At 36.5% G+C, this 72,089-nt stretch overlaps 2 protein-coding genes and 2 long non-coding RNA genes across 4 annotated transcripts; 1 reads left to right on the top strand and 3 right to left on the bottom strand.

Moving 5' to 3' along the window:
- Positions 1 to 19,128: 19,128 nt before the first annotated feature.
- LOC145014143 (uncharacterized) lies at positions 19,129 to 19,550 on the bottom strand. Its single transcript, XR_013665422.1, has 2 exons — positions 19,475 to 19,550; positions 19,129 to 19,378 (listed from the first exon to the last, which is right to left on the bottom strand). It is a non-coding gene; the product is annotated as an uncharacterized LOC145014143 (long non-coding RNA).
- A 121-nt stretch (positions 19,551 to 19,671) lies between these two features.
- On the bottom strand, positions 19,672 to 20,471 carry LOC145018669 (uncharacterized). The gene is made up of 3 exons (XR_013667113.1): positions 20,366 to 20,471; positions 19,841 to 20,026; positions 19,672 to 19,684 (listed from the first exon to the last, which is right to left on the bottom strand). It is a non-coding gene; the product is annotated as an uncharacterized LOC145018669 (long non-coding RNA).
- Positions 20,472 to 33,192: 12,721 nt separating this feature from the next.
- LOC145016869 (uncharacterized) lies at positions 33,193 to 34,163 on the top strand. Its single transcript, XM_078975044.1, has 2 exons — positions 33,193 to 33,424; positions 33,547 to 34,163. Exons 1-2 carry the CDS (start codon positions 33,193 to 33,195, stop codon positions 34,161 to 34,163), a joined length of 849 nt encoding a protein of 282 aa, XP_078831170.1.
- A 7,220-nt stretch (positions 34,164 to 41,383) lies between these two features.
- Positions 41,384 to 42,499, bottom strand: LOC145017110 (uncharacterized). Its single transcript, XM_078975190.1, has 2 exons — positions 42,255 to 42,499; positions 41,384 to 42,168 (listed from the first exon to the last, which is right to left on the bottom strand). Exons 1-2 carry the CDS (start codon positions 42,426 to 42,428, stop codon positions 41,587 to 41,589), a joined length of 756 nt encoding a protein of 251 aa, XP_078831316.1. The 5' UTR covers positions 42,429 to 42,499; the 3' UTR covers positions 41,384 to 41,586.
- Positions 42,500 to 72,089: the final 29,590 nt, after the last annotated feature.

Consider the following 72,089-nt stretch of genomic DNA (forward strand, 5'->3'; position numbering starts at 1 on the left):
CCTCATGATCAAGTTTATCTTCCCATGCTCCACATCCCTATTTCTTCTTAGGCCCTGCAGATCAGAACAAACGTGAAAACCACACCCTGTATCAATAACCCAAGAAATAGCATGTGATGAATCATTAGATTTAATAGTGTAAATACCTGCAAAGGACAGCTTGATCTTTCCATCGTTGATATCTTGTAGATACTTTGGGCAGCTTCATTTCCAATGCCCTATTTCTTGGTAGTAATGGCACTCTACCTCCTTGGGGTTGGAGTTGGGTTTAGCAAAACGAACTTTGGTTCCACTAGAAGAGGTACCATCTTGGGACTTTCCCTTACAATTGCTCTTTGAGGGAGCCTTCCTCTTCTTACCCTTTCCTTGCCTAATTTCCAAGACTGGGGAAGCAGCAGGAGTAGGAGTTGATGCAACAGATTTATCTTTGAGGTTGCTCTCAGCAGTCCTCAGCAAGCCTTGAAGCTTTCTCAAAGTGACCTCCTCCGTGTTCTTGTGGTAGGTCATGCGGAAATGGTTGTAGCAGGGAGGCAAGGAGTGAAGGATGATGTCGATTGATAACTCTTCATCAAAGTTAACATTTAACTTTAGTAGGTGATCAACATATCTCTGTATCTTTTGCAGATGAGCAATAAGGGACTCTGTATTACCTATTTTGGCAGTGATCATCAAAGTGATGATCTCGCACCTTTCTTGCCTAGCACTCTGGTGGTACCGGTCCAACAGATCTTAATGGATCTCATAGGGATACATGTCCTCATAGGACTTCTGGAGTTCTACAGTCATATTTGCCAATATGATGCAATGGAGTTTTGTAGCATCATGCTCATGGGCCTCAAAGGCAACAATCTCTTCAGCAAAGGCGGTGTTGATGTTGATTTCCTTCAGCTTTTCATCGAGGACATACTCTTTTTCTTCATAACAAGTGACTATTTGGATGTTCCAGATCCAATCATTGAAATTGGATCCGTCAAAGATCACTATCCCGCACAAATTCATGAGTGAGAACGAGCCGGGGGAATTTGATCCGGAAGCATTGTTGTTCACTTTTGACATCTAAAATAGAAAAGAGACAAGTTTGATTAGAAATGAATCCCCAATTAAACACCCAAATGAGAAATTAGGGCTAGGACCCAACAACATTATTTACAAATTAGAAGAGGGATGCCGTAATATAACATGCAAATAATTTGAAGGTAAGTAAATGTCGATTCAATAATTATTCCACCATGAAAAACGAAAATCAGATTAAGTTTTAAATGTATTGAAAACTCCTAGATCTTTTTGAGACTCATTGAACTTTTCAATATTATGTTTAAATCTCAATATGCCCCTCAAGTTTGTGACTTGGATGCCGAGGATCACAAAGCGGGTGTGAATAACCATGCAAATGTACATGATGCACACAATGTTACGGTCACCTAATCGATGTGCTGGTTAGCCACACACGCTCCATCGATCTATGACAAACATCGAGTCACCCTTGCAACCTTTTCTTAGAACCCAATTAGTGTGTTGTTTAACCACACACACTCCACTAACGTCTTAGCAATGGTAGAAAGTGTAATTTCATGGAATTGCATCAAATTCACTTTTTCCTAAAGTAACTAAGATTAGGAATTTTTTAAACACATTTAGTTACTTTATAACTCATTATACTTTTAATGAGGGAAAGGTTTACCCTATCCTACCTTTTTGACTAACTACCCTCCACCAATCAAGGAAGCGGTGGGTGAGAGTGGATACCCATTAAATGACCATTTTATAGGCCATAACCTTATACCCCCTTATAGATCAACTTATTTTTATAATATTATAATAGTATATGGTGAATTTTAAATTTGTAAAACTCTAGGGTTTGAAATTTTTAATAATTCAAATTAAACTTTTAATCAAAAATTTAAATTTCTAAACTTGAGGGAAAGTTTTCAACTTTTCAAAACACATAGGATCAAATAGCAAATAATTTAAATCATACAATTAATTTAATGATTATCTAAATTTGACTTATTTCATTTTATTCACAATACTCATCAAATAAATCAAATAATCAAAATTTATCATATAAGGAATTTATTATACAATTAATTGGTAATTATCTTTTGATTTGGTAAGGATAATCACATAATAATAATAATAATCAGATTTTATTAGTCAAAAACAGTTTTGGTAATTATCCTTCAACCAAACATCAAGAAATCCCGAGATATCCTGTGTCTAACAGTCTGACTCGCCGAGTTGCCATGAGAAATCATTGAGTTCATCCAATTCGTTGAGTTCCTCATTGGGACTCAATGAGTTCGTCAGTCAGAGGGCCAAAAAATGAATTTTAAAGCATGAATGAACATACAAGGTATCAATACAATACAAAACAATCAAGGCTCTGATACCACTGATGGGTTTTATACAAAAGAACATATTATGTGCTGCATGAAAACCCTAAAGCTTGGATCTAGGTTTCTCTATTGTACATGCAATTCATCCAAGACTTAATAACCCTAGATCTAGCATACATGTTTCGAAAATATTATATAAAAACAGATCTAGATGATTACCTCTTCAACAATGGCTTGAATCTTCTTGTCTTGGAGCTAAGAGTCACAAATGTCGCTCATCTAATGGCTTACAAACACCACAAGAAAGAGGATGGCATTGGATAGAGGGAAAGATGCTAGATTTCAGCTATAGTAACCGTAGGGTTTCTTGGTGTAGCTGAAACTGAAGCCATGGGGTCATATTTATAGCTGAGCTGCTGGGGTTTCAGTCAAAACCCTAATTAGATGATTTAGGCCCTAAGAAACTTAAGAACATTCTGGAACAAGGCCCCTTGGACGGAATTAGAGTGGGATTTCACTCCTAATTTCACCCCCTATATCCAAGAAAGTTCACAGCCCCAAAACCAACTATCACACAATTGACAGCTCCAGTCCCCTTTATTTAATTAATCTCTTTTAGCTACAGAATTAATTCTTAATTAATTCTTATCTAATATTAATTAAACTATATGATTTCTCTTTTAATATATTATTCATAGAATATATTAATAAACCATAATAACCTCTCTCTTCAAAATCACCCTGTCAAGTTGCTTTGGTGAAGACAATCCAAAAGGACCATGCACAACCGGGTCAAGTACTTACCAAATATAGTTACGAGCTTAGACATAAATCCAACAACAATAACATTCAACACAAAAGAGACATCTCATATTCATAGGAGATTACATATCATTGCTACATAGTTCTGAATGTCTAGATATTAGTCAAGTTCAAATTTAAATCCAATCACTAGCTAATCATAGACCGATTCCTTTTGCATGACTCTCAAACTTCCTTTGAGGTAGAGCCTTTATGAACGGATCTGCTAGATTATCATCTGTATGAATCTTTTCAATGCGTACATTTCCCAATTCTAATTCTTGATGAATGAAATTGAATTTACGTTGAATGTGTCTAGTCTTGCTGGTAACCATCGGGTCTCTTGCGATAGTGATGACATCAATGTTGTCACAAAGTATCTCAATGGAATTTTTGATGCTTGGAACAACATCTAGATAACTGATGAATTTCTTAATCCAAACAACTTCTTGAGCCGCTTCACACGTAACTATGTACACTGATTCTGTTGTATAAAGTGCAACTACTTCTTTCTTTGAACTCTTCCAAGCAATGGCTCCTCCATTAAGTGTGAAGACATATCCCAACTGTGATCGTGAGTGATCTCAATTAGTGTTGAAACCAGCATCAGTGTAAAGTCTTACAGTAAGCTCTTCTTCAACTCCTCCATAGACCATAAACATATCTTTAGTTCTTATTAAGTACTTAATTATGTTCTTAACAGCCACCCAATGTTTTCCGACAGGATTAGTTTGATACCTACTAGTTATACTAATAACATAAGCTACATTTGTCCTTGTACATGTCATAGCATACATAATTGAACCTACTGCTAAAGCATACGATATGTGTTTCATTCTTTTGATCTCATGTTTAGTACTAGGGCTGTCAGCCTAGGAAAGAATGGTACCAGTTAGTATGGGAACAATTTGTCGTTTTGAGTTATCCATTGAAAAACTATTTTAAGACTTTGTTAATGTATGTACTCGGACTCAAACCAATGATTCTTTGGGATCTATCTCTATAGATCCTAATACGGAGTATGTATGCAACATTCCCAAGATCTTTCATTTGAAAGGACTTACTAAGGTAGGCCTTAGTCTCCTTCAATTTCGGGATATCTTTCCCAATCAGTATGGCTCCCACTTGATTTAATGTATACACATGGTTTGTAGGGACTTTCTGAGAAACCAAACTTTTTGATGTTTTCATCAAAACGATGGTACCAGGCCCTAGATGCATCTTTCACTCCATAAATGGACGTCTTCAGTTTACACACCTTCTTTAGGTTATCTGGTTTCAAAAAACCTTCAGGTTATTCCCTATAAACACCTACCTCAAGATATCCATTTAGGAAAGTAGTTTTGGCATCCATTTTCCATATCTCATAGTCATAATATGCAGCTATGGCCATGATAATCCTAATAGATTTAATCTTAGCATCTGGCGAGAAAGTATCTTCATAGTCAACACCTTGAATTTGAGTATATCCTTTTGCGACAATTCGTGCTTTGAAAGTTTGTACATTTCCGTCCATGTCGATCTTCTTTTTGAAGATCCACTTGCTTCCAGTAACCCTATTGTTAGGAGGTAAGTCAACCAAGTCCCATACTTGATTGTTATTCATGGATTGAATTTCAGTTCTCATAGTTTCAACCCATTTGTCAAACTCTGGGTCTTTAGTAGCAGCCTTGTAATTGATGGGCTCACATTGATCTATCAAGAAGACTTCCTATTTTGGAATGACAAATCCAAATCTATCAGGTGCTTGACGAATTCTATTGGAGTGTCGTACAGTTGGTGTGGTTTCCGACATCTGAATGATAATTTTAGGTTCAACAATGCTTTTTTGATTATCATTCTCAACTAAAGGTCTTGTCTCTCAAATTTCTTTGAGGTCAATGGGGCGGCCGCTTACTTTATGTGAGATAAAGTCAATTTCAAGAAACATTGCTTTATGGGCTATGAACACCCAGTTCTCTTCTTTCTAGAAGAAGTAATAACCCATGGTTTCTTTTGTGAATCCCACAAAAAATACACTTTTGAGATCTAGGGTCAAGCTTGTCAGAAGTTTCTCTTTTAACATATGCTTCACAACTCCATATCTTTAAGTAAGACATCGATGGAACCTTTCCATGCCATAACTCATAGGGAGTCTAACTAACCTTTTTAGTTGGGACCATGTTTACAATTCGAGTTGCGGTTTCAAGGGCATAACCCCAAAATGAATGAGGAAGGGAAGTATGACTCATCATCAATCTCACCATATCAAGTAGAGTATGATCTCTCCTTTCCGAGACACCATTATGTTGACCAGGTCCTGGTGGAGTAAGTTGTGACACTATATCGTAATTCTTCAGATGTTCATCAAACTCATAGCTCAGAGATATGATCGTATGGATTTAATATTTTTACCAAGTTGATTTTGTACTCCATTTTGGAAAACCTACTGTAATCATCAGTAAGTGTAATGAAGTATCTTTCACCGCTTCTGGTCATTGTTCTAAAAGGTCCACATACATCAGTATGTATGAGTCCTAATAGATCCGAAGCTTTTTCACCAACACCGGTAAAGGGAGCTTTGGTTATCTTGCCACATAGACATGATTCACATACATCAAAAGACTCTGAGCCTGTTAACTTTAAGATCCCATCCTTTTTGAGCATAGCAATGTGAGTTTTACTTATGTGCCCAAGTCGACTATGCCATAAATAAGTTTTATTTGAGTCTAACTTCGTTTTCTTATTTAAGTTGAACATTGAATTATCCTTTTTGTATGAACCGTTTAAATCGATTTCATATATTCCATTTTGGGCACTAGTCTCAAAATAGAACACATTATCTTTAAACACAGAAATCTTTTCAGAACCAAAATCAAACTTTATAACGGAAACCGTGTTCATACAAGCAAGAAGTAAAGATAATAATCCTAGTTATACTAGGTACATAACAACAACTGTTCAAAATAAGATTGAGTCCATTTGGAAGCAAGATATGATATTTCCATATGGATTTGACAACTACTCGAGCACCATTGCTAACATGAAGTTCAAAATAAGATTGAGTCTAATTAGAAGCAAAAGATGATTATGTGATTATATACACGATAACAAATATTGAACCAAGAACACAAAAACAGATCGTTATACCAATTAATCATATTTGATTAAATACATCTAATAACATGTGATTATATGAATCTAATCACATATGATTTATGTGGACACAATTCATTATTGCTTTGTTGATTCAATAGTTTATTTCATGTATTTTATCACATGTGATTATATGTATAATCGTATGTGATTAAGTACATGAGCACATCCATGAAATCAAGAAGGAAAAAAATGAATCTTGTCCACTTCAAATCATATGTGATTATATACATAATCACATGTGATTAAATACACAGAAGCAATTATTCATCGAAACCAAAAAAAATAAATATTGTCTACATAAATCATATATGATTAAATACATATAATCACATGTGATTATATGTATCCAACTATAATGATATGCGATTAAATATATGTAATCACATGTAGTTATATGTATCTAAACATATATTGTTGGATTAGTGTCTAAGTCCATAACTATTTTGGTATGTACTTGACCCGATGGTGCATGGTCCTTTTGGGTTGCCTTCACCAAAGCAACTTGATTGGAGAAATAAATAAAGAGAGAGAGGTTATTATGATTTATTAATATGTTATAAGAATAATATATTAAAGGAGAAATCATATTTGGTTAATTAATATTGATCAATAATTAATTAGGAATTAATTTTGTGATCAAGTGTAATTAATTCAACTAGAGGGGCTGAATTGTAATTATGTGATAGTTACAAAATATGGTAATGGTTATCCTAAATATGGGTTGAACGAATTCAAGGAGATAAGGATCCTTGAAATCGTCCAAAAGATAAAGGATAAGGGTTTTCAAGGCTTATCTTATGGTTGCTTTGTGGATAAGCAACTAGATAAGGATAATGACTGAAACCCTATCTCTACACCTATATAAAGACCCTAAGGCCTTAGAATTTGTGTACTTGTTCCCAAGGAGTCCTAAGGACGAATTCTAACCTCTCTCCTCTCTCTTTATACCTTCTCCATTTGCTCTTGGTGTTTGTAAGCCATTAGAGGATTGACACTTGTGACTCTAAGCCTTCCAAAGTCAATTCAAGGAGGAATTAGGATTGTTATTGCTATATAACAATCAAGGTATGTTCTTAAACCTTATTATATGTTAATATCGTTTTCCATATGCTAGAATTAGGGTTTGAAGTCTTGGATTCAAAGCATGTACAATAGAGAAACCTAGATCCAAGCATTAGGGTTTGTATGAGCACATAGGATGTCTTATGACCAAAACCCATTAGTGGTATCAGAGCCATTGGTTTGGATTCAATTGTATGAACTTGATATATTAGGGTTTATTGCCAATAAACCCTAGGAGGCTAGGGTTTTTTGAGATTAGGGTTTGCGAACCCTAATTTGCAAGAGTTTGAATAAGATCTTCAAATCCTTTCCTTAACCCTTAAATTTCGAAATCTAGGGTTTGTTATAATCCCTTGATTTTCGAAATTTGCCTCCTCCCCAAGATAAGATCCTAATTTTTAGGGATTTGGATTATCCCATATCTTGTAATTATCCTTTAATTATTATATATGGTAATTCAAGATCTTGCATTATCCATCCATATTTTCGAAATCTATATAGATATTTAAGGGATTAGGATAACTTAAATGTATAAATGGTATTTATCCTCATTATTTAGATAATCCCTTATGATTTAATAATTAAATTAATAGTCTAATTTAAGATAATTATTAAATCAAGAGTTTTAATATTTAAAATTTTAAATTTAAATGTCATAAATTCGAAATTTTAAGATAGATTAAAACTAAATTGTTTTGAAATGTTTCAAAACTTGCCCTCAAGTTTTGGAATTTAAAAGTTGATTAAAAGTTGATTAGGAATGTTCAATTCTAAAACCCTAGTTTTGAAAAGTTCAAATACACCCTTATGGTTTTATTAATTAATTAAGGAGTATAATTAAAAGAGATTTAATAAATCCATAAAAGTTTAGGTTAACCATTTAATTGAATTAAAAGTGTAATTGTTAAAGTTAACCACATAGTATTTTAAAAGTATAAAATACACCCTATACTATATATATAACATTAAAAGTCTAACATTATATATATGTATGAGTAAAAGTCACTCTTACCGTTAGTAGGCCTCATTCACGAAGCTGGTCTATAAGGGGTGTTTAAGGAAATTGCCTATAAAATGGCGATTGAATGGGTATCCACTCTTACCCACCGCACTCTTGACTAGTGGAGGGTCGTTAGCCGAACATGTAGGATAGGACGAAACCTTCCATTATAAGTATAATGAATTTCTAAAGTAACTAAATGTTTTTCTAATTCCCAATCTTAGTTACTTAGGCAAAAGTGAATTGATGCAATTCCATGAAATTACACTTTGTGCCCTTGCGAAGACGTTAGTGGAGCGTGTGTGGTTTACCGACACACTAAATGGTTCTAAGCAAAGGTAGCAAAGGGTGACTCAATGTTTGTCATAGTTCGGTGGAGCGTGTGTGGTTTACCGGCACATCGAATAGGTGATTGTAACATGTGAGGGCACCATGTAAGTTTGCATGGTTATTCACACCCGCTTTGTGATCCTCGGCATCCCAGTCACAAACGAGAGGGACATATCGAGATTTAAACATGCCATTGAAATGTTCAATGAATCTCAAAGGATCTAGGAGTTTTCATAGATTTAAAACTTAAATTTCTTTTTCGTTTTTCATGGTGGAAATTAGTGAATCGTCATTCACTTACCTTCAAATATTCTGCAACTAGATTACGGCATCCCTTTTCTAGGTTGTAGCGTATTGTGTTAGGTTCTAGCCTTAGTATCTCATTTGGGTGATTTACTAAGGACTCAATCGATCAACTAACTTGAATTTGTTTTCTCCCGTTTTGTAGATGTCAAAGTTCGACAACTATGGTCTTCCCAAATCCCGTGGAACAAGCATTCCACATGAAGATGATATTCCACGATTCGATCGAGGAACAAGAAATCATGCTTCACTTCTTCCTCCTCCTCCTCCAATTATTCTCCCTAACCCACAAGATTGTAAAATTGAAAGGTTCAATATCACTCAAGCCCTTTTGGCAAGTAAACATAAAGAAGGAAAGTCGGTGTGTGCACACGTCTTAGGGATGAAGTCACACATTGATAGGTTAAGAATGATGGGATCCGTTGTTGGTGAAGCGATGGCTGTTGATTGGGTTCTTCAATCACTTCCTAACTCGTATAGTGAGTTCGTAAGAGAGTATTATATGATGAACCACGACGTGACCCTTATTGATCTCACCTATATGCTTATTGCTGCTGAATCAACAATGGTTTGGCGCAATAGAAAAGCAAAGTTGATTGGTGAATCTGCCTTCAAGACCTCTATGGATATAGACAATGGCAATGAAAGACATGCAATGATCGAAAAGTTTGATCATAAGAGAAAGGCGATGTCTGAAGAAGTTCCATGTGTTGTTCCAAAAGAGTGAATTTGCTTTTATTGCCAAGAGAAGGGGCATTGGAGATGAAGTTTCCCTAATTACCTAAGAGATCTAAGAGATGGGAGAGTCAAAAGTATGACTACGCTTAAGGTAAAATCCACTATCTAACTCCGTTAAGTTCCTATTCATTGATTCTTAATACATGATGTGATAAGATTGCATTTGAATGTTTTGAAGGATCGGTGAAAAGAAAGGAAGCTTGATAAGAGAGCAAGATGAATCTAATCACAAGAGATTGATCTTGATCGCATGGACTTGAAGATTGGATTTTGAGCTTAGATAGTTATGATAGAGTTGTTAGAAATTTTCCTTTTACATAGTTTTCAATAGATTTTGCATTGTAAGGACAAATGTTTTTCCGCTGCTTTTATAAATAAAATAAATTTTGTTTGACTTATTTATTTATTTGTTTACTTCCTTGCAATGAAATCGTTATAAAAATTGATGCTTGCATATTTCTACAACGAATGGATATGATTCTTAGTTATGTTATTTATGGAAATGTCGAGAATTTACCAAATATGGGGAGTTTCTCATCGCCCAAAGTTTCAATTAGACAGAAATTTGGAATCACGCAACTTGGTTGCATGATGAATGAGAAATTTCATATTTGGAAATTACACTAATTCATTGACAAAGTGTCAAGTGAAGGACTAAGAGATTGAGTACACAAATTTGTGTGTTGATCAAGTTCACCATAAGAGTAACGAAATATTCGTCATGATTTGCTAAAGGTTTAGTAAATATGATTATACTTATAAGATTGAGTGTAATTATGAATTGATTGAAAAGGTTTAAATCAATAGTAGAACAAATAATAAGAATCAAGTAGGAAGAAAGATAAAAGTTTCTCCATTCTAAGAAGAAGGGAGAGTACCTTTTATGCTTTATGATAGGTCTTAATGATTAAGAACCATATCTCAATTGATCCTCTAAGTGAGTCTTAGTAGAATTGTATGTTTAAGAAGAGGAATCAAGGATTGAAGAAATGGTTAAATCAAGAAGTATATCATACTTCGTTCCAATAACAAGTCTTAAAGTTAAGATTGTGACAATGAGTGAAAAGTATTAAAGGTTTATAACATTCATCAAATATGGAAAGTTGTGGTGTCTTGGATAAGACAAAGACCAACTAGACCAAATTATGAAGTGTTTTGATAAAAGCTACACTAACTCTTGAATATTTGTTGTCAATAAATGGTTATTGACAAAAGAATCTTATATGTCAAGGAGTCAGTGGGAGTCTTAATGCTCTTGAAAAGTTTCAAGAACAAATCAAATAAACCTTATCGATCATCACTAGCACACGAGTTAAGGTTTACAACCTATCGTGATGACATTATATTGATTCTGTGCCAATCCAATCGAGTTAATTATGCATGAGAGTTCTATGAGTTCTCATTTTGAACGCATAAAAGGCAAGGCACCTTGATCAATGAAAAGTACATTGATAGGAAAAGGTGAGCTGCTTAACTACTTGGAAGATGTGGTGGGCAGCTGTGCTACCATAAGGCAAGAAATCAAGATTAAGAAAGAGTTCGGTCCATATGTGTTTGAATTTGTCGTAAACTTTGGTTTTAACAAATTCACATGGATAGGAACAAATTCACCATTTAAATCTAAGTGTCATAAGATTTCCTCCTTCATGAAAATGATTGTGAGGAAATGCTTTCACTAAGAAAGATTTTAAGAAGATAGTGATTGTAAAATTGCATTCTCGAATTCGATCATGGTTACGGTATCCCTTTCCATAATTTGAATTGTGAGGTTTGGCAATTAGTCTTAAGTGTTTAGACACACATATAAACTATCGAAGACAAAGGTGTACAAGTTCAAGAAGCATTGATAAAAGATTATCAAAGCACTAAGTATTAGAAACATGGACTTAAGAAATTCAATAAGTATTGTTTTTCTGAAAGTTAAGATGTTTATGAATACATGTCGTGGCTAGTGGGAGCATAAATGTTATCATTGTATGATTATTAAGGCACGTATTGCAAGTTGGCAATATTAATTATAGAAAACAAGAGTTATACCTTGCAAAGTCGTAAGGGTTGTAAAGTTGTTTTGCTATAATTAAGGGAGAGAATATTATGCTTCATTTCAAATCTAAAGGCTTAGGTTGAGAAATGTTAATAAATTTAGTCAAAGGTACATAGTGTGTTCTTAAAATTTCGATTATGATTACGGAATTCCCTTTCACAATTCGAATTTTGAGAACATAGCAAATAAAACATTGTGCATCGTGTCCCATACGCTTCGGGTATAGGATCGATTGCAAATGCTTTAATGTTTGACCATTCTAAAATTTTCCAAATGTCTAGCGCATTTAGAGGAAAAGGGACTAGAATCGGTTTTGACTAAAATAATTAAACAACTATCAAAGGACAATCCAAATTTCGACGAGGATTGGCTGCTTGTGAGTAGTCGGAAGCATGGTATTAATGGACCATATTGACATTATGATGAATAGAAAAGATTCTATTAAGAAATGAGTTGTCATATGGAACATATGGAAGCGTGTCCATACTGGGAGTAAACATTGAAAAATTATGACTAGATTAGAAACTTTTATGCAAAAGGATGTTCAAAGGAATGTACTTTGAGTGAGAGACATCATATCTAAGGAATTGTCTTGTAACAATTTCCGTTAGAGGACTTTGTAATATCATTGGCAATAGCCTTTGTGACTTTGGTGCAGTGACATTACGAAAGAATCATTGCATAAAATGTTAGAATCTAGCATATTCTATAAGTGGAAAGAATTTGATATTCTTAAACTTATGAAAAACGGATTTGGAGTTGTGAAATGAGAATGATTGGAAATGTGTCCAATGTGATCTATTTCACAACAGTAAGAAGCATAGGTAAACATTGTGTGCATGCTAGGTGCATGGGACAAGTGTAATAATTCAAGTAAGAAGTTGATTACCCGAAACGACAAATAATGAGTAATCAATATGGTGATAAATAAAAGGCGTTTTATTTATACTCAAAGGTTTGAGGCCATATGGGATTAGTTTTATTCTTGTGTTTCACATTTGCATGTTTTGACTTCCAGAATAATTGAGTTTATTAAGAATAATCGAATTATTCGAACGGGCCACAATCATTCATATGTTGGAAGTAGATATGAATGAAGACTATCGTGAATTGGTGTGTGGATTGTCTAGAAGAGTATTAGACATAAGCAAATGTTTGCTGCAATGTTCATGATTGCTTATGAATATGATTTGAGCATTGGATTAAACCCACGCTCACTTGGATTACTCCATGAATTGTATCACGAGTGATTAGTGAGACGATAACATCTTATATTCTTGAAACTGAGATGTGTGAGTTGTATCTTGCGAATTGGTTGCACATTGATAATATGTAAACGCACTAGTAACTTGGTGTTATAAAACATATTGTTGTGTGTAATTCGGTGAATGAGTGCAAGCAAGCATTGTATCAAAGTTTATCCGTTCCTTTTATCCAAAGAAGGATAAAAGTGATATCTTTGGGCCCCTCGATGGTTTAGTGATGACAAACGTAAATGCTCGGCCGGGCTAGGACTAATTTGATTTGTTCAATTAGTCAGTTGTCATAAACCGGAAATTGAGAAATAGTACAAAGAGAATGATTAGAAATCATATCTCATACGATATCTAGAATGGAGGAATATATGATCCCTTATCTAAGGACACGCGTATCTGATATGATCAGAGTTGACAGCGGCTTTGGAAAGCTACGATTGCAGCTCAGGATCTGAAGTCATACGTAGAATAGTTATTAGACTTATCCAAGTGGGAGACTGTTGGATTAGTGTCTAAGTCCATAACTATTTTGGTATGTACTTGACCCGATGGTGCATGGTCCTTTTGGGTTGCCTTCACCAAAGCAACTTGATTGGAGAAATAAATAAAGAGAAAGAGATTATTATGATTTATTAATATGTTATAAGAATAATATATTAAAGGAGAAATCATATTTTCTTAATTAATATTGGTCAATAATTAATTAGGAATTAATTTTGTGATCAAGTGTAATTAATTAAACTAGAGGGGCTGAATTGTAATTATGTGATAGTTACAAAATATGGTAATGGTTATCCTAAATATGGGTTGAACAAATTCAAGGAGATAAAGATCCTTGAAATCGTCCAAAGGATAAAGGATAAGGGTTTTCAAGGCTTATCTTATGGTTGCTTTGTGGATAAGCAACTAGATAAGGATAATGACTGAAACCCTATATCTACACCTATATAAAGACCCTAAGGCCTTAGAATTCGTGTACTTGTTCCCAAGGAGTCCTAAGGACGAATTCTAACCTCTCTCCTCTCTCTTTATACCTTCTCCATTTGCTCTTGGTGTTTGTAAGCCATTAGAGGATTGACACTTGTGACTCTAAGCCTTCCAAAGTCAATTCAAGGAGGAATTAGGATTGTTGTTGATATATAACAATCAAGGTATGTTCTTAAACCTTATTATATATTAATATCGTTTTCCATATGCTAGAATTAGGGTTTGAAGTCTTGGATTCAAAGCATGTACAATAGAGAAACCTAGATCCAAGCATTAGGGTTTGTATGAGCACATAGGATGTCTTATGACCAAAACCCATCATATATGACTTATATGGACAAAAAATAATGATGCCTATATAAATCATATGTGATTAAATACATATAATCTCAAATGATTATATATACGAGAACAACTATTGAATCGAGAACATAGAGATAAATATTGTCCATAATTATCATATGTGATTAAATGCATATAATCACACGTGATTATATGTATCTAATCACATAGAATTTATGCGGAAAATATTTATTTTCGTGTTCTCGATTCACTAGTTGTTCTAGTGTATTTAACTACATGAGATTATATGTATCTAATCAGATATGATTTATATGGATAATATTCGTTTTCACATTCTTGTTCAACAATTGTTCTTGTACATTTAGTCACATATGATTTCAATACACAAGATTCATTTTCGTGTTTTCGATTCTATAGTTTTTATTTTTCCACATTAATCATATGTGATTAAATACATACAATCACATATGATTAAATACATAAGAAAAAATATTGAATCAAAAATGCAAAAATGAATATTATCAATATAAATCATATGTGATTTGATACATATAATCACACGTGATTAAGTACATGAGTACAACTATTGACTTGAGAAAGAAATAATGAATATTGTCCACATAAATCATATGTTATTAGGTACATAAAATCACATGTGACAATAGGTATTTAATCACATATGATTTTTGTGGACAATATTCATTTTTTGCGTTTTTAATTCAATAGTTGGTCTTGTGTATTTAATCACATACGAGTTATGTGAAAAAGATTTGTTTTCACGTTCTTGTTTCTACAAATTATATATGATGAAAAATATATGATCACATGTAATTATATACACGAGAATAACTATTCAATCAAGAACATTAAAAAAAAAATTATGTCCATATTAATCATAGGTGATTAAATACTTATAATTACATGTGATTAAATATATGAGAAAAATATTGAAACAAAAACTCAAAAATGAATATTGTTCATATAAATCATATGTGATTGGATACATATAATCACATGTGATTATATCTATCTAATCACATATGATTAAATTTGACAAAAAGTAATTATTGAATCGAGAACACGATAATGACATATATGATTAAATATATCTGATCACATTTGATTAAATATACATGATTTATATGGACAAAAAAGATTATTATCCATATAAATCATATATGATTAAATACATATAATCACATGTAATTATATACACATAATCACAGGTGGTGATGATGCGTGGTGGTGGTGTGTAATGATATTTGGTGGTGGTAGGTGGTGATAGTGGTGAAGGGTGATGAGGTGATATGTGGGGTGTTGATTATAGTGGATGGCAGGTGGCGATGGCGGACGGTGGTGATGGGTGGTGGAGAAGGGTGATGGTGATAGGTGGTGGTAGTGGGTGGGTGGGTGGATGGTGGTTAGTGGTTTTAGTAGGAGACAGATGAGGTGGTGGTGGCGGGTGGTTGTGATGGGTGGTAGTTGATGGTTGTCGGTGATTGGTGGTTTTGGTTGGTGGTGGGTGGTAGTGATGCTGGCGGGTGTTGGTGATGAGTGGAGGTGATAGGTGGTGGGTGGCGGTTGGTGGTAATGACAGGTAGTGGTCATAATGGTGGGTATCAGGTGAGTGATAGTAGTGGGTGGTGAAGATAGGTCGGTGGTGGTTGTGGTGGGTGGTGTTGATGTTCGTGGTTTTCATGGGTGGCAGGTGGAGGTGATAGTGACGGGTGGTGGTGGTAGGTAGTGGCGGCGAGTGGTGGTGATGGTTGGTGATGATGGATGGTAGGTGGCGGTGATGGGTGATGATGGTGAGTGATGGTGATGGGTGGTGGTTGGTGGTAATGACGGGTAGTGGTCATAATGGTGGGTAGTAGCTATGTAGTAGTGATGGGTGATAGAGGTGGGTGTGTATTGGTTGTGGTGTTGATGATGGTGGGTGGTGGGTAAGGGTGATGCTGGAGGGTGGTGGTGGTCGATGGTAATAGGTGGTGGTAACAGGTGGTGGTGATGGGTAGTGGGTGGTGGTAATGATAGGTGGTGGTCACAATAGTAGGTGGGTGGTAATGATGGGTGGTGGAGGTGGATAGTGGTGGTTGTGTTGGGTGGTAGTGACGGTTAGTCGTGATAGTGGTAGGTGTTGGTGGTGATGGGTGGTGGTGGTGGTGGTGGATGATGGTCGTGATTGGCGGTGGCAGATGGTGGTGTTGATGTTGGGTGGTGGTTTTTGTGGGTGGTGGGTGGGGTGGTGGAGGTGGATGACGGTGACGGGTGGTGGTGGTGGATGGTATTGTTTGGGTTGTGAGTGGTGTTGTTTAGTGGGTTGTTTTTTTTTTTTTAATATTTTTTACTTATTTCTTGGTTTATATTAATATTATATGATGAATTTAATATAAAAAAATTATGAGGTCAAAATTAGTTTTTAAATGTTTTCGCAATAAAAAATGTTCTCGATTGAACGCTCTTTTATATATATATATATATATATATATATATATATATATATATATATATATATATATATATATATATATATATATATATATATATATATATAGTGGGCATAATATATAAAGGATGAAATCAAGTAATTTTTGTTAGATTTTATATACAAATGAAAATTTATAAACGGATTGATGAGTTATTAAAACATAGTTGAAGAATCAGTTTTTTAAATGAAATATTATTTTCCATCCAATAACTATCAGTAAGTGAGTTTGATAAATAAATTAAAAAAAAAAAGTTACTAGTTTTAAGGGATAAATAAAGACACAAAATGGAAACAAATTATTTTGGTAAGTGGAAAAGAGATCAAAAAGTTTTTAGCCCATCAGTATTCAATGTTGTTCTTTCTTGAAGTCAACGATTTAAAAGTGGATTTATGAGTATAATGTATTTGTTGTTAAAAGGGAGAGGGGAAAAAGGCTTCAATATGTTATGAATAAGAGGCATACATATAAACCCTTATTTATATATATGGAAAAATAAACCCCTATTTATATCTCTTTGTATATTCGTAAATTTCAATTAGGAGCAAAAATGTAAAAACAATTTTATTCTCAATAGAAGCATCAAATTGATAAGGGAAATATAACTGCTATGAAAATATGGTGTACATAAGTTAGGAATCAGTGGTGGAGCTAGATAGGGCGTCAGAGGTACTACAACATCCCAAAAAAGAATTTTATGTATATAAAAAAATTTGTTTGTAAACATGTTCTATGTTATTGTACTCAAACTTAAGATATTGTACCATGTTTTTTAATGACCGAAATAATAAATACATCCATTCTTAATAAAATAATCCTACACCAGCCACATATCATATTTTAAACATTGTCTTTTGTTACATGTCATCTCACTATCATTCTACTCTATAACTTTCCCGCCCATGATTCCTATCATCCGTCTATATTCAATTCCAAAATATCAGCATTTCGGTTGTAACAATTGACTATCCTAATTTACATGCACTCAATCCATTCAAATCCCTACACAAAAGGACGTTACCTTTTGTAGATTTTCTGCTTTCGTTTTTTCCCACTATTTTTTCTACCAATTTTTCGAGTATACCTTTCATTTGAAACATATTAGACCACAATCATACAGGTTGGGACAAGATAATCTTTCTAACTACAAAGCCTAGAAATTAGGAGGTGATTAGCATAATCTCACGAAATCATGGAGCTGATCATTTCCAGGTTTGTTTTCCAATATCTATTTATACTATGCGATTCCACAACCATCCTTCTTAACCCACTTTTTCTTTCTTTATTCCACTGTTCATCGATCTAGAGGTTCTCCTTGTGCAATTGAAAATTTTAAACCATAATGTGTATCTACAAGTGGTGAGTACTCTTCTTTATTTTAAGCTTTCGGGTTGTCATGTTTAAGATAAATGTACTCTGAATTAAATAGTTTATAAGTTTTTAGTAGTAATAAAATAATTCTTTCATGATGGTCATGTTTAGTTTTATATTGTCGATGTTTGATGTGGCAGTTATGGTGTTTTTATTTCTTCCTTCATAATGAACTCTAGGTGTTTTATAAAATGTAAATTAGAACATTTTGTTATCAAACACCGTTTTATGGTCACAAACATTTATATACACATTTTTTTAAAGTTTTATTCTTTGCTTCCATTATTAAATATTTATTAAACCTATATGTGTATGTGTTGATGTCTGTATGTGTTGTGTTGTGTTGTTATGTGTGTATGCATCTCTTACACTACTAGAAACATGAGTTTTAGAGACGGAAGTATCCGTCGCTATTCCGTCGCTAAATGCTGTTTGCGATGGATCAGCGACAAACTCACTTCATAGGTAATTAATAAGTGGCTAGTTTCTCAGCGAGGGTTTTAGCGATGGAGAGGTTTTTCCTTGCGACAAATGTAGCGACAGAATATCTGTCGCTAAATGTCACTCAACACATTTACTCAGGGCATTAGCGACAAAATTTGATAAAGTCATTCCATCGCTTTTCTGTCGCAAAATTTCAGTGATCAGTTTTTTTCCGTAGCAAATCCCTTGCAAAATTCATATATTGATTTCTTTTTTTTTCTTTTCGTCACTAATCTGTCGCAAATTTTAGACATGGTTTTTTTCCATAGCTAATCCCTTGCAAAATTTATACATTAATTTTTTTTTGTTCCGTCGCAAACTTTAGACATGATATTTTTTTCGTAGCTAATCCCTCGCAAAATTGATGCATTAAAATACTTTTTTTATTCTCACCAATCCAACGCGAACTTGTAATATTATTTGTTCTATTATGATTCTAAAAGAAAAAAAATACTACAATCATCAAATTTTTATACTAAAAAACATCAAATAACAATGCAACCAAACATTACAATACCAAAACTATCAAAGTTTACCAAAGTATCATTCAAAAAACATCCAAAACCAAAACTATCCATATAACATCAAACTCCCAAAGGTTTAACTTCAAAATAACATTTTAGCACCAAGAAATCCAAAGTATGCATCGGGAAATGAGTTTTCACAAAACATAATTTCAAAATAACATTTTAGATGCTCTCTTCATTTCATGTCCATCCAATCATCTTCGGTTCACATTCCTATAAAACATTATTCAAAACAATCAAAAGTATCAAATACAAATGGTTAACAAGTCATTCAAAAACATCAAATACTAATGGTTAACATCGTATTACCTCTAATTTTCAATTTCTCATCATATTTTGCAAGGCTGCATATATCTTCTCCATTGCTTCATATTTTGCATCAATTTGTTATTGTTTGACATCTATTGCTGCAACTTTCGCATCCATTTCCTCACGCATTTGTTGATGTTTAGCTTCCATTTCTGCAGCTTTAGCATCCATTTCCCTATGCATCTCGTTTCGTACATGTTCATAGACAACCTAATGTGCAATGCCATGATAGGAAACTTTGTAAGTACAATGCCATGATAGGAAACTTTTTAAGTACAATACCATGATAGGAAACTTTGTAAGTACAATGCCATGATAGAAAACTTTGTAAGTACAATGATATGATAGGAAATTTTTATAAAGTACCTCTTGGGATGTTATTGTACTAGATGTTCCTTCCAAAAAGCTCGCTGGATCAGACACAGATCCGAATCCATATATTCTTCCTTTCTTGACTCCTCCGGAAACATCACACCATGTTTCATTATCCAAGAGGGGGTGACAACTAGTATCATCACCAAACTTAGCCACCATAGCACTTTCATAAGCCTCCTATTATAGCAAAAAAATATGAAACAACAGAAACATGAAATAAGGAATAGAATGGTTCATTCCATTCCATTACATTCATAATTAAGGAATGGAATGAACCACTTCATAAGCCTCCTATTAATTAATACTCAAACCTTTTATAAAGTTGATTACTACTTACAAAATACTTAATTACAACTAGGCAGAGGATAAAACATTTAGAGATAATAATTTGTTTCTTTTCTTTTGTAAGTTGATTATTACTCACGAAAGATTTGTTTTCTGTCAATTTGTTGCTTTAACGAAGTCATTAACCCGAGTAGTAGGAAGTTTTGTTTCCTAAAAAAGAATTGAAAATACCTTAACTTTAGCTGCCTTTGGTGTAATGTACTCTTGAGTAGACCGTTTAGTGTGCAACCTTGCATAAAGTTCAACTCCTGTAGGAGGGCGTTTAAGTGTTGCTTGCTACAAAATCCATTAGTAATACATTAAAAAACAAAACAAACACTCAATAGTCTAAGTGGAAACTAAGGTGAGATGCAAACATCTTACCATTCTTTTCTTATGTTGATGAATATATATAGAACCCCCTGTATGTTTGGAAATAGAGCCATCTTCTAATTTATTTATGTTATTTTCCCCTGATTGTGATAAACGTTTCCATTTGGATGTGGTCCACACTTCATTGATCATTTTTCCCAATACTCCTTTTTTATCCAATTTGGGTGATAGTCCTTTAGCAAATTTAAATCACCTTCTAGTGAGGCATTCACATTTGCAGCTTTGGCAAGTTTTAAAGATTCTTCACGTGTTCTTCGCATTATGTCAGGAAATCGTTTCTTCATATAGTCTTCCCATACCATGCGAGCAAGAACATTAGTCGCTTCGGGCCAGACATACAAACCCTACATGTAGATCACGCATACAGTTATCTTTTCCATTTACACCAAGTTTTACTTTGATAAATCATAAAAATAATAAGTACAAACCTTAAAGTGTTCCCACATTGCATCACGATGTTCTTTGTCAACCTTCTTCCATGAGGTCCATGGGTTGTCAAACATCGTCTTCAGTATACATGCGATGGCTCTGATCACTGAAATCTGATCCGCAAATCTTGCAAAAAATAAATAATTAAAAAATTAGCATTAGTATTATCATTAACAAGTAAATTCATTTTCATAAACAATTGTAAAATTAACATTAGTACTCCTTTTCAGAATCGACTTCAATGAACTTCCTTTTTGATGGGTTACTTGGAAGTTGTTCCAAGATGTTTGATCCTCTAACTGAAGAATAAGAAGGTTGACTTTCTGCATTATTGTGTGATTGAGATGCATTTCTATCTCCAGCATCACGACCACCAATGTGACTACCACTACGACCACCACCACGGGCTCCTCGTGGCACCATTAGTCAAAAAATAACCCTTAAAATCAAGAATTAATAAACTATTGGTTAATATCATACAACAATCAGCCTCAAATGGTATGAAGGTGTAAACAACTTGCCTGTAGATTATGAAAACACAAGTTTCTAATAGAAACTTGAGTTTAAGCTGATGGGTTTTGAGCATACTAACACTTCCTAAGTGTACATGCAACCCTAATAACCTTGGATCTATGTTTGTCTAATTTGTCATGCAAAGTTGAATTCCAAGGTTATATCCTATCTAGCATACATGGGGAACAATTTTAACATAAAGTATAGATAGAATAACTTACCTTGTTGTTGCTTGTGTTCCTTGAATCCTTGTGAGCCTAGCACCTCAAGTGGTGATGCCTCAAATGCTTCACACAACACCAAATACTCTTGGAAGAACTTATGAGAGAATACTCACTTCTCCAAATCGGCCAAGCCCTCTATTTCTTTGTTGCAACCGATTTTGGTGGAGATTATGCTTCTTATATAGTGTTGACACATCTAGGGTTAAACCCTAATGTGTCATGACTCTTCATTTCCATGACCCATGGGTTTGTAACTCCCATGGAGCATCCATGGAGCATCCTATGGGTGGAACCCAACTTGATGATCCATGGAGCCTTTTAGCCCACTATACAAGATATGGATGATTTACTTAATCAACCCATATATTTAATTAGTTATCTTTTGATCACTTAATTAATTCTAAATTAATTCTTGATCAAACTAATCAAATAATATTATTAATATATTAGAACTTATAATATATTAATAATCTCCAAGCGTTATTTCTCTCATTTAGTTTATCCAATTGCATGGTGCCATGCAACCCAAATGGACCATGCCGGGTCGGGTCAAGTACATACCAGAAATAGTTATGGACTTAGACACCTTATCCAACAGTCTTCCACTTGGATAAGTCTAGTAACTATTACTGCAAGTATGACTTCAGGAACCGACCGGCAATCGTAGCTCTTTACAAGGTTTCTCGAAACTTGAGAAGACGATGGTACGCCATTTAAGATAAGTGATCATATAATCCTCTGTTCTAGATATCAGTCGGACAAATACATGGAACAATGTCTTACTTATTGTCCAACATTTGTTTCCCGATTTCCGATTTGTTTGACAAAGAACTTTATTGAACACATCAATCTAGTTCTGACCGGGCCCGGTACATAGGTCAAAACAAAATCATCGAGGGGCCCAGATATCAGCTTCTAATCCAAGAAGGAACAGATAAACTTCGACTCATATGTTTGTTCTACTACTCATTGAATTACACATAAGAGCACGATTTTATAACATCGAGTTACCAATGCGTTTTTCGTACAATTAATGCATAACCAACTCGTAAGTAACAAATCATATCTCTAGGTTTAAAGACTTATATGATATTACCGTCTCACGATCACTCGAGATAGAATTCCATGAAGTGATTCCAGTGAGCGTGGGTTGTGTCCAATGCTCAGAACTTATGAGCACTCATGATTGTTGTAGCCTTGTCCCAGACCTCTACAACCAAACATGACAGTCTTGATTCATACCTACTTCCGACATATGACCGACTGTGGAGGTTTGAATAATATGTTAAACCAAACAAAATTATTCTGGAAGTCAAAACATGCAAAAGAAATATAGTAAACGATCGACAAGAGATAGCAACACTTTACTCATAAATAAAACACTTTTATTCATCATCAAATGTCAATTACACTTTACAAATTTCAAGATTATCTAACTACTAAATCTAATATCATCCTTCAGCCCTATGCTCCGAGCATGCTGGAGATGCTTAACCCGAGTCAGTCCCTTCGTGAAGGGATCTGCCGGATTCTCATCTGATGATACCCTCTTTGCCACGAGGAGTCCTTCTTCGATCCGATGTCTGATGAAATGGTATTTTCTGTCGATGTGTCTGGATCTCCCGTGATCCCTTGGTTCCTTGGCTAAGGCAACAGCACTTTCACTATCACAGAAAATTTCCATCGGCTCTTTAATAGCTGGTACAACTCCAAGGTCTCCAATGAAGTTCCTCAGCCATAACGCCTCCTTTGCTGCTTCGCTAGCTGCAATATACTCTGATTCACAAGTAGAATCTGCCACTGTCTCTTGCTTGGAACTCTTCCAAGAAATTGCTCCTCCATTTAGGGTAAAGACCCAGCCCGACTGAGAGCGGAAGTTATCCCTATCAGTCTGGAAGCTAGCATCACTATACCCTACAACTCTCAAGTCATCACTCCCACCGAGGGTAAGGACCCAGTCCTTAGTCCTTCGTAGGTACTTGAGAATATTCTTTACCGCAATCCAGTGTGCCTTGCCAGGGTTCCCCTGAAACCTGCTAACCATGCTCAAGGCAAAGGCTACATCAGGTCGAGTACACGTCATAGCGTACATGATCGAACCTACAGCCGAAGCATAAGGTAATCGACTCATTTCTGCTATCTCAGCCTCAGTGCTAGGGCTTTGTGTCTTACTCAGCTTGGCGCTACTCTGGATGGGCAACTCTCCTTTCTTGGAGTTTTGCATTCTGAATCTCTTCAGAATCTTCTCCAAGTAGGTACTTTGACTAAGTCCAATTAGTCTTTTACTCCGATCTCTCAAGATTCTTATCCCCAAAATATAGGCAGCTTCACCAAGGTCCTTCATAGCGAAACACTTTCCAAGCCAGGACTTTACTTCCTGCAAGGTTGGAATGTCGTTTCCTATGAGTAGTATGTCATCCACATACAATACCAAAAAGCTAACTATACTCCCACTAGCCTTGACATATACACAAGATTCATCTTCACTCCTAGAAAAGCCAAATTCCTTGACCTTTTCATCAAAGCAAAGATTCCATCTGCGAGGTGCTTGCTTTAATCCATAAATGGATTTCTCAAGCTTACACACTCTATTAGGGTACTCGTTACTGACAAAACCCTCTGGCTGACTCATGTAAACATCTTCAGCCAACTTTCCATTAAGGAAAGCGGTTTTGACATCCATTTGCCAAATTTCATAGTCATGAAATGCGGCTATGGCTAACAGAACCCGAATAGACTTAATCTTGGCTACCGGAGAAAAGGTCTCATCATAGTCCACTCCAGGAATTTGAGAGAAGCCCTTTGCAACCAGTCTAGCCTTATAAGTGTGTACTTTACCATCCATGTCGGTCTTCTTTTTGAAGACCCATTTGCACCCTACAGTCTTTCGACCTGGTACATTCTCAACCAAGTTCCAAACTTGATTGTCATACATGGATTGTATCTCGCTATCCATAGCCTCTTTCCATTTGGCAGACTCGGGGCCTGCCATGGCTTCCTCGTAGCTGTTAGGGTCATCTTGACTTACTAGTGTCTCATCACTAATAAGTGTCTCACCTTCTGCAGTAATATGGAATCCATAGTAATGCTCAGGTGCACTCCTAACTCTCGTGGAACGCCTCAGAGGTACAGATTCGTCAATTGGCTCAACAGGAGTTTCCTCCTCAAGTTGAGGGCTAGAGTTTGAAGTTCCTTCACCACTTGATTCTTGAATTTCTTCAAGATCAACTTGCCTCCCACTGTCTCCTTGGCTTATAAACTCTCTTTCTCGAAAGACTCCTCTTCTTGCTACAAAGACCACATTGTCACTAGGTCTGTAGAAGAGGTAACCAAAGGATTGTTGTGGGTAGCCGATGAAAATACACCTCTCGCTTCGGGGTTCGAGCTTATCATGAGTCTCGCGTCTCACGAAAGCCTCGCAGCCCCAAATCTTGATGTGGTCTAGTTTAGGTACTTTACCAGTCCACATCTCATGAGGAGTTTTGGCAACTTTCTTTGTAGGGACTAGATTAAGGATATGGGCGGCAGTCTCTAAGGCATACCCCCAGAATGATATTGGTAGCGAAGCTCGACTCATCATGGAACGAACCATGTCCAACAAGGTTCGATTACGCCTCTCAGCCACACCATTCAACTGCGGTGTCCTGGGAGGTGTCAATTGTGAGACAATCCCACATTCCTTTAGATAGTCGAGGAACTCTGAACTAAGATACTCACCACCTCGATCGGATCGAAGCATCTTAATGTTCCTGCCCAATTGATTCTCGACTTCCTGTTTAAATTCCTTAAACTTCTCGAAAGTCTCTGACTTATGCTTGATTAAGTAGACATATCCATATCTACTGTAATCATCGGTAAAAGTCAAATAATAACGATTAGCATCTCTCGTGGCATGTTTGAATGGTCCACACACATCCGTGTGTATAAGGTCCAACAAACCTTCACCCCTTTCACATGAGCCTGTGAAGGGTGACTTTGTCATTTTTCCAAGTAAGCATGATTCGCAACTATCATTTGACTTTAGGTCAAACGACTCCAAGACTCCATCCTTTTGGAGTTGGCCTATGCGTTTCTTGCTTATATGTCCAAGACGACAATGCCATAACGATGCTTTATCCAAGTTATTATTATTAGTAGAATCAATACACAAAACATTATTTCCTAAGTTATCTACAATAGATACAGCTTCATACACACCATCACAAGGTAATGCTTTAAAATAAAGTACATTATTAAAGAAAGCATTAATCGAACCAACTTCATTATCAAACGAAAAGGTGAAACCTTGTTTGTACAATGCATGAAAGGAAATAATATTTCTTGCCATTTCTGGCGAATAACAACACTTATTCAAATCTAAATTTAACCCACTACTTAGCGATAAAGTATAAACTCCAATCTTGGTGACAGGTGTAACTTTCCTATTCCCCATGACTAAGTTTATTCTTCCTTGCTCCACATTCTCACTTCTTCCTAGTCCCTGCAAGTCACAGCAAATATGAATTCCGCAACCTGTATCAAGGACCCAAGATTTCGAATGGGGTGAGTTATTAGAAATGATAGTGTAAATACCTGCATGGTTGGGTTTGACTTTCCCATCCTTTACATCTTGCTGGTACTTTGGGCAGTTCCGCTTCCAATGAGCTTTTTCGTGGCAATAGAAGCATTCCGCCTCTTTTGGGTCAGAAGAAGGAGTAATGAAACCTTTCTTGGTTCCACTTGAAGAAGAGCCATCAAGGGTCCGAGCCTTGGTACCCTTTGAAGATCTCTTTCTCTTCCTCCCTCGACTCTGTCCGATTGCCAAGACCGGATTTGTTTCTGGAGTAGGAGTGATAGCAACCGACTTCCCCTTAAGACCTGTTTCTGCGGTCTTGAGAAGTCCCTGAAGTTTGCTGAGAGTGACTTCTTCCTTGTTCATGTGATATGTCATGCGGAATTGATCATAGCACGATGGTAAGGAGTGCAAAATGATATCTATTGCAAGCTCCTCAGGGAAGTTCACATTGAGCTTCAGCAACCGATCCACATACCTTTGCATTTTCTGCATGTGGCTCGTGACGGACTCTCCGTCCTTCATCATGGTTGTTATCATGGAGCAGATGACTTCGTACCTCTCTTGTCGCGCACTTTGATGGTATCTTTCCATCAAATCTTGGTGCATTTCATAAGGGTAGAAGTCTTCGTAAGACTTTTGGAGTTCAGCTGTCATGGTGGCTAACATGATGCAAGCCACCTTGGTTGCATCTCTTTCATGAGTATGAAAGTCAGCGATCTCCTGGGGAGTTGCAGTGGACTCGTCAATTTCCTTAAGCTCCTTGTCAAGGACATATTCTTTGTCCTCGTAGCGAGTAATCATCCTGATGTTTCTGATCCACTTATTGAAGTTGGATCCATCAAAGGTGACTTTCCCGCACAGACTCATAAGAGTAAAGGAGCCATTAGGATTCGAGCCAGAAGCATTATTTGAAGACATCTGAAAGAGAAGAACAAGTTTAGTTTAGATTTAAGAGAGTCCTTAATAAAACACCCAAATGTAATATTAAGGCTAGGATCCAATCACAATATAATATAACTTAGAAGAGGTATGCCGTAATCTAAGCTATACCATATTTGAAAGGTAGGTGAATGACGATTCACCAATTTCCACCACGAAAACCGAAATAATAAATATTTAGTTTTTATAGGTTTTAGAAATTCCTAGATTCTTTGAGATCCAATGAACTTTTCAAAGGCATGTTTCGATCTCGGGAGTGCCCTCCAGGTTTTGTGACTGGGATGCCGAGGATCACAAAACGAGGTGTGAAGTAACCATGCAAATCACTTGGTACCCTTAAAGTTTATCACTCAATCGATGTGCCGGTAAACCACACACGCTCCACCGATACTATAATAAACTTTAAGTCACCCTTTACCTACCTTGTTAAGTCCAAGTTAGTGTGCCGGTTAACCACACACGCTCCACCAACGACTCAGACAAAGTGTAAAGTGTAATTTCATGGATTAGCACCTTATTCACATTTTTCCTAAAGTAACTAAGATTGGGAATTTAATAAACATTTAGTTACTTTATATATTCATCATACTTTGAATGAGAATTTATAAGTCCTTGTCTTACCCGTTCGGCTAACGACCCTCCACCAGTCAAGCAAGCGGTGGGTGAGAATATACACCCATTAAGTCACCATTTTATAGGCAACAACCTTATACCCACCTTATAGACCGGCTTCGTGAATGAGGCGTACTAGCGGTAAGACGACTTGTTCTTATACATATATATATAATTATTAAATTATCATAATATAAGTATAAGGGTTGAATTTTAACTTTTAAAATTCTAGGGGTTGGAACTAAAGTTTTAACTTAACTTTACTTGTTCCAAAACTTGAGGGCAAGTTTTGTAACTTTGAAAACTTTTCATTTCTTGTAACTTATGAGTTTAATAGAGTCATAAAATGAAGACTCTTCATTTTTATAACTCTTGTGTTTTCTTAATGGTTTTTTAACTCAAGTGACTCTTGGTTTTCCATAACTTAAGGATAAGTTATGGACTCCATTAAAACACATTATGATCAAGAATTAAACTACCAAATAGGTTACAAATAATTCCTATGATCATCTAAAACATCATAAGAACAAGAACATGAATATGAACATAATCAAAAATTACATAAAACTTTGTAATTTTGATAACTAGTTGTTGTAAATGAATTAGCAAAACATTACACCACCAAAAACAAGTTTACATTTACTAAAACAGTTTAGGGTAATGTTTCTAATTCATTTTCCAGCAACTGAATCGAAATTCTGCACTCATTCGACCCTACTCGCCGAGTGCATGAACATGACTCGCCGAGTTGGTTGAAGATACACATAGACTCGGCGAGTCCCCCCTATGGACTCGGCGAGTCCGATCGCAGACAGCAAATTTTCGATTCTGTTTTCAATTTTTAAGCACAAATAAGAACAAACAAGCCTAGGCTCTGATACCACTGATGGGTTTTGAGCATACTAACACTTCCTAAGTGTACATGCAACCCTAATAACCTTGGATCTATGTTTGTCTAATTTGTCATGCAAAGTTGAATTCCAAGGTTATATCCTATCTAGCATACATGGGGAACAATTTTAACATAAAGTATAGATAGAATAACTTACCTTGTTGTTGCTTGTGTTCCTTGAAACCTTGTGAGCCTAGCACCTCAAGTGGTGATGCCTCAAATGCTTCACACAACACCAAATACTCTTGGAAGAACTTATGAGAGAATACTCACTTCTCCAAATCGGCCAAGCCCTCTATTTCTTTGTTGCAACCGATTTTGGTGGAGATTATGCTTCTTATATAGTGTTGACACATCTAGGGTTAAACCCTAATGTGTCATGACTCTTAATTTCCATGACCCATGGGTTTGTAACTCCCATGGAGCATCCATGGAGCATCCTATGGGTGGAACCCAACTTGATGATCCATGGAGCCTTTTAGCCCACTATACAAGATATAGATGATTTACTTAATCAACCCATATATTTAATTAGTTATCTTTTGATCACTTAATTAATTCTAAATTAATTCTTGATCAAACTAATCAAATAATATTATTAATATATTAGAACTTATAATATATTAATAATCTCCAAGCGTTATTTCTCTCATTTAGTTTATCCAATTGCATGGTGCCATGCAACCCAAATGGACCATGCCGGGTCGGGTCAAGTACATACCAAAAATAGTTATGGAGTTAGACACCTTATCCAACATAAGCTTGGTTCCCAATAGTTTTCCTCAGCACTACAAGTTTTCCCAAGCTTGGTTCCTGCATAAATCTCAAAAGCCGGAGAGAAATTCAAGTTTAAAATTATAGAACAAATCCGTAGCAAAATCCATAGCTGAAACTCAAGTTTCTAGTAGTGGAATTATATGTGTTATCTTAGATCCTATAATTGTTGGCATATGTGAGATCTCATAATTATGAAAACACATAAAGTTTTTCCAACAAAAAATGACTAAATTTCCTTCATCTTTTCTAGAATTTGGTATCAATTAAATAAACATTTTTTTCCTTTCATTCAAACTCTGTCAAAAGTCAATATACAAAAATATCAGTGACATGTTTTAATATTTTTTTCATTAAACACATATTTACTGTTTGTTGATGAATTATATGTAATCAATGAACTGTTGTTGATTGCATGTTATGTTGTTTTGTGGGAAACAGATAGTAAATACAACTTCATTTATGGGTAACTATGATTTGTAGTAATTGAAGCACTTGAGGTTGTGTTCATAATTTTGTTCTTAAAGACTATAATATATGTTTATAAGTGTTTGTTTTTGTTTAGTTTGGTTGATTGCTTGAGTTAAAAAATATTAAATGTTGAAATTAATCATCTAAGTTTTTTTTTCAAGTACAATTTATTGATCAAGACCAAATATTATGATATTACTGAATATGAGATCGATCTTTTTAATTTATAATGTTCTTTTGTATGAAATTGATTTTTAAATTATTTAGACTCTATTAATCATCAAAAAAAATACTTATAGTTTTTTTTTTTCAACATTTTTTCAACTACATATCTTTAGATCTCAAGCCGGCCTCTAACATCTTCTGAATCTCATTTTAATTTCTTTGTTCTCAGATTTTTTGAAGGTTGTTGGATTGAATTGAGGTTACAAACAATGAAAATTGTCAGGGGTTAGTGTCACATTATCAAGATTGTTTTGAAAATTATTAGGGATTAATATCGACATTTTTATCTATTAATATTGTCAAGATCGATGCATTGTCCAAGAAATTTAAGATGTAAAGGTTTTTTTGTACGAATATAGAAAAGATAAATCACATTATATTATGCTTTTATCTTATTGTGTTTTTGCATAGTCATAAGGTTTCTATGTAATTAACAAATATAATGTAGAGCAAGTGAGCAAATATGATTACGTAAAAATATGTACTCCGGAAATAAAAGGAAAGTCGGAAACTTGAATGTGAAATTATAATGATTTTCCTTATAGTTGATAATTACCTAACCTTTTATTACACAAAGGTAAATTATATTTTAGCTATATTTATTGTTGGTATTTTTTATAATACTTCAAACTAAATTGGTCGATGGAATTTCAGTTTGGATTAATTTAATTTCTATAATTGCTACACAATGAATTTGGTAATAAACGAAGGTTGATTGGATGTAATATAATGAAGTTAGTCCATGAGAAAAGCTGCTATTCACCCAAATTTGTTTTTATTTTTTGTTTTTATTTATTTTTATTTATTTATTTATTTATTTATTTATTTTTTAACTTTGTTACATTAGTGCGAGAAAGATCAAATGGCCATTTGGAGGAAGAGGCCAAGAGGGTAAATAAAGATTACTGTTAAGAAAGATCTAATCTTACAATGTGTAAACTAATAACTATTAAATACAATGTAAATGTGATTATAATTCACTCATATATGAAAATATATTGTTATTGCTTGCATTGAACCTACAAAGAAATTAATATGTTAATTTAATACTAATATTTATTTTCATGATTGTTTGTCTTTGTTTTTTCAGCTTATTTAATTTTCTATTTCATTGTAATTATATATTAATTTAAAATAATGATAATACAGTTACAACTAACATATCAAAATTTGTATTAAAATAAAAGTTTACATATATAAGATTCATGATTACCATTTTTATAATGTATTTATCATTTACTTTGTCAGCCGTGGGTTTCACGGGTTATAACCTAGTAGAATATATATTGATATTAATGTTTGTACCCGATATCAAAATTTCTGGCTCTGCCACTCAATGGCGGAGCCACGTTGGGGCCAGACCCTCAGATTATTAATTTTTTTTACTAGCCCAAATAGCCAGACCCACTCTTGTCGCTTTCATTAGTCCGAACCCCAAATCTCATTAGATCAAATTAGCAGGCAATTAGATGTAGAAAAGTGCGATCGAGCAAGTAAGGCAACCAGGTATCGTCTTCTAAATTTCTAGTTCTCTTAATTGAAGTTTGCGATCAAGCAAGCAAGCAAAGCAGCATGTTATTGACTTATTGTATGTTAATATTTTATATTTTCAAAGAATTTAGGTTATATTTTTATTGTATATTTTGTATATGTCGACAACAAAGCGATTGGGATTCCGTTAATTTGTTTATTTAGAATTGGAGTAGATACGATTCCTATGATCCTATTATTTATTGTATAAATTATGTTATTTAGATTATGGGAAAATATATAGCAACCGAGCACCACCATTTGTTTATTTAATTCCTTTTGTTGCACACCTGCAAACAGTACACTTGCCCATGCTGTGAAAAGAGAATGTCACAACTCACATTGTGAATATACTTATCTTTTAATTGTTATATCTTGCCTTTTTGATGTTTGAATATACATATTTGTTAATTGTTATATTTTTCTTTCTTTTCTCTCTGCAAACATAAACATATGAACACACCAAGTAGAACCTATATTTTCTTTTTATTTTTCTATTTAGTTATTGTATTTATTATAAGAAACAATTCTTATTTTTCATTAATCACTTATTATTTATTAATCACTTATCATTCAACAGGCATGGAGAAATATTTAACAAAGAGAAAAATTATGGATTCATTAGAGGCATCTAATGTTGATTTTTCAAACATAGCCGTGTGGAAATCAATTTACCAGATCTTCCCTCAGACCCTCGAATGAGGACTAGGATTTTAGATTATGATCCTAATGTTCGAGACGAAGTTCGAAGAGCATACCTCTTAAAAGGGCCTTGCCAACCTAAATCTCACGAGTTTCCTTACACTTTTTTGGCAAATAACCACGAAGATTTAATGTTGCTTGTTTTAATGTTAAAGAATATTCTACATGGCTAGAATATAGTGTAACTCAAAATGTTGCATATTGCTTATATTATTATTTATTCCAACCATATGTTGGAGCATAAGGAGGCGGTGAAACGTTTGTTAGTGTGGGATTTGAAAATTGGGGACATAAAGAAAAGTTGAATCAACATGTTGGAGGTTTCAAGAGTGTTCACAACCAAGCTTGGTCCAAGTGCAAGGATTTATAGAACAACAAACAACGCGTTGATGTTGCATTCGTAAAGCATTCAACACAAAGTTCAATAGACTATGATATACGATTGGATGCATCAATTGATTGTATTCGATTTCTATTAAGACAATGTCTTGCATTTAGAGGACATGATGAAAGTGAAACTTCAGCTAACAGAGGGAACTTTATAGAGTTGTTGCAATTTCTAGCTGATCATAATCAAAGCATTAAAGATGTTACTTTCAATAATGCTCCGTTGAATCTAAAGTTGACCTCACCAGATATCTAAAAAGACATTGTTCATGTAGCTGCGATTGAAACAACGAAGCTCATTATAAATGATATTAGCGAAACTTTTTTCTCTCTCCTTGTCGATGAATCTCGTGATATTTCGATTAATGAACAAATGAGTGTTGCGTTGCGGTATGTAGATGTAGAAGGTCGTGTAATTGAACGTTTTCTAGGTATTGAGCATGTCCCAAATACTACAACTATTACACTTAAAGTGACACTCGATAATTTGTTTTCAAGACATGGGTTGAGCATCTCCAGTTTGCGCAAACAATGTTATGATGGGGCAAGTAATATGAAAGGTGAACTTGGTGGTCTTAAAACTTTGATTTTGAATGAAAATGCAAGTGCATATTATATTCATTGTTTTGCTCACCAACTTCAACTTACTCTTGTAGCAATGGCAAAAAATAATTCAAAAATAGTTTCTTTGTTTGTGTTGCTAACAATGTTGTGAATGTTGTTGGAGGTTCTTGCAATCGTCTTGACCGTCTTCGAGAACAACAAGCTTCCAAAGTTATTGAAGTACTTGGTTTAGGTGAAATCATAAGCAGTCGAGGCATCAATCAAGAAACATCTCTTATCAAACCGGGAGACACACGTTGGGGATCCCATTATGGTACTTTGATAAGTATGATTACATTGTTTCCATCCGTTTTAGATGTTCTTGAGATTATTGCGGAAGATGGAGCAACCCCAGAACAAAAATGTGAAGTTGATATGTTAATTAACTCCTTGCAGACCTTTGATTTCATATTTTCTCTTTACTTCATGAAAAGATTATTGGGTATTACTAATGAGTTGTCCCAAGCATTGCAAAGGAAAGATCAAGACGTGGTTAGAATTTACAAGATGCAATTGCAAAATTTGAGGGATAGTGGATGGGATTCTATGCTCACTCAGACTACATTGTTTTGTAAAGAGCACAAGATTGAGGTTTGCAACATGGATGCAATGTTCTTACTTCCTGGACGGTCACAACGAAAATATCCAAAGATGACAAACTTACACTACTATTGTGTAGAGTTATTCTACGATGTCATTGATTTGCAACGCACAGAACTAGAGAGTCGTTTTAGTCACTAGTAGAAAAAAGGCCTTTTACGACGCTCATTGCGCGTCGTAAAACACTCAGACAACGCGCAAATGCACGTCAAGGAAGGCCCTGTCATAAAGAGAGACGACGCGCATTTATGACACGCAATGCGTATCATTTAATCCGATGTCAAGAAAGGCCATGTCATAAAGGAATATGACACACATTTTTGCGTATCGTAATTTTTATTTTTTTTAAAAAAACATTATTTATAGATTTACTATTTTTCAAATTAAATTTGCATTTCATGTCTCATAATTGAAATAAAATACCATATACAAAAAATACAATTCATTGCATAAAATTTAATGTCATACAATTCTATTTTTTACAATATATAAATTAAATTTACATTGTTATTAAGAGGTTTTCCCTAACAATATAACCTAATACTACATTGCTATAAAGGGGCACCTTCTTGTTTCAGTAACTTGTCATTAAGTTGCCAGAAGAAGCTCTAAAACCCTTCATCATGTCTCTTAACTTCAATATCAATCTCAACTCGTTATCAAGAACAACACGGAAATCCTACACAATAATAATGTCAGTTGTACAATACCAATTAATTGCAGGTGTCAATTCTCTACTAGTAACAACGTTTAATTCCGTTATTGCCCTTGCAGCTTCAAAGATAACAGGTGGCAATCATTACTTAAATTAAAGAGTACCTGACTTGTGTAACAAATTAAAAGGCATTGTGCTAAAGGCGAACGAACGGTACCCCTTGTTAAGCTGGTAACTAATTTGCTAACATCCAATTGGTCATTTTGTCTTATCTAAAAATATATAAAATTAATTAAATTAATGGGACAAATGTCGACAATTATCACATTAAATGTGCATGGTCATTTTGGTCATTTTTGTGATTAAGCCTTTAGGCTTTAGTTATACCTGGTGGAGCTGAACAAGTACATGAAACTGTACAAGTGCAACCCTTGATTGAACAACTTCTTGTACCTCATTGTTCCATCTTTTCAGAATCTCTGGATTTGACTAAGATACAACAACAAATACAATATAATTAGGAATTCTGTTAAAAGAATATCATTAAAGATAACAATGCTAATGATTGGTTATACCTGGAGCAAATGGATGCCACTGACTAAATCTGCACTAGCAACTACATGATTTTTGTCAACAATAGAATCAAAATTTTATTTTTGTACCTTAATCATCATATCAAAGTAACCGTTAGAATTTGGATCTGATATCAGGGTGTATCTGAAAATAAACATTCATCAAAATTAATAAAAAGTAAAAAACTATCTCCAAATACAACATATTGCATGACATTTTAAGATGAAAACGGTTAAGAATGGAAATTATGATATCAAATAATTGAAGGAAGTCGTAATACCACACTAGCTACAGAGAGAGAGAGAGAGGAAAAAAACTATAAATGGGCCAAAACCGTAGGGACCAGAACTGTTGCAGGGACAAAAATTGTACAAGGACCAAAAATTTAGGGACTAAAACTGTTACCTGTTTTGTTGTTTCTTGTTTCTGAGAACATAAGATGCTGATTCCGATCTGGATTTTCTGTCACATTTGGAGGATTTAGTGATTCCAATGCAACTCATTTGTCCACTACTAACCTCAAGAAGCATTTTAGCTGCTGAAGTGACTTGTCATAAGCAAGATCAGAACAAAACATGTGCAACAATAACTTCTTGTTTTAAATATTCACCAAATGTCTTAAATACCCTTTGATAATGATGCATTTATGCATTAAAAATTATAAATTTCTATCAAAAAGTATCCAAACTTTTATTTAACTCATGTACCTCTTTATCCGTGAAGTCTTGGAGAAGAGTATGCTCCAACTCTTTTGTTGTTTCCTCCCTATCACACCAGAATTGCCTATATTCATTATTATTAAAAAAGAAGATGAAATACAAATAATTTTAGCTTTGTATAAAAAAATTAAAATAAAAACATACCACTTTCACTAATTTTTTTATGCGATACAACAAATTTATGAGAAATTAAAGAATAAAGGTTTATTATATAAAATAAATATGATATTCATATTATAATTTATACCTATAATTTAACAGTAGAACCTCCACCACGAGCACAAAGTTCTGCTTGCAAGCATTCCATTTGTTGACGCATTTTTAACATGTCACTAGACACTCGATCCCTATTCACCTATTAAATTGTTTAAAAAAGTAATGACTAATTTGTGTATTATATATAACATCTCACTATAATACTTTTTCTATAATAAGCAAATAAATGAAAGCAGGTTGCTATTTCTAGCATATAACTCAAACTTACCACAGGCTTACTATATATTTCGAGCCCTGTGTGCATACTTTAAAGTGTTGAGAGTCTCCTCAACATTTCTATCAGCAGGACTAACACAAGCTGAAATTAGGAAAAATTATATGTTTACTTAGTACCAAAGATTTTAAATAATAAACAAAATTATAATTATAAATAATAAACAATACTATAAATTATATATGTTACCTATCATAACAGTTCTGTTGTTCCCACCAAGTGAGTCCTATCAGTTTCGTAAAACATATTTAGATTAAACTAAAAGCAATAAACCAATTTGCATTAAAAAATTAATTAATTAATAATGTCCAACCAGCAAGAGGTAAGTAAGTTTACTATCTCATCACCAATGGCACTTATGACATTTCCATGTGCAAGAAGCCCCTTATAAATATGAACTCGTGTTCAACAAATCAAGTTATCAGGCAGGTTATTTCTTTTTTCCAATAATGAGGATGAGGGCATTTATGTCTTTTGTGTGAGACAAAAGCTGCAACTTTTGTCCACTCAGTCCTGGTTTCGATCTTGTTCTTTTAGCCGTTTCTGAACCTGCAAGATCAACTAAATGCAATTTGGCACACAAATATTCATCACACATAGAATCATTCGAGATTGTCTTGTTCATTTGTTCCAATGTGATTGTGAAAACGGCATGTGATCGATTACACAAAAAGTTGAAAATGTCATAAATATATATAATATATGTCATATATAATATATTATATTACTTAAAAGACAATTCAAAGATTAATTACCTTGATTGATTATTCATATTTGTACTTCATGTTGCTCTACTCAATGATCCATGCTCAAGTCAATCACTCATTTCTTTTAATGTCTTAACACTACATTCAGTAGATCCAGCAAGCGTTATGACACCATTAGAAGTTTCCCTAGAATATTCACTTTCTCATTCTGCCCATTTGATGATATCTCAGATTTAGTATCCAACAAGTCTCACACTTCTTCTTTTAGAATCTTTATAGAAAAATCTTTCAGTCAGGTGTAAAGTAAGAAAGCTATTTACAATTCTACTTATAGGTATAAAAAACACACCTCGATGAAGGAAACATGCAACTGGAACTCTATTTGATCCTGTAAACTTTTGATTTTGTTGAATAAAGCAGCCATGAATTGAGGAATAACTCCGGTTTGGTAACCATCTTTGAATATGGTTCCCATGGTGTATGTCTTCCCTGAACCGGTCTGTGAAATTAGAACACGTAAAGAACTATGGTAAACAATAGAATACATTTTTGTTACTTGAATCAACACGTAAAGAACTATGATAAACAATAGAATACATCTTTGTTACTTGAATTGTGACAAATTAATACATGACCGTAAGATAGAAAAGTAGCATTATATCCTTGAAACGGAACCTCAACAAGAGGAGAAACACAATCTTCAAACATGGAGGATGATGCGGAACCAGAGCTTCCATAGACATGATCGAAAGTGAAAGAATGTGTAGCAAGTTGCACCTGCAACATAAACAAAGATTAATCAATTTCTCGATCATCAGAATTGATACTGAGATCCACCAAATCTTAAGTAACAAAAGTCAAACATGGTTTAGACTAAAATCAAGGATCGATTAAATAAAAAATAAAAACCAAAATTAGATGTGTAGAATCCATTAGAACCAGTGAGGAATTCAGTAAACTTTACAGCATTGAAGCTTCTCATCTCCGATATGACGACGACATAATATTAATTCATTTTATCTTGTGAACCTTGTCCAGATGATTTTGATAGTATCTTTACTGCCACATCCATCCCATTGTCTAGAACGCCCTGCAAATATGATGTGATATATATATATTTTTTAGAAAACTGAAATAACCAAGCCAGAAGCTGGCTGGGCACAAAACTACGTACAAAGGAGTTAGAGCTCTACACAGAAGAGCTAATTAACCAAGCATTTCACTCAATTTTATATTTACTACACCTGCTACTAATCTAATTAAAAGCTACCGCATCCTTACGTGATCAAACACAACATCACAAATTCCCTTTTTGCCCTTAAAGAAAGCCTTGTTTCTAACTTTTCTAATATCCAGTGCTTTTGAGTACATCAAGAAGCTAATCCGAATAGTCACACATAGTTTAAAGAGTCAACTTTATCTATGATATGAAGCATTGTAGCTAGAGCTAACACCGATGGTTGATAACCCCCAGATCTTGAATCTTGACTTCAAAGAAAATAAACAAAAACATGATGAATGGAATAAATAACTTTGTGATATGATATGGATTTTGAATGTTATTTGGTCAAACTTAAAGAAATATTTTACGTAGACCAATGAATTACCATAGACCAGGGACTCGATTTTTAGAGGAAAAAGAAAAGACAAAAAAAACTAAATATACACATCTGGAACTCGATTTCAGCCTCAAACAGTTCTAAAAGAACTACATTTACGCATCTAGAACGCGATTTTCAGATGAGAAGGAAATGGACACCTTACCTGCAGAAGCTGGAGGACGCGAAAGCATGAATGGAGAAGTTATCGGAGGTAGAGGGGAAGGCGACGACGGAGGCGGTGCAAATTAGAGGGTGGTGACGACGCTAAACAGAGGGACGCAGAAGTCTCGGCAATAGGAAAGTTGCACCTAATTCCAAAATTAACAAAATTCCAAATGTAAATCAACCCAAAATCAGGAAAAATGAAGAGTTAAATGACGCTTCTCGATCAATTGAACCCTAATAGTTATAGAATCCGAAGATCTAGGGTTAAATGTGTGATGAAGGATTGAAGGGGAATCGTAAATTCATACCAACAACCTTGACTCTCGATTCAGTATAGGGAATAAACCATACAAGAGCTATCAAATAACCCTTGGAGTGAAATTAAAGAAACCGTGAAGATTTTAGTGGATAGATGAATAACAATTTTAGTGAAGAGATGAAGAGCTGGGGAAGGGATAAAATCGATTTCTAACTGAAAAGAAAAATCTAATTGAATAGATAAACCTATTATGGTAGCGGCTAGGGAGGTGAGACGGGATGCAATCACAGGTGTGGTGGAAGAGTCACAGTCGTAGTCATTAGTGCGATGGAGGAGTCGCACATCCAATTGAGAGTGAAACGATTCTGTTATAAGTATTAGCTTATCGTTGGTCGATTTGTAATGAGGAAGGCCTCACGTCGCCGGAGGAGAAGTGACCAAAGGAGAAGCAAGGTGAATCGTCCATTGTATCAGAGCTAAGAGAGATGCGAGAGTGTTTTCGTTCTTGAAAAAAGCCCTAGCTAAAATGGTCACAACGATTTTGTGGAATTTTGTATTTGGTGATATTTTGGGATTTTGTTGTGTGAGAAAAGAGGAGTGGTTATGATATTAGGGTTTTTTGGGTATTGACCAGTGAGCATAGGGAAGAACGATGGAAATAATGCAGAGGATGAACGAGATGTTTGATGATACTGATAAGAAGGAGATTGAGTAGAGATCCGATGAATGAGATGTTTGATGATACTGAATATGAAGATGAGGGACCTAGGGCTTTTTCTTGCTAAGTAGAAGAGGCGGGGCGATTAATTTTTGGGATTCAATTGGCGGGGATAATTTTCATCGATTTCATTTCCCGCCTAAAACGCGTATTTCACTTAAAAATTATAAAGCGACACATTTACATGACACACATTTTATAAAAGGTGCCCTCCGCATTTCTTTTTGTTTTCTCTTTTCTGACATTAATTTTAGGGCGCGCACAAATGCGTACCCTCTATCCTTCAAATTTTGCAAAATTGACATTATCTTTTAGGGCACTTACAAATGCGCGTCGTCTATCAGTAAGTGTCATTGTTTGCGCATCATTAAAGGGCTGTTTTCTTGTAGTGAGTGAGACTGGCACCAAATTGCTTCTTTTCATGGTGTGTCTCAATCCAAATAACTCATTTGCAGCTTTTGATAAAAACAAATTAATTCAGCTAGCTCATTTATATCCAAATGACTTTTTAGATATGGATTTGGAGATACTTAACGATCAACTGGAAACTTATATTCTTGATATGTTGAATTCGTCAAAGTTTTTGAATCTAAATGGGATTGGTGATCTTGCACAGAAGATGGTTGAAACAAAAAGGATAAAGTGTTTTCTATGGTTTACTTGCTCATCAAATTAGCATTGAAATTACTGGTTTCAACAGTAACAGTTGAGAGATCGTTTTCCGTTATGAAGATTGTGAAGAACATGATACGCAATAAAATAGGAGATCAATGGATGAATGATAACTTGGTTGCTTATATCGAAAAAGAGGTTTTTGTGGATGTTGCCAATCAAGATATCAACAATATGTTTGATAAAATGAAAACTGGTCGACGACCTTAGTGAATTTGTAATTTATATATGTTTGAAGTTTGCGGTTGCTTGATAATTTATATATGTTTCTAGTTTTTGGATGTTTAATAATATATGAGGAACATCCTAAAAAAATTTCTTGGCTTCGCGCTTGCCGCCACTATTAGGAATTAAAATTCAACAATGATTTAAATTTTTAAATGCTTTGACTTGAATAACTTGAATACTATATTTCCAAGTTGCCTTAAACATTTCGTTATTAAATATTGACTAATCATTTCTACAATCTACATTCTTTTAGTCAACTTGCTGTTTGTTTGGATAAAAATTTGAAATCTCCATTGTTTTGATTCCTAATTCAAACACGGAATTGAAGTTCTTGGGTATTAATTTTTTGCTAAAACGAAGTCAGATTATATTTAAATATTTGTATAGTACATAAAAGATAAAACCTTGCGTTATTATATATTTGGACATTACTCAGACTAATAATTTGTAAATTAAAGAATTGGATTTACGAAATATGAAAGATGGATTTGAAAACATAAAAGGAAAAGCAAAAGAATAAGTCAATCAAAGAAACATAAAAGATAGGTTCAGATAAAGATAACCAGCTGGTGTCTAGCAAGCAAATCATAACGTAGTTGTTGATATTCTCACGATTGATTGTTTATCTATAAACATAATTACAATACCCAACCAATTAAGCTGGTTCTGATGATAAGAATCATCTTAGAATCAACAAAAGAAAAAGAACAAATAAGCAAGAACATAGAGCTTTAAGCTTCGAAATAACTAGATTTCAAGGGGTTTTCGTGCATATCTCTATGGCCTTCCGTTATGTTCAAAAGGCCTAATCACAGAAGCTATTTCATGTCCAATCCTCCGGAGGTGATCACTATTTGAACCCTTGGGTGATCCATACTCAATCATGGGTGCTTTGTTGACGTCTAGAAAATGCAACATTATGACTGTACCTACTGAACCAACACACATAGGAATTGGACCGAAAATCCATAGTAGCAAAGTGATTGCAAAGTAGAGTGCACGCAATCCTACTGTCCAAAAATTGTTTCCTCTTATCACCGACTTTTGGATGCAAAGAACAGGAACAGATCCTGTTGGCATGCTTATGAGGAAACTAGCATGCACAAAATGCCTTGTAGTTTGAACAAAACAAGCGAATGCGAGTAGGAAGAATGATAAAATGCCGATGTATTTGATAGAGCTGGTGGATTTACTTGTGTCACCAAAGATAAAAGTGCTTGTAAGAAAGTTATTAGATGAGTTTCCTAGTAAAGCTCCGATAAGAGAACATAGAACTAGAGAAATGGAACACAGGGAAGTTGAAGCAGATAAGTGGCTATTAAGAACAGCTACTACAAACCCTCTATCTTTGGTGTCAATCTGCATCATTTCAAGAAAAGTTTTAAAGAAAATATAGAAAGAAGATAATTTTGTTATGAAATACAAGTGGTTGAAGCTATATATACCAGAAGCATTTTTTCAACCCATGCCTTTTTGTTATGATTCTCGTATCCGATCGCTGTGGTTTCAGGATGCTTGAGATATCTATAGAGAAGAAAGAGATGATAGACGCACATGATCAAGAACCCAGATGGGACTAGGATTAAATCCAAGTATTCTTCCTTCCATGCCCAACCCATTTTTATTTTTTCTCTTCGCAAGTGAGTTTCTTTTTGGTATGCGACGGGAAGGAGGTCAACATATCATGGTTATGATCTATTTAATGGGAAGTGGATCTGACTTTGTCAATGAGTTACGGTAGGAAATGAGATGCTATTCCCAACTTGGAAATGAATATTCTTCCTCCAGGCTATTAATATCAATATTTTATCATACTTTTACTGTATTTGCTAATGTACAGCTTTGGATTTGGTAAGGTTACCAATTTTTTTTTTTTTGGAAATCGGCTTGATTAAAACTTTAAGAAAGAAAACTCAGGTGGGGGAAATATTCTCACACAATATTTATTTTTGCCGCAAAACATTTCAGGATACGGTTGGTTGCGATATAGTATGAGTAGTATTTATATCTGAATATAAATGTAAGTGTATTTATATATGAATCCACCACCTCCCCTCTGCCACGAACCACCACCTCCGCCACCACCACACAAACTAGATTCCATCTACAATCATAGATGCCAATTATAACGACCCTGGATAACTTTATTATAGTAACCTCCTAATATCGGACTAACATGTAGTTGCCATTTTATTGATATATACACATTTCGATTCATCCACCAGGAGTTTTCAAAAGAAATTACGAAGTTGGAGTAATCTATATATCAAACAGTATAATCCCCAATGACAAAAAATTTTAAATTGTAGAATGATTTGATCATTAATGTACTATTTATCAAAAGAGTGTTATTCACTTAAAGACATCTGATGTCTTGTCAAATGACGTTGGAACCATGAATGAAGACCTAAGTGTAACACCCGATTCTCAAGTACTATTCATTTATGGCTACAATTATTAAATTCTTAGAATTATGGCCCTATGTTGTAACATCTTAAAAATCAAGGTAAATTTTTTATTTTTTCAAAACCAAACAACGAACAATAAATTTTTACAAAACTTAATTTCCAAAAGTCAAAATCATAAATCAAAATATCCCAAAATCAATTCTTATAAATACTGAAGGATGTGCACGATCAAGTCTTCGCCTTGCCCCGATTATCTGAAGTACCCAATTATGTATGCAATATGTGTTATGTATAGTATATGGTATGATGAAGGAACTCACTAAGCTTTGTTCTTACAGTTTTCAGTTTTGTTGTCAGGTACCTCTTCTTCGAAGGGAAAGGAGTCGGCATGGTAGAAGCGCATCACACACGAATAGGATTTCCGCATTATGAGATTCTTAGGATTGTACTTTGACATTATTACTATTTTCATGATATGATTTTGAAACATGTGATTATGGTTTTATCAAGTAATGTGACTCGATGATGTTTTCTTATAAATGTTTTCTAAATCATTATATCAAAAATGAAAGTTTTGGTCTTGAAAATCGAGATGTTACAAGTTGGTATCAAAGCCTTGGTTTGAGAGATTTGGACACATATTCGGGAGTGTCTGGACTCAAATTAAGGATTTGAAAGATTTTCGGAAGAAAATAGTTTTTTTTTTTCTAAAGTTAAAGTAAAGAGTTTTGAGAAAGAACAATGTGTGTGATGTGCGCGACCGGCTGAGCTCAAGTAAGTTTTCACCCAAGATTCCCATACATTGTATGCTATGATATGATATGATTATGAAAACTGTATGCTAGATTAGGGCTAATGATATAGGAATGATGCCTTTTATGCCTGTTGTATGTGTATGAGAACTGCATGCTAGATTAGGGCTAAGGATCTAGGAAGATGTCTGATATGCCTGTTATATGTGCTTATTGAGCTGCATGGTAGAACTGATTAGAATGTGATATGATAGTCTGGATAGGATATGCTTGGTTTTGGTTACTCAATGCCCAAATACTACTTGCTTTGTGCTATTAGGAGTCCTACCTATCTTTAGGTAACTAGTAAACGAATACACTACATTACATATTGTGAGGATTAATAATTTCAAAAGGTTAGGTCTAATTCTGTTTCGAAGATCTCGTTTGAATTTAACTGTTGCAGGAGAGGACCTCTCATTCGAAGAATTATCTGTTCTTAGTAATATGCAAAGGTATTCACGAGCTAGTTAGGTAAAGGTAACAGAGACTTCTTATGCAGCTGATGATGGAGAGTGGGGTGGAGAGTTATCCTAGAGTAAGCCTAAGAAGAGATTAGCACAAAATACAGTAGTAGTAGAAGGGACTTGGTGAAACCAAAGAAATCTTTAAGGAAAGTACAAATGGATGTGGAAGGTAGTATGTGCCCGTACTACTAAAAGCAGATGACCCGTACTCGAGGCAATGAGGGCCAAGGTAGAACCAAGGAACTTGTAAAGTGTGTAGAATCTCTCGAGATTATGTATGATCCTGATAATTGTATGTTTTTTTTTCAGAATGGTGATGATTACGCGTCACAGAACAGGAGGATCGGGATCAGGGTCAAGATCAGGATCAGGTTCGGGTTCATGTTCCGAACCAGTTGATAAGAGACTACGTGAGTTCATTGCATCAGAGATCACCAGAGTCATCCTTGAGGCGACCCCGATGATTTTTGGGCTGATAATGGATGGAATTATCGAGCTGATGGAGGATCGCCTTAGGGTGTTCAGGAGCGACATGGCATCTGGCCAGACAGGGATATGCACACTCTCCTTCAAGGACTTCAGGGGATGTGGTACGCCAAACTTCCATGGGGTGAAGGACCCCATTGTTTCCAGGATAGATGTGGATCGTAGACATGGAGTATGCTCAGTTGACAAGCCTTTGCCATGAGCGGTTGAAGGTCCGATATGTTGGAGGTTGTTTTAGGGTCATAGCTAGAGATTGGTGGGAATCAGTTGGTGATTCACTGGGGTCCTAAGCCATTGAGGCTATAACTTGGTCGGATTTCATGGCCATGTTTAGGGCTGAGTTTGCGCTGGTTGTAGAGCTTCAACAGCTGGCCAGGGAGTTTTTTAACATGAGACAGACGAGGGAGACAGTGGAGGAGATTACCGCCAAGTTTCGAGAGAGGGCCTTATTGGTGACATAGTATGCGGGGGATGAGGAGATGCAGAAGACCCGCTATCATGAAATGTTAAGAGCTGACATTCGGAAACATGTCAGCTACTCGGCATGTCTGACATTGGATGACATGATTGTGAGGGCGAGAGAGAGGGAGATTGATATAGAGCACCTTAGGAAGAGGAAGGTAGGAGATAGACATGTTACCGGGGATTCAGGAAAGAAGCCCAAGGGATCCGACACTAGGTCGAAGGGCCAACATGGCCGGGGCCACTGCGGAAAGTGCAACAAGACCCATGTTGTGGTTTGTATATTGGGATCATCAGGATGCTACAAGTGTGGCAAGACCGGGCACTTTAGCAAGGATTGTACTTCCCCTACCCCCACATTCCTGACATCAGAATTGATTTTCTTCCATTGCAATCAGAACAACCAGAAAAAGGCTGACTGCCTACGACTGACAGCAACAACAACGCTAGTGGTGGCACCTGCTCCAACGACCCTGCAGATTACAGTTGGCTCAACGAGTTCATAGGGAACTCGACGAGTTCATAGGGAACCCACCGAGTACAGGACCAGACGTGCCAACTTACAAGCAACAGGACTCGAGAGGTTTAAGGATAACCTCGGTGAGTCAGTATTAGAAGGTCCAGATTTTTGTACGAAGGAGAACTCAGCAAGTTCTTGAAAGACTTGGTGAGTAGGGTGGAAGCTTTTAGCATTCTAAGGATTATGGAAGTCGGTGAGTTCATGGATCAACTTGGCGAGTTGAGTTGTAACATCCCGAATTTCAAAAGTATGATTTAAGAGTTTAAAGTGTAAATTCAAAGAAGGGACTTGACGAGTAGGTACGCTTACTTGCCGAGTTGGAGCAAGTTTGGGTCGAAAATTAAATGACCAACTCGCCGAGTCGGAAGCTGGACTCGATGAGTTAGTGCTAGGATCAGAAAAACCCTAATCCTAGGGTTTGCACCCTATTTAAAGGACTCAATGTCCTCCCTTCAGCTCCTTTAACCCCCTTTGAGATCCAGTAAACCCTAGCTCATGTGTATAATGCCATTGGAAGGAGATTGAAGCTTTGAGAGGTGTTCTAGTGGAGGAAACTTGAACATCAAAAGGGTTTGCATCAAGGAAGTAGTGTAGATCCAGAATCTACTGCGGTGTTGGGCATATCTTGGAGGTAATGAGTTGTTACCTTGCCTTTGTTGCTCCTAGATTTATTCTTGAATGAGATTTGGGTCCATTTTGGTATGATTGGGATGCACTTCGAGTTTGGAGTCCAGATCTGAGGTTACTACTTCAGATCTAGACTTGTATTGGTCCAGAAAGTCATAAAGCATCAGTTATTGAATTGTGGGTGAAGCCCTTTTGTCCAAAACCCAATCCCTAATGTGTTTTGGGCCTATATCTCCTTGGTTTCACGTAAAGTTTTCAACCTTATGTGAGGGTTAGACTGTAGAAGAGTGGATCTATAGATTGGAGCCCCTGCATGGCTCGAAAAGCCACTGTGTGGGTTAAGAACTGGAGAGACCCAACGAGTCACATGGGTGTACTCGACGAGTTGTATGAACATAAGCATGGACTCGGCGAGTTGGAGGAACAACTAGACGAGTCAGCTGAAGATTGCCTTGGACTCGACGAGTCTGGTCGCAGAACCCAACCCCTTTTGGTTAAAGCTTTGGATTGGTGAGTTGGTTGACGACTCAGTGAGTTGGTCAGGACGGAATTCCGAGTTGAGTCGTGTAATGGGAGTTTCTGAGTATAGGGACTCGACGAGTCGACATATTGACTTGACGAGTAGAATCAACCACGAAGGTTGACTTTGACTGAGGACCTTGACTTTGACCAAGAGTTGACCAGTTTGACTTCCAAGGGTATTTTGGTAATTTCGGTATTTATGGAATTGGTTCTTTGGTAGTGTTCTTTGGTGAAGTTCATGTCAGTGGTCGGAGCAACTCAGTATTATCTCTTCAGTCAGCAATTGAAGGTGAGTTATCCTCACTATATCAATAGGGTCTAAGGCACCAAGGTCGGCCCTTTTAGTTGTTATATTGGTTACAGTATGCTACATGTGGTTATGTTCTTTTAGATTGGTATCTGAATAGACAGTATGTTATTATGCTCATGTGAACCGTTAGGATTGGTATGTTAGTGACCTGGTTAGGTCGATGCCTTGGTCATGAAAGATTGCTATGATCGATGATATGTCAGATAGTTATATATGATATCTGTACTTGTAATGTTCATGTGCTTATTGATCTGTTAGGTCAGCGTCCTGGTAATTGGGACAGTATTATGTCAGTAACCTGGTTTAGGTCGGTATCCTGGTATATAGGATGATGTTATGTTAGTGACCGGTTCGGTCGATATCCTGGTAAGGGTGATGCTATGCTTTATGATCTGCTAGATCGATTTGTTTTCCTATGGACTGTTATGTGATTTCCTGTTATATGTACACATGGTTATTTGCTTGATGTTGGGTTGAGGACGTCCTGCTTTATGCTGAAGGCCAACATACCCTACGAGTGGTACGGATAGATTGTTGGCCCGTATGGCGGTCCAGTCATACCGAAGGCTCAGATAGATCCAGATAGACTGAAGGCCCGGTGCAGGCGTTCCAATCATACTGAAGACTTAGAGAGTGAAGCAGGTGAACTGAAGGCCTGTTGAGGGCGGACCAGTCACGCTGCAGACTTGAGAGGCATGGTTGCTCTATATTGTGATACAATATGATATGATTATGGTTGTATGTTGTTGGTATTTTGGGGATAACTCACTAAGCTTTCGGGCTTACAGTTCGGTGTTTTGTTTCAGGTACTTTAGGAGATCGTGGCAAGGCGAAGGTGTGATCGTACCGCTCCTCATGTTTTATGATTTATATGATATGGTTCTGGGGAATACTCTAATGTTTAAACTATTTTTAAAACAAATGTATGAACTTAATGGTTTTTGAATGAATTAAAATGTTTTAATTTGGCTCGAATTTTATGGCCGTTACAAGTTGGTATCAGAGCCTTGGTTTGAGTGAATTGGAGGAACATTCGTGTGAATCTAGTCTCAAATCAAGGAGGGATTTACAAAATGGTTTTCAAAAGGTTTTCGAAATAAGTAAAGGAGGATGCAGAGGGTACGATCAGCCAGAGCCAGTAAGTAGACCCCAAAATACCACACAAGTTATTTGATTATGTGATTTGATAGAACAACATGTCAGTACTAGGCTAGGGATCTCCAAGAATTGCATGATAGAATTGCCTGATTCCATGATGCCTATTATCCTAGGGTTTTCCTTATATGAAATTAACATCCTTACTGTATTTATTTAGTGTATGCGTCGCGGCTGTGCATAATCAAGGTCTTATAGCCTGAGAATGTTTGATTCGATGTTAGGGTAGAATTGGATATTTGAAAGTCTATTGGGTCCAGCGTTATGTGTGGCTAGTATACACTAATGCTGCAGGGTCGGTGGAAGTTTCATGGATTGGGTGGGTAATGAGGGGCCGGGAGGCCAGCTATGAGATGTTTAGCATTCCTCTAGGAGTGAGGATTTAATCGCTCGCTACATCTATGTATATCGTTAGGGCGTTGTGATGATACTTGAGACAAATATGGGTAGGTGTGGAAGGTAGTATGGGCCCGTACTACTGAAAGCACATGACCCATACGCGTAGCAAGGAAGTCACAACCCCTAGGGTTGGGTTTTGAAGTTGTTTCCCTGTCATTATAAAGGTTATTAAAGATCTTTTGGTGTATTGCCAGAATGGTGGAAACGAGACGTCTTGTGACCGGATCCAAGTTAGGATCAAGAGTTGGCAGTCAAGATAGGCCAGCATTATCAGAGGATAGTGTCAGGGAGATCCTCTGAAAGGAGACAATCGAGATTGTTCGGGGATAATTCCGAAGATGGTTGGGTCTTTCAAACACCTATGGTTGAGTATTTTGTCTAGCGTTATGCAGACATTGCCGAGACGGTTACCGTGACAACTTTAGTAGCTATAACGATGGCAGGGAGAGGAGCTAGACGAGCCTTCCAGGATCGGGACTTGTTATTAGTGCATAATCTGATGAGCAGAAGGATACAGTTATTTGGGAGCAGGAAGATGACCTGTACTCGTTATTTTTTTGCGGGTTGATCGGGAGAGTCTAGCTTGTGGGTTTAAAGATTTGAGGCACGGCAGTTTGCTGATGGTCGGGTTATGGGTCATGGGAACCTCGGAAAGGAGTGATGATTATGTTCAGTTGGGGTTTTGCAGTTGGAAGTGAAATGGTTGATTGATGAATTGGAGCGTCGTTTGGTAGGGCAAGGATTGCTCCCTATCAGTTTTCGAGCTCAAAGGAGTGAGCAGGCTTGTGACCCCAGGATCAGGTGTATTCCAGCTCGGGGTCAGTTGGTTACAGGAATATGCAGCATTATTTCAATGTCGGTGAGCTCAGGACGGTCAGCATGGCATAAGTGTTGTGAGGTCCGATTTTCCTTGGATCTCTTGTATCGGATGGATAGGATTGTTTGTGCGATCTATTGCACTTTTGGAACTGTAGACTATGTATTGGGAGTGGTTTGTAGCCCAGTTTAGGGCAGAGGTTGTTTCTGCTGCTGCTGTTCAGCTATGGGCATTTGAGTTAGTGAGTGAGTCAGGGTGTGAACCCAAAAGAGAACGATTTCTAAAGCCCGAAAGCCGGAAGCTTGTTTGGACACCTTTGAAAAAGGGGTTTTATGTTGGGGGCGGGGGGGGGGGGGGGGGGGAGATTGCAGATAGAGTCCCATAAAGGGGTTATTCTTCATGGTCAGGATTCAGTGGTTAGCAACCGTTAGTGGTTGATAGATTAAAAGCGCCAAGAGAAGTAACTCATTGCCGAGGTATTACTTGGAGCATCTATATGGTGGTCTACAGGGAGTGAGTGTGGAGTCATTCACGCATTAGTGGCTGTCGATTTCACTGGGATTCAGGAAGTGATCGTCTGATTCTTAGAAGTGTGTGATGAGTCGGGTCTAGCTAACAATGGAACACGAGTGGAAAGAGTTGGTTGTCATCGGATAAATCGTTGAGAAGTGAGAAGGATTGAGAATCCTCCAATCTTCATGTATTATGAAGGCTTAATTGAATCTAAGTGGGGGAGGGTTACCCTGAGATGCTGAAGTGGAAAGGTTTTGAAAACGAGGATAAGTTTCACAACCCGACAGGGAGAACGGAGGCCCTATTAGCTGCTTAGTAGATGGTTGTGTTGTTTGGGGGTCGAAAAAACTCCCCAGCATAAGAACACATCTTTGGATGCTTGATAGCAGAAGTTGGGTAGCCATGTTGGGGTCCTAGTCAAGGGTCAAGTTCAATTCGAGTTTTCAGTCAAGGGTGTACTCGACTTTGAGGGTTTTGGATTGACAGATTGAAGGTTTTGTTAGATGCCAGGGCTCAGTAGTGCATTCAGCACGGGAGTGTGGGTTATTTAGCATGTATGGTAGACACGCGGGCAGGGGAGCAGACCTCGAACTTCTGAGAAGGTGGATGATCGACTGAAGGCCCGGTAGGGCGGTCTAGTCATGTTGAAGGCTCTGTTTATGTTGTAGATCTATGCTCGTGTATTTCGTAGGCTGCTACACTTTAGCACTCAATAGGTCTGTTCCACGTTTTGAGCATGCTACTAGAGTAGGCTGAGGACTCCGGTGTATCTTGCTTGATCGGAAGTTGTTATTAGTGGTCAGGCGGAGTTCAAAGGATCCTGGTGATCTCATCAGTTTGGAGTGTCTCCGAGGTTTCATCTTATTGGATCGGGTAATACTCAGTTGGGGACCGAGAATGGATCAGAATGGGTGTTGAAATTAAAATTTTGGATCCAGCGGTGTGGTTAGCCGAGAGTGTGGCATGGTTGGAGCAAGTGATGGACAAGTGGGGCAGGGAACAGACCATGGTTTCAAGAAAGGTAGTTGGTCGATGTGAGGCTTGGGTTTAGGCCATGGAAAGGATTCCGGGAATGGAACTAGAGTTCAGAACCCCAAGAGGGCTAGAACAGACTGCATGGGAGAGATTCCTAGGAAGGATAGTTAAGGGTGACGTACGACAGTTTTGAGCGGTCCGAATAGACTGAAAGCCGGAAGGCGTACCAGTCAGGTCGAAGGCTCAGGGAACGGTCCAGACAAGCTTAAGGCCGGGAGGGCAGTCCAGACATGCTGAAGGTTCTGAGAGTGGTACAGATACGCTGAAGGCCTGGTAAGGCCGTCCAGTCACGTTGAAGACTCTATATGTGTTAAGTGGATCTGTATGCGGAGAATGAGTGGATATGTCGCCATGTAATAGTAAACAATATGGTTTGTCCCCAAGTATTGATCATGATGATGGAGTTGGTTGGAGGCCGTGCGAGGGCCTAGTTAGTTATGTGACCGGATGCAGAGTATATGGGAGTTTGAGATTGGCAGTTGCTCTACATGGATAGTGTAGAGTGGAGCTTGGCTCCGTGGCACTTATTAGTGTAGTAAGGGTTGTTGAGTAGACTTCCTGGAAAGGAAAGGTATGTAGCTCCGGAAGGAGTGTGGGTCCTCTGAAAGGAAGGTAGTAGAGTAAATGGAAGACCGAAAGTGCTTCAGTTATTGGTAGTAAGCACTGGGTTGTGCCAGATATTGGAAGCACATACGGGTTGGATGCTCGTTGAGGTGGTGGCAATGTTGGATGATGCGCACACATGTTTTCAGTCTCCTTGGAAGAGGAGGAGGATAGTGGTTCCAGATTGGAGATTTAGACAGAGGAAGGTGAGACAGCATGATTAACAGACTTGGGAGTAGTCAGGATCGGTGTTGAGGACTGTATAAGGATATTACAGTTGGAGGTCAAGGACCTAGAGATCATGACAGGGAGATGTGAGTAGGTTGCACCCCGTTGTGTGGAACCAAAGGGTTCAAGGGTAACGCAAGGACAAGATCCTTGGTTCCGAGTATGGTCGTGGTCATGAGCCATGGATGTAGTGGTGTTCCATCCTAGGGATGGCTGGACCATTGTAGGAGTGGCTAGCCTTCCAGCCTAAGGCTGAATGGGCCAGGTACGATGTGTATGGACGTTATGGCTGGATGTTCAGGAGGGTTGCTCGGAAGCTGTGTAATGTTCTATCATGTCAGCGCAGTAAGGGACTTGATCCAGGGAGGAAATGGGATGAGTTTCCATCGGTTCAAGTTAATAGAAGTGGCACCAGATTGGAGCCCCTGCATGGCTCGAAAAGCCACTGTGTGGGTTAAGAATTGGAGAGACTCGGTGAGTCACATGGGTGTACTCGACGAGTTATATGAAGATAAGCATGGACTCGACGAGTTAGAGGAACAAATCAGCGAGTCAGTTGAAGATTGCCTTAAACTCGGTGGGTCTGTTCTCGGACTCGGCGAGTCTGTTCTTGGACTCGGTGAGTCTGGTCACAGCACCCAACCCCTTTTGGTTAAAGCTTTGGATTGGTGAGTCGGTTGATGACTCAGTGAGTTGGTCAGGATGGAATTCTGAGTTGAGTTGTGTTACGGGAGTTTCTGAGTATAGGGACTCGATGAGTCGACAGGTTGACTCGATGAGTAGAATCAACCAGGAAGGTTGACTTTGACTGAGGACCTTGACTTTGACCAAGAGTTTACCAGTTTGACTTCCAAGGGTATTTTGGTAATTTTTGTATTTACGGAATTGGTTCTTTGGTAGTGTTCTTTGGTGAAGTTCATGTCGATGGTCGGAGCAGCTCGATCTTATCTCTTCAGTCAATAATAGCAGGTGAGTTATCCTCACTATATCAATAGGGTCTAAGGCACCATGTTCGGCCCTTTTAGTTGTTATCTTTGTTACAGTATGCTACATGTGGTTATGTTCTGTTAGATTGGTATCAGAATAGACAGTATGTTGTTATGCTCATGTGATCCGTTAGGATTGGTATGTTAGTGACCTGGTTAGGTCGATTCCTTGGTCAGCATCCTGGTAATTGGGACAGTATTATGTCAGTAACCTGGTTTAGGCCGGTATCCTGGTATATAGGATGATGCTATGTTAGTGACCGGTTCGGTCGATATCTTGGTAAGGGTGATGCTATGCTTTATGATCTGCTAGATCGATTTGTTTGCCTATGGACTGTTATGTGATTTATTGTTATATGTACACATGGTTATTTGCTTGATGTTGGGTTGAGGCGGTCCTACTTTGTGCTGAAGGCCAACATACCCTACGAGCGGTCCGAATAGATTGTTGGCCCGTATGGCGGTCCAGTCATACTAAAGGATCAGATAGATCCAAATAGATTGATGACCTGGTGCGGGTGGTCCAGCCATACTGAAGACTCAGAGAGTGAATTAGGTGAATTGAAGGCGTGTTGAGGGCGGACCAGTCACGCTGCAGACTAAAGAGGCATGGCTGTTCTGTATTGTGATACAATATGATATGATTATGGTTGTGTGTGTTTGGTATTTTAGGGATAACTCACTAAGCTTTCAGGCTTACAATTCGGTGTTTTGTTTCAGGTACTTTAAGAGATTGTGACAAGGCAAAGGTGTGATCGTACTGCTCCTCATGTTTTATGATTTATGTGATATGGTTCTGGGGAATACTCTGATGTTTAAACTATTTTAAAAACAAATGTATGAATATAATGGTTTTTTAATGAATTAAAATGTTTTAATTTGGCTCGAATTTTATGCTCCTTATGTGAGTCAACCAGAAGTTGACTTTGACCAGGGTGTTGCCCTTAACTTTGACTTTGACCTGATCTGACCCTTGAAAGGGGTTAAGTGCATGAAACGATAATAAAGGAGGTTGTTATGCGTAGAAGTTGAGAGGTGTTGATCCTGGCATAAATGAAAGTTCAGACACTTCACGACATTGAGGTGAGTTACCTTCTAGTAGAAGTTGGCTGAAGGCACCAAGGCCGACCCACTAGTATCAGTTATAGTATGGGTAACTATATTTGTGATAATTATCTGGTATATTGGTATATGTTATTTTTATGTGCTAGTATGCTATGATGTTATGTGGTATGTGATAGAAGGGGTAGGATAGACCCCAGTACCGGTCGATAAGGCCGAAGGGGTATGACAACACCCAGATAAGTTAGTGACTATATGACTTGTATATTTATGCACTAGGATGCTATGTCGTAGAGTACGGGGTGAAATAGTCCCCGGTACCGGTCGAAAGGACTGAAGGGGTTGGCCAGCACCCTTATATGCTAGGGAAGGTAACGATCAATAGGGACGAAGGAGAGGCCAACACCCATATATGCTAGGCAAAGTACTGGTCGACAAGACATCACACACATATGATTTCCTCATTATGAGATTCTTGGGATTGTACTATGACATTATTACTATTTTCATGATATGGTTTTGAAACATTTGATTATGGTTTTATGAAGTAATGTGACTCGATGGTGTTTTCTTATAAATGTTTTCTAAAATGTTATATCAACAATCAAATTTTTGTTCTTGAAATGTGGGATGTTACAATATCATTTCCACTGAGGACTAGAATCAGATCCTTTTTCCTTCGTAGATACTTGAGAATATTCTTTATTGCTATCCAATAAGCTTTGCCATGATTTCCCTGAGAGCGAATGGCCATGCTTAAAGAAAAAGACACCTCGGGGCGAGTACATTTTATAGCGTACATAATCGATCCTACAAATGAAGCATATGGAAATCAACTCATTTTTGTTGTCTCTTTATCTTTACTAGGTTTTTGAGTGATACTCAAATTGGCATTACTCTAGATATATAACTCTCCTTTCTTGGAATTCTACATACTAAACGTTTCAGTACCTTATCCAAGTATGTATTTTAACTAAGACCAATACTATCCCTTAAGATTCTTATCCCACGAATATAGGACGCCTCTCATAGATCCTGAATAGCAAAACACTTTCCAAGCCAAGACTTTACTTCTTGGAAACTTGGAATGTCGTTCCCTATAAGGAGTATGTCATCAACCTAAATACTAGAAGGTTATTATACTCATACTATCCTTGACATAAACATGAGACTCATCTTCAATACTAGAGAAACCAAATTCTTTGACTTTCTCATGGAAGCAAAGATTCCAACTACAAGACGCTTGTTGCAATCCATAAATAGATTTCTCAAGCGTACATACTCTACTAGGAAACTTTTCATCTACAAAACTCTCTGGATGACTTATGTAAACATTTCAGCCATGTTCCTATTAAGGAAATCCATTTTTACATTCATCTACCATATTTCATAATCATGAAAGACAACTATAGCAAGCATAGTCAATCCCTAGGGTTTGAGTAAAGCTTCTCGCAACCAGTCGTTCCTTAAAGGTGTGTATCTTTCCATCAATGTCGATCTTCTTCTTGATGATCCATTTGCAGCAAAGTGTCTTTTGACCAAATTCTTGATCAATCGAATTCCAAACTTGGTTATCATACATGGACTTGATCTTGTTATCCATTTCCTTTTTACACTTGGCAGCTTCATGGCCTACCATTTCTTCATTGTTGTTAGCTAGCTCATCCAAATTTATCAATATACCATCACTGACAAATGTGTCACCCTCTGTAGTTATTTGGAAACCATAGAACTCATGTGACATGCTAACTCCGCCAGATCGACGAAGAGGTAATGATTTATCAATGTGTTCAACAAGAGTCTCATCCTCTAGTTGACCGCTAATGTCTTCTATGGTTCATTCATTGGTTGACTCTTGAATCTCTTCAAGGTTAATTGTGCTCCTACTGCCCTCATTGCATATGAGCTCTCTTTCGCGAAAGACTCCTCTTCATGCTACAAAGGCCATGTTGTCACTAGGTCTGTAGAACAAATATCCAAAATACTTTTGAGGGTAACCCATGAAAATACATCTTTCTCTTTTTGGATGTAGCTTGTCATGAGTCTTTCGTCTAACGAAAGCTTCACAACCCTAAACCATAATATATTCTAATAAGGGAACTTTCCCTATCCACATCTCGTGAGGCTTTTTGGAACACTTCTTGGTAGTGACAATCAAGGATATGGGCGGCTGCCTCTAAGGAATACCTCCAAAAAGAAATGGAAAGAGAAGCTCGACTCATCATGTAACGAACCATGTCTAACAATGTCTGATTATGCCTCTTAGCCACACCATTAAGTTGTGGTGTCCTAGGAGGAGTCAATTGTGAAATACTTTCACATTCCTTGAGATAGTTGTGTAACTCGATACTAAGACACTCTTCACCATTGTCAGATCAGAGCATCTTCATCTTTTTACCTTTGATTCTTGACTTCATGTTTAAACTCTTTGAACCTTTCAAAGGTTTCTGATTTATGATCGATTAAGCAGATATAACCATAAGATAATGTCTATTTTATAGGAGACGTTTAGGATTTCTCTTAGAGGGAAGAAGAGAGATTAAGGAAGGCGGTGAAAGAGTGTGGAGATGAAGTTCAAGTGCTCAACATATTGACACCTTATATAGGGGAGATTGGCCAGATTCCTCTTATATTTGCCAAGATCTCGGATTCAATTGACTTCATCTGGTCAAACACATTCTATGTAGGCTTTTAGAAAAATTTGAATCGAATGACCCACTTTCATCCCTTGACTTTATGACTGTTGTTGACCAAATAAGACTCAACGTATAAACTTGTTGTATATGATGTTTTACGCGGTTGTACCTCTTAAAATTCAAAACTTTAGGCTAAATGCTTATTTTCGTAAATTTCAATTAAGAGCAAAAATGTAAAAACAATTATATTCTAAATAGAAGCATCGAATTCACTACAAGAATACTGACTTTTAGCGGCGACACTATTACCGACAACATAGACTTTCAGCGACGACATTTGCTAGAGTCGCCGGCAATAGTGTCGCCACTAAAGGGTTCGCATCTGAATCCGTGTTTCCCCCTCGGTTAGACATCAATCGTTCGATCAAATATCCAATCCAACGGATGGGGTACCTTATCCGCACAAACCTAATACCGGCGACATATTTGTCGCCACTAAAAGTGTAAAAAAGTTGCCGCTAATAGTTACCAAATAATGACGCGGTACCCTTCCGTCCAAATTGTCGCCGCTATTGGTATATGTCGCCGGTAAATACCGAGTTGTCGCCGCTAAAGGGTCTCCCAGATAAAAAAAAATGGACGCAGATTCCTCATTTCTTCATTCTGTTTGTTGCGTTTGTTGCTGTTCGCCTCTTCCAATTTCCACTGATTTTGTGTTCAATTTGCCGATTCCAACAACATATCTTCCCAACATTGTGTAAGATTAGGGGTCAAGGGTGGTTAGGGCTTCTTGGGACCGATTTCTAACTCCATCTATTGAAGAAAGGTAAGTTGAATTTCTTGAATTTCTATTGAAGAAAGGTAAGTAGAAAGTTACTAGTTTGTTCCCAAATAATTTTTCGTATATAATTCTTTATTTAATATTTTATTCATTACAAACTCATTGCTAAACATATTCAAAGAAACAAACGTATGTGAGTTTCATGCTCTTATGTATTATGTAAAAGTATGTTGTTTTGGTATAAGTAGGATGCTACAATTGAAAAAAAAATATTATTATAATTGAAAAAAAAACACGAAAAAATGTTATAAACTTTTTTAAAAAACTTATATACAAATACTAGAAACTTTCTTATAATGTTAACCAATAAGTTATATAGTTAACTTATAAAAAAAATAATTGTAGTTTTTAAATTTTTTATTTGCAACATATTTATATAATGTTATAAATATATATATATATATATATATATATATATATATATATATATATATATATATATTTTAATCTTGACGGTAAAAAAGGACACAAAAACATAATATGTATGTAAAAGTATGTGAATTTCATGCTCTTATGTATTATGTAAAAGTATGTGGTTTTGGTATAAGTAGGATGTTATAACTGAAAAAAAAAGTTATTGTTATAATTGAAAAAAAAAAACTCAAAAAAATGTTATAAAACTGGTTAATGTTATATATATATATATATATATATCGACGGTAAAAAAGGACAACACAACAACATAATACAAAATGTTGTTATAAAATTTTTTATTCTTTTAATTGTAAAGAAAATGTGGATTGGAAAAAAAACAATACTAATTCTATATGCTAAACTCTAAACCCTAAAGTATGTTTCAGCAACATCATGTCTATTCATAAAAGCTGGACTACTAATCCATATCGAAACAATCCCGAGTTCCAAGCAGGACTTAAAGCTTTTATTGAGAAGTCCAAGTCAGACCTTGATAGTAATGGTAAAATCAGATGTGCGTTTGAAAAATGTGATAACTGTTACTTCAAGTACGTGACTGCAGTTGAACGCCATATATTTATAAATGGTTTCAGTAAGTCGTAAAAAATTTGGATCTATCATGGTGAATCTTTTATTCCTCTAGTCGTCTTAACAAGTAACGAAATGGCCGATTTAATCGATGATGTGATGTGGGAGTCGAGAGAAAATTATATCAACCTTGATGAAGGAACCTCGAATACAAGGGGTAGCGGTGTGAATGATGATTTTGCACAGTTGTTGGAAGAAGTGGAAACTAAATTGTATCCTGGTTGCATCTTTTCTTCCCTTGAGTTTCTAGCAAAGTTAATGCATATAAAGGTGAAAAACAAATGGACTGATAGTTCATTTGATCAACTCCTTGAGTTGTTACAATTAGCGTTTACCAAAGGCAACAAGGTTCCCCTTTCACATTATCTAGCCAAACTGAAACTGAAGTCTATTGGTCTAGGGTATGAGTCAATACTGATGGGTTTTAGCCATAAGAACTTTCCTATGTGCGCATGCAAAACCCTAATGCTCGGATCTAGGCTTTCTACTTAAACATGCTTTAAATCCAAGACTTCTAATGGCTAATTAGGTTAAATAACAACATTGAAATAGATCTAGAATCATACCTTTGGATTCCTTGTTGATCTTGTTGTCTTGGAGCTTCTAGAGTCACAAATGTCACTCCTCTAATGGCTTACAAACACCAATAGCAAGTAAGATGATTTAGGAGAGAGGAGAGGGAAGGAATTCGGCCAGAGTATCTTTACTTTAGATGGTCTGTCGAATTCCCTCACCCCTAGGGTCTATTTATACTTGTAGACTCCTTAAGGACTACAACTTTAACCCTAATTGGATAACTTAGACTTTAAGTTGATCCATATCCTTTCCTTGATAACCCTATGGACGATTTTGGCTTATCCAAGCCCTAGAAATCGTGCATCCTATCATGGATAAGGATTTATAGTCTAAAGTGTATCTATCAAACAATTGACAGTTTATACCCTCTTATTTAATTAATCTCTTTAAGCCACCAAATTAATTCCAATTAATCTATGAATTATATTAATCAAATAACCATATATTATTCCTTATAATATTTACTCTCTCTTAACAAATCATCCATCAAGTTGCTATGGTGAAGGCAACCCAAAAGGACCATGCACAACCGGATCAAATACTTGCCTAATATAGTTGCAGCCTTAGACACTATTCCAACAGTCTCCTACTTGGATAAGTCTAGAAACTATACAAGTACAATTCGGTTTGCAATCGTAGCTCTCAAAGACGCTATCAAACTCTGATCTAATCAATCTTGTCCTTTAGATAAGGGATCGTACAGTCCTCTGTTAGATATCATGCTGACAATCCTATGGAATGGTTAGTCTAGCATTTGATTTCTTGATCTCCGATTTATTCGACATAGAACTTAATCAAACACATCAATTCAGTTCTGACCGGGCCCGACACATAAGTCAAATCAAATCATCGAGTGGCCAAGATATCTCTTCTACCCTCTTAGGATAAAATTTACAGATAAACTTCGACTTATATGCATTTACTTATTCATTAACCAACTATACACAACAATGCGTTTTATAACACCAAGTTACTGATGCGTTTTCGCATTATCAATGTACAATCAATTAACAAATAATAAACCATATATCTAGGTTTTAAGACTATATGATATTATCGTCTTGCGATCACCTTTTATATCGTATTCCATAAAGTGATTCCAGCAAGCGCGGGTTTGTTCCAATGCTCAAAACCAGTTCATAAGCACTCATGAACGTTGCAGCAACCCTTGCTATGTCTAACACCATTTAAACAATCTACACACCAATTCATGACAATCTTCATTCATATCTACTTCCAACATATGAACGATTGTGGACAATTTGAATAATTCGATTATTCCTAATAAACTCAATTATTCTGGAAGTCAAAACATGCAAAGTGAAACAATAGTTAAACAATTAACATATGACAGTAACTTTACTTATAAATAAAACTCCTTTATTTAATCATCAAATGTTAATTACATTTATCTATTATACGTTTCTAAATACTATCTAATCTATACTAATATCATCCTTCAGCCCAATACTCCTAGCATGCTACAAGTGCTTAACCCTACTCAGTCCCTTCGTAAGCGGATCTGCTGGGTTATCTTCTGATGATATCCTCTTAACTATGAGTTGTCCTTCTTCTACACGATGTCTAATGAAGTGATATTTTCTGTCGATATGTCGAGATCTACCATGATCCCTCGGTTCCTTGGTTAAGGCAACCGTACCTTCGTTATCACAGAAAATATCCATGGGCTCCTTTATGGCAGGCACAACTCCAAGATCACCAATGAAGTTCTTTAGCCATATTGCCTCCTTCGACGCTTCGCTCGCTGCGATGTACTCTGATTCGCACGTTGAATCAGCTATGGTTTCTTGCTTGGAACTCTTCCAAGTTACTGCTCCTCCGTTTAGGGTAAAGACCCAGCCCGATTGGGAACGGTAGTTGTCCCTATCGGTCTGAAAACTGGCATCACTATACCCTTGCACCTTCAAGTCATCACTCCCTCCAAGGACTAAGAACCATTCTTTTGTCCTCCGAAGGTACTTAAGGATGTTCTTCACCGCAATCCAATGTGGTTTGCCAGGGTTCCCTTGATATCTGCTAACCATGCTCAAAGCGAAGGCTACATTAGGGGGAGTACAAGTCATAGCGTACATGATTGAGCCAACTGCGGAAGCATATGGTATTCGGCTCATTTCTGCTATTTTAGCTTCAGTACTCAGACTTTGAGTCTTACTCAACTTGGCATTTCCTTGTATCGGTAGTTCTCCCTTCTTTGAGTTTTCCATACTAAAACGTTTTAGTACCTTCTCTAAGTAAGTATTCTGACTAAGTCCAATTAGTCTCTTACTTCTTTCTCTTACTATCCTTATTCCCAAAATGTAAGAAGCATCTCCGAGGTCCTTCATAGCGAAACACTTCCCGAGCCAGGACTTGACTTCCTGCAGAGTCGGGACGTCGTTTCCTATGAGTAATATGTCATCGACATATAGAACGAGGAAGCTTATATACTCCCACTGGCTTTGACATATACACAAGATTCGTCTTCGCTTCGTACAAATCCAAACTCTTTGACTTTCTCACCGAAGCAAAGATTCCATCTGCGAGACGCTTGCTTAAGTCCATAAATGGACTTCTCAAGCTTACACACTCTATTTGGATGCTTCGGATTCACAAACCCCTCTGGCTGAGCCATGTAAACATCCTCAGCCAACTTTCCGTTAAGGAAGGCGGTCTTGACATCCATTTGCCAAATCTCATAATCATGAAATGTGGCAATTGCTAGCATCACTCTATTAGATTTAATCTTCGCAACTGGTGAGAAGGTCTCATCATACTCAACTCCTGGAGTTTGAGTAAAGCCCTTCGCAACCAATCGCGCTTTATACGTGTGTACGTTCCCATCCACGTCGGTCTTCTTCTTGAAGATCCACTTGCACCCAACGGTCTTACGTCCGGGCACATAATCAACCAAATTCCAAACTTGGTTATCGTACATGGATTGGATCTCGCTATCCATTGCCTCTTTCCATTTCGCAGACTCCGGGCCTTCCATGGCTTCCTTATAGCTATTAGGTTCATCAAGATTTATTAGTGTACCATCACTAATATACGTGTCCCCTTTGGTAGTAATATGAAAACCATAAAACTGGGGATGAACTCTAATTCTATCGGAACGCTAAGAGGTAAGGATCCGTCAATCGGTTCAACCGGAGTTTCCTCCTCGGGTTGAATGCCAGCGGTAGAGGTTCCTGCATCTATCGACTCTTGAATCTCTTCAAGTTCGATTTGCCTCCCACTGTCTCCTTGGCTTATGAGTTCTCGCTCTCGGAAAACTCCTCTCCTCGCAACAAAGACAACATTGTCTTTCAGTCTATAGAAGAGATATCCAAAGGATGTCTGCAGGTAGCCGATGAAAATACATCGCTCACTTCGAGGTTCAAGCTTGTCCTGAGTATCTCGTCTTACGAAAGCCTCGCAACCCTAAACCTTGATATGTGCCAACGAGGGAGCTTCCCCCATCCACATCTCGTGAGGTGTTTTGGCAACCTTCTTAGTAGGCACTCGGTTAAGGATATGGGCGGCAGTCTCTAAGGCATACCCCCAAAAGAAGATAGGTAGTGAAGCACGACTCATCATAGAGCGAACCATATCCAATAAGGTTTGATTACGCCTTTCTGCCACACCATTCAACTGCGGTGTCCTAGGAGGCGTCAATTGCGAAACTATTCCACACACCTTGAGATAATCGTGGAATTCAAGACTTAGGTACTCTCCTCCTCGATCAGATCGAAGCATCTTGATTTTCTTGCCCAATTGATTCTCCACTTCATTCTTGAACTCTTTGAACTTTTCAAAGGTTTCTGACTTTTGCTTGATTAAATAGATATACCCATATCTACTATAATCATCGGTAAAAGTCACATAGAAGCGGTTCCCATCCTTCGTGGTCGATCTAAAGGGTCCACATACATCGGTATGTATTAGGTCCAATAGCCCCTCACCCCTTTCACAAGTATTCGTGAAGGGTGACTTAGTCATCTTTCCAAGTAAACAATACTCGCATGTGTCATCTTCCCTAAGGTCAAATGACTCCAATACTCCATCCTTTTGGAGTTGGGCTATGCGTTTCTTATTGACATGTCCAAGACGGCAATGCCACAAGGATGCTTTATCCAAACTAGTGGAAGAATCAATATTCAAAACATCATTTCCTAAGTTATCAACAATCATAACAGTTTCATATATTCCATTACATGGTATAGCTTCAAAGTAAAAGACACTATTTAGATAAGCCATAATAGAACCATTCTCATTATTAAAAGAAAATCTAAATCCTTGTCTATATAAACCATGAAATGAAATGATGTTTCTAGCCATTTATGGCGAATAGCAACAATTGTTCAAATCTAAACATAAATTATTCCTAAGCACTAAAGAATACAATCCAATCTTAGTAACAGGCGATGATCTTCTGTTCCCCATGATTAGATTGATCCTTCCTTGCTCCACATCCCTACTTCTTCTTAGTCCCTGCACATTTGAACAAATGTGATAACCACACCCGGTGTCAAGAACCCAAGAAATAGCATGATTAGAATCGTTAGATTTAATTGTGTATATACCTGCGAAAGATGGCTTGATCTTTCCTTCTTTGATTGCTTGCAGGTATTCTGGGCAGCTTCTCTTCCAATGTCCTATCTTGTGGCAGTGGTGGCACTCTGCCTCCTTCGGGTTAGGATAGGGCTTAGAGGGATCAACTTTGGTCCCACTAGAAGAGGCACCATCTCGGGCTTTAACCTTGCGATAGTTCTTTGATGAAGCCTTCCTCTTCTTTCCCTTTCCTTGACCAATTGCCAAGACAAGAGCAGCAGACGGATTGGGAGTAGGTGCAACAGACTTGTCTTTGAAGTTTCTCTCAGCGACTCTCAAAAGACCTTGGAGTTTGCTTAGGGTGACCTCCTCTTTGTTCATGTGGTAGGTCATCCTAAATTGGTTGTACATCGGAGGCAAAGAGTGAAGCACCATGTCGATCGCCAAGTCTTCCCCAAAGTCAACATTTAACTTGCGAAGGCGATCGACATACCTTTACATCTTTTGCAGGTGCACGGTAAGAGATTCTCCATGATCCATCTTAGCGGAGATCATGTTAATGAAAATCTCATAATGCTCTTGTCTCGCGTTTTGGTGGTATCTCTCCAACAAGTCTTGATGCATCTCGTATGGATACATGTCCTCGTAGGACTTTTGGAATTTGGAGTTCATGGTAGCAATCATGATGCAATGTACCTTCGTTGCATCTCGCTCATGAGTCTCAAAAGCGGTGATTTCAGCCGGAGTAGCGATTTCGGGGTTGATTTTCTCAAGCTTTTCATCGAGGACATACTCCTTATCCTCATAGCGAGCAATGGTGCGAATGTATCTTATCCATTCGCTAAAGTTCGTTCCATCGAAGGTGACCTTTTGACAAAGGCTCATCAACGTGAAAGAACTTGCAGCAACGTTGTTTGTGTGCGACATCTATAGAAAGGACAAAGATAGATTAGAATAAGAATCCCTAATTATCACCCAATAAGAAAAATTAGGGTTAGGATCCAACAATAACATTTACATATTAGAAAAGGGATGCCGTAATCTAACATGAAAATAAATTGAAGGTAAGTGAATGACGATTCACTAATTCTCCATTACAAAACCTAGACTATTAGTCCTAAGTGTATTGAGAATTCCTAGGTTCGGATGAGATTCATTGAAACTATTCAATGGCATGTTTAAATCTCGATATGCCCCTCTTGTTTGTGACTGGGATGCCGAGGATCACAAAGCGGGTGTGAATTACCATGCAAATTCACATGGTGCCTTCATTGTAACGATCACCTATTCGATGTGCCGGTAAACCACACACGCTCCATCGAACTATGATAAACAATGAATCACCCTTTGCCACCTTTTCTTAGAACCAATTAGTGTGCCGGTAAACCACACACGCTCCACTAACTTCTTAGCAAGGGTGCAAAGTGTAATTTCATGGGATTGCATCAATTCACTTTTCCTAAAGCAACTAAAATTGGGAAATTTTTAAAACTTGTAGTTACTTTGTATTTCTTATTATACTTTTAATGAGAGGATGAGGTTGCCCTATCCTACCCGTTCAGCTAACGACCATCCACCAATCAAGCAAGCAGTGGGTGTGAGTGTACACCCATTAAGCGCCATTTTATAGGCCACAACCTTATACCCACCTTATAGATCGGCTTTGTGAATGAGGCCTACTAACGGTAAGACTAGCATTTAGTTATACATATATATATTATTCTAGTAATATCATATTAGTATAAGGTTGTGTTTTAAACCTTTTAAAACGTAGGGTTTGAAATTTAAGTTGTCTAAATTAAAACCTTTTTAATCACAAATATAAATTTCAAAACTTGAGGGCAAGTTTTAAACATTTAAAACATGGAGGATCAAATAACAAATAATTCCAATTAACAATTAATATCCTAATTATCTTTATTTGATTTATCCAAGATTTCTTTTAAGATAATTATCAAAATAATTAATCAATTATCATATAAGGAGATTAAATATTTTATTAGATGATATATATCTTTAATTAGATCAAGATTATAGTCATATATATCAAAAAATCGGATTAGGGTTGATCTAATATGATTAAGGTAAGTTTCTATAAGATAAACATGAAAAAATCCCGGTTTTGCCTAATCCTGACGCCCGGACTCGCCGAGTCAGGCATACTCGCCGAGTCCACTTTGGAACTCGCCGAGTCCATGACTTAGAAACCCAAAAAATGAATTTTGCAGGTTTGTTTCAGTTAATCAAGCAACAATTTAAAGAAAACCAAGCTAGGCTCTGATACCAATAATGGGTTTTAGCCATAAGAACTTTCCTATGTGCACATGCAAAACCCTAATGCACGGATCTAGGCTTTCTAATTAAACATGCTTTGAATCCAAGACTTCTAATGGCTAATTAGGTTAAATAACAACATTGAAATAGATCTAGAATCATACCTTTGGATTCCTTGTTGATCTTGTTGTCTTGGAGCTTCTAGAGTCACAAATGTTACTCCTCTAATGGCTTACAAACACCAATAGCAAGTAAGATGATTTAGGAGAGAGGAGAGGGAAGGAATTCGGCCAGAGTATCTCTACTTTAGATGGTCTGTCGAATTCCCTCACCCCTAGGGTCTATTTATACTTGTAGACTCCTTAAGGATTACAGCTTTAACCCTAATTGGATAACTTAGACTTTAAGTTGATCCATATCCTTTCCTTGATAACCCTATGGACGATTTTGGCTTATCAAAGCCCTAGAAATCGTCCATCCTATCATGGATAAGGATTTATAGTCTAAAGTGTAACTATCAAACAATTGACAGTTTATACCCTCTTATTCAATTAATCTCTTTAAGTCACCAAATTAATTCCAATTAATCTATGACTTATATTAATCAAATAACCATATATTATTCCTTATAATATTTACTCTCTCTTAACAAATCATCCATCAAGTTGCTATGGTGAAGGCAACCCAAAAGGACCATGCACAACCGGATCAAATACTTGCCTAATATAGTTGCAGCCTTAGACACTATTCCAACAGATACATGTGTTCAAAAACGATTGTTATCTCTTTTGGAAAGAACACGATTCATTGCAAGTTTTTCCTGTTTGTAAAGAGAGCCGATGGATCGATAAAAACACCAACGGTAAGAAAGTACCTCATATGGTGTTATGGTACTTTCCTGTGACCCCTAGACTACGACGATTATATTGTTCGAGGAACACTGCCAAAAATATGATTTGGCATAGTATCGGACGTTCAGAAGATGGCGTGATGCTTCATCCTGTTGATGGGGAACATTGGCAAGATTTTGATAAAAAATATCCCGACTTCTCGAGTGGAACCTGTAACGTACACCTAGGTCTTTCAACTGACGGTATCAATCCATTTGGAAACATGTGTAATCCACATAGCAAATGGCCGGTCATGCTGACCACATACAATCTGGCACCATAGCTTTCTATGAAAGTGTCATCATTCATGTTGACTTTGTTGATTCCCAGCCTGAAAGCTCCGAGTAAGGATATGGATGTTTTCCTTAGTCCGTTGGTGGAAGAGCTTAAAGATTTGTGGCACTCAGGTGTACATATTAAAGATGCGGCGACAAACACATTCTTTATGATGAGAGCTATGTTGTTATGGACAATAAACGACTGGCCAGCTCGTAGTAGTCTATCAGGTTGGAGTAGGAAAGGGTATAAAGCATGGGCTACTTGCAATGAAGACACTCCTTCGTACCGTGAAACAAACAAAGTCGTATATATCGGTCATCGTCATATCCTAGATGTTAATGATCCATTAAGAAAGAGGTTGGACTTTAAATGGATGGAAGACACAAGACCCGCTCCGAGACACTTTAGTAATGACGACATACAAGAGCAACTAGGTCGTCTACTAACTCGTAAACCGGGTAAACATCCTGAGCATGGAGGCGGGGAGCGAAAGCGACAAGATTACGAGTTTAACTAGTCGAAACGAAGCATTTTATTTGAACTCGAGTATTGGTTTCTCTACAGTTGAAACACAACATAGATTTCATGCATGTCGAGAAAAATGTGGACAAGAGTTTGTTAGGTACTCTTCTAATGAACGATAAAAGCAAAGACACATTAAATGCACGAAAGGACTTGAGAATTCTAAACATTCGGAGAAATGAATGGTTACAAAAAAATGGTGACAAGTTTCATAGACCCTATGCAAGATACTCTTTCATGAAATCTAGTCGACAACTCTTTTGTCAATTTATAAAAGGTGTTAAACTGTTGGATGAGTTTGGTTCTAACATCAGTAAGAAAGTAAACGATACCAATGCTAACATTATTGGGTTGAAATCGCATGACCACCACATTCTTATGCAACTTCTGATACCGATTGGAGTAAGAGGGTTGTTAGACAAAGACACTTATACACCTATTGTAGACCTTTGTACGTTTTTCAAGCAACTTTGTTCTAGAACATTGAAGGTGGAGGATACGACGAAAGCAAAAGTAGACATTATTGCAATCTTGTGCAAGTTAGAATTGATTTATCCTCCAGTGTTTTTTGACATTCTGGTTCATTTACTTTTGCATTTACCTAATGAAGCGACTGTCGGAGGCCCGGTATGTATGAGATGGATGTATCCCTTCGAAAGGTATATGAAAAAACTAAAAAAAAATATGTCAGAAACAAGGCGAGGCCGGAAGGTTGTATAGATGAGGGTTATGTTGCTGAAGAAGCTTTATCATTTTGTTCGATGTACCTTTGAGATGTAAGGAATCGTCTGGAAAGAAATGAAGATGATGTAATTGAAAAAACAAAGTTTTGGATATTTGAGTCTAAATGTCGACCGACCAGCACTACTCAAATCAAAACTCTTAATTTAACGGAAATGCGTAACATGGAACAGTTTGTATTGAATAGATGTGAAGAAGTCACACAATATATCAAGTAATTAATCTTATCTCTATCTTTCATCCTTAATTTTTTTAAATCTTTTTAAATCTATACCCTTTGGTCATCAAGACAGGAAATTCAAATCTGAACATCCCCAAAGTGATGAAAAGATAGAATTTCGGAATTGGTTTCGTGAAAAGGTAATATAAATTAATAAACAAATTTGTTTCATTGATCTAACGAATACATAATACATATTACTTTATAATTTCTAGGTTCATCAAATGAAAATAGAAAACTCTCCAGAATTCCACAAAGAGTTGCCGGCTCTTGCAATGGGTCCGCAAATGAATGCTTATTCTTACACCGCATGCATAGTCAATGATGTTAGGTTTATGGTACTTAGTCGTGACGCACAATGTACAACACAAAACTCTGGGGTTTTAGCGGTGGGTGAGAAATGTGAGAAATATTATGGCCAGTTAGAAGAGATTATAGAGTTGAGCTATACACATGATTATTCAAAGGTACAATTTCGTTGCAAGTGGTTTGATACTACAACAGGAGTTATTACTAGTGATAATTTCACCAGTATCGATACACGACGCGAAGCATACAAAGATGATCAACTCATATATGCTTCACAAGCCAAACAAGTGTTCTACATCAGATAGACAAACAATAACCATCGGTGTGTTGTCGAGCATGTTAACCATCGAAGTATTTGGGATCTACCATCAAACGATGACCGTGTCTAAAATGTTGACAATGGCTCACATGAAAATGTAGGCAATGTAGATGTACTTCAAAATATCTCTTCATCCGATGCTCCACTTTTTATCGATTTTAGCATGTACTTTCAAAACATTCCTAAAGTCATTGTTGATGTAGAAAGTGCAACTGAAGTTCTTTCGCCAACTGGTATAGTCAGTGATGTTTCTAATTGCGAGACTGAGTACAATAAGACCGATTCTGATTATGATACCGAAGAAGACACTGAAAAATATGAGGAAGATGCTTATTAGAATAGTTCTTATGTAATACGTGTTTGTAATATGAACTTTATTTGGATTTCTTATTTAAATAGAAATGTTTATTTATATGTAATGTGTATTTGTAATAAAAATTATATTTGTATATCTTATAATTTTTCAGGAAACGATGACAATATGGCTTTTGTTTATGTATACCATGACTAATGTTATGGGTCGTGGACACGGGGGTGATGGAGCTGAGGACCCACCTGTCCCAGGCGGTAGAGGTGCTGGTCATCACAAGCAGGAGGTAAGTCTTAATATGAATTTTTATTTACTATTTTTGTTCAGTTATTATAAATTAAATATCGTTTCTAGTAATTTTTAATTACATTTGTAGTTGAGCAACCTGCACGAAGGAAAGTTCAAGGCAAGGCGAAAAATATAAAGCTTGAAAAAGCGATCTTACAGAACAAGGGCAAACCGATTAGCATGGAATATGATAGGGATATCACATTTGATCCCGTAGGAGAACCGAAAGACATGTTTTCCCAAGAAGTTGGAAAAAAAAATGTGGCAGATGGTCCCATTTGATAAATGGACTTGGAAAAAAGTTTCCCCTGCAATACAGGATACCGTATTACAACAATTAGTGGTAATTATTTATTTAAATATATTTTATATGGTTAACTATAATTGTTTTTTACTTGGTTAACTTTTTTTTGTAGACAAAGTTTGATTTGGATCAGATGTACCGGGATGTACAAGCTAATATGTTGACAGAGAGTTTTCAAGCAGCTTTGTTAAAAGGTTATCGAGAACGTAAAGATGATGCAAAAGAATATTTTATGTTAGTCGGAGGGTATGAAGATATCCCAGGAGCATTAGCAAACCCTCTAGAGGGTACGGAAATTGATAACTGGAAGAAAGCAATTGAGTATTTCCAAACAGACGAACACAAAATTGCTTCAGAAAGGAACAAAAAAATCTGTGAAATGCAAACAAATGTGAATCGTGAATACTTGATATAAGAAGGTAATGTACGATACATGTAATTATTTATTTAAAATATAATCTAATTTTTAAAGTTAAACAGAACCTTAAGAGAGTGGAAACGTTTCACAAAGCTCATACCAATAAGAATAATGTATTTGTTACTGCTGAGGTGGAACAACAATATGTAAGTATTTAATTAGAATTTTATCATATAATTAAATGTTTATTTATACTTGATTGTTACTCACTTTTGGGAGTTACAGAATTGGTTAGTTGAAGAGTTGTTAGAACAAACTCAAGGTGAAAGCCAGTTAACACCCACTCAAGAAAGAACTGCGTTTGAGAAAGTATTAGGAGAGCGTCGTGGCCATATTAGAGGCATTGGCCGTAAACCTTCTGGTCTCCCGCCGATTCCACAACCTTCGCAACCATCACCGCAACCATCACAACCATCACAGGTAAAAAAACAATCTACTTTGGTTTTGTGGTGATTATTTTCAAAAAAGTTTGGTAATTAGGTTTTTGTCCCAAGTGCAAAAAATAACAACGTACTTTGGTTTTTTGTCTTAGTTTAAAAATAACAATCTACTTTAGCATCATAAAATGCATGTTAATTTGGTAATTTTGGTTTTTTGGTGATTATTTGCTAAAAAGTTTGGTAATTAGGTTTTTATCCCAAGTGTAAAAAAGAACAACGTACTTTGGTTTTTTGTCTTAGTTTAAAAATAGCAATCTACTTTAGTATCGTAAAATGTATGTTGATTTGGTAACTTTGGTTTTGTGGTGATTATTTGCTAAAAAGTTTGGTAATTAGGATTTTGTCCCAAGTGCAAAAAATAACAACGTACTTTGGGTTTTTATCTTACTTTGAAAATAACTATGTATTTTGATAGTTTTTGTTTATGTTTTATAATTTAACTTATAAGTTTATATATGTTGTTATTAATTATGTAGTTGGAAAATCTCCGTGCGATGCTGAATGACCCGACATGTAGGGATGAGATGTATTCGTTTTTTCAATCCCAAAATAATTGAGGAAACGATGGGAATGAAGATGATGGTATATAGGTCAACATGAGTTTTATTTGCATATGCTGTCACGTTTTGCTACTTGGTAGATTGTAAAACTTTGGTTGTTTTTGTAATTATCGGCAACACTAATACCGGGCAACATTATTACTTTTATATTTAATAAGATATTATGACTTTTGATATTTAATTAATTATAATCCGTTGTTTGTTTTGTAATTAGCGTCGACACTGTTATTTTTGATATTTAATCGAATGTTGTTATGTAATTACCGAGTACATTATTACCGGCAGCCAAAATCGTTAATTACAAAAAAAAAAAAATTAAAATCGTAATTACCGGCGACACTGTTACCGGCGACCGGCGACATTAGCGGCGACATCTATTATTAGCGGCGACACCAATCATTAGCGGCGACACCAATCATTAGCGGCGACT

This window comes from Lactuca saligna, chromosome 9 (genome assembly GCF_052625555.1).
Source record: "Lactuca saligna cultivar CGN05327 chromosome 9, ASM5262555v1, whole genome shotgun sequence".
NCBI lineage: Eukaryota > Viridiplantae > Streptophyta > Magnoliopsida > Asterales > Asteraceae > Lactuca > Lactuca saligna.

Excerpts from the sequence above, each read along its gene's own strand:
- LOC145016869 (XM_078975044.1), top strand. The coding sequence starts at position 33,193 with ATGAGTGTTGCGTTGCGGTATGTAGATGTAGAAGGTCGTGTAATTGAA. Across the intron at positions 33,425-33,546 it reads GATTTTGAATGAAAATGCAA|GTTCTTGCAATCGTCTTGAC; the intron begins GTGCATATTATA and ends ATGTTGTTGGAG.
- LOC145017110 (XM_078975190.1), bottom strand. The coding sequence starts at position 42,428 with ATGGGTTGGGCATGGAAGGAAGAATACTTGGATTTAATCCTAGTCCCA. Across the intron at positions 42,169-42,254 it reads GGGTTGAAAAAATGCTTCTG|ATTGACACCAAAGATAGAGG; the intron begins GTATATATAGCT and ends GAAATGATGCAG.